General features: G+C 40.9%; 2 protein-coding genes and 1 pseudogene across 3 annotated transcripts; all 3 read right to left on the bottom strand.

Annotated features, from left to right (window-relative positions):
- Nucleotides 1–11,970: 11,970 nt before the first annotated feature.
- On the bottom strand, nucleotides 11,971–37,141 carry LOC309831400 (uncharacterized protein C6orf163 homolog; the record flags this gene model as incomplete). Its single annotated transcript, XM_082668560.1, has 6 exons — nucleotides 11,971–12,151; nucleotides 18,521–18,824; nucleotides 25,008–25,210; nucleotides 30,029–30,136; nucleotides 31,577–31,671; nucleotides 36,994–37,141. The coding sequence occupies 6 exons, from the start codon at nucleotides 37,139–37,141 to the stop codon at nucleotides 12,107–12,109; spliced, it is 903 nt and encodes a 300-aa protein (XP_082524686.1). The 3' UTR covers nucleotides 11,971–12,106.
- Nucleotides 34,314–35,069, bottom strand: LOC309831401 (density-regulated protein-like; annotated as a pseudogene). Its single transcript has one exon. The product of its transcript is annotated as a density-regulated protein-like (transcript).
- Nucleotides 37,142–39,951: 2,810 nt separating the features above from the next.
- Nucleotides 39,952–50,583, bottom strand: SMIM8 (small integral membrane protein 8). Its single transcript, XM_082668563.1, has 3 exons — nucleotides 50,552–50,583; nucleotides 43,153–43,310; nucleotides 39,952–40,666 (listed from the first exon to the last, which is right to left on the bottom strand). Exons 2-3 carry the CDS (start codon nucleotides 43,285–43,287, stop codon nucleotides 40,508–40,510), a joined length of 294 nt encoding a protein of 97 aa, XP_082524689.1. The 5' UTR covers nucleotides 43,288–43,310; nucleotides 50,552–50,583; the 3' UTR covers nucleotides 39,952–40,507.
- Between the last annotated feature and the right edge of the window lie 7,697 nt (nucleotides 50,584–58,280).

Raw genomic sequence — 58,280 nt, 5'->3', positions numbered from 1 at the left:
GGGACTTTCCCGTGGGGTGAGACATAATTCAGAATTCCTGTTTCCTTTATGAGGGCCTGCCTTTTCCACAGATGATGGACATTGGAGATGAAGGGGAGGTGCCTCCCCTTCAGCCACTCCTCCAGGAATGAGACCTGTTCTTAAGCCTCAGCAGACAGCATCCCAAATTGAATGTCTGTATAAGATATTTACTGATACGGTAGTAGATGGTCACACACTAACTCCTTTGGTCAGGATATCAAGAGATTAAAGGAATCCTCACACCGGGATGCCTGAGAGATTAGAGAAGCCAGCAAAATGAATGGAGTCTGGAAGGAACACAGCTGGACGAGCCAGTGTGCATGTGCAAATGCGCCCCCGAGCACGGACTAGGGGGCAGGGATGCACATTTTGTTTCCAGATACTGTAATTTGGGGTGCTAATAACCACCAGGAAGACTGCATGTGGAGACAAAACCGAGGACAGTACACTCGTGACCACTCCTGCTAATGCTGCCTCCAAACCTGCCAGGAGCCTGGCTACCTTGAGGAGAACCAGACCCATAACTGTAGATGCTCAAAAAGCTATTCGTTAATTTCACCAACTGCCTATGTAATGCTTTTATTTTTTTATTTATTTATAAATTTATTTATTTTTGGCTACATTGGATCTTCGTTGCTGTGCGCGGGCTTTCTCTAGTTGCGGTGAGCAGGGGCTACTCTTCGTTGTGGTACGCGGGCTTCTCATTGCGGTGGCTTCTCTTGTTGTGGAGCACGGGCTCTAGGCGCGCAGGCTCAGTAGTTGTGGCTCACAGACTCTAGGGCACAGACTCAGTAGTTGTGGCGCATGGGCTTAGTTGCTCCGCGGCATGTGGGATCGTCCTGGACCAGGGCTCGAACCTGTGTCCCCTGCATTGGCAGGTGGATTCTTAACCACTGTACCACCAGAGAAGCCCTTATTTTTTTAAAAACCAACTATTTCTGAATCTGGCAACAATGCTTTACCTAGAAGATTTTTCTCTGGAGCTTACCTCTGGAATAAATTTGGTTATTTGCCTCTACAATCCACCCCATCTAGGTCAGAATAGATAGACAGATAAATAGATAGATAAATAAATAGATAAATAAGTAGATAAATAAGATAGATAGGTAGATAATAAGTAGATAAATAAATAAATAAATAGATAAATAGATAGACGTTCACCGTGGTCCAGAAATTCCTTCTACTATGGTGCACACCAGAAGTACAAGGCTCTGCAGGGTCAGTGGTTACTGACGAGAATAGATGGAATAGTTTCTTTTGCTTGAAAAGCATTTCCTTCCTGATCATGTAGAAATAATGTTATCCGTCATGTCTATTTTTTAGGTGCAACTGTTTTCTAAGAAAATCTTCTGTAGACACAGATATCTATGAGATCTTCACGTAAAGTAAAGGTCCGCAAATGACAGCTCGCAGGCCAACTCCATCCCCCGACCTGTTTATGTACTGCTTGCAAGCTAAGAAGGATTTTTATACTTTCTTAAACCGTTGAAAAAACAAAGAACAATAACATTTTGTGACGTGAAATTCAAGTGTCAGTGTCCGTAATAAAGTTTGACTGGGACACAGCCATGCTCATCCTAAGCACTGTCTAAGGCTGCTTTTGCTCCACAACAACGGAGTTGAGTAGTTGCAACAGAGATGGTAGGACCTGCAAAGCCTAAATATTTCATATTTGATCCTTAACAGAAAAAGTTTAGCAGTTCCTGACGTAGTGTAACAGGCACTCTTACTTTGATGCATAAACTACATCTTCATTCTTTTTCAGATCATCTCAGTGGCCTTATTTTACAGATGAAGAAATGAGAGGCCCAAAAAGGTTATTAACAGAATGATGCAGAGCCTGAACTAAGACATTTGGCCAGATTGTTTAAGCCCTCTAAATCTTAGTTGCATCACTTATCAAAAAACAGCATTGACCTCATACAGCGGTGGTGGAGGTAGAAGGGGATAATGCATATATGGGGTTTAGCACAGCGTCTGCCATAAGTGCTTACTAAACACTAAACAGCTATTTTTATTAGCTAATAATATCATTATTACTATTAAAACTCAGATCTTCTGATTCAGCCTAGTACCTTTTTCACTACCATAAACTATACTCCCCTCAAAAAAAAAAAAAAAGAAAAAAAGCAATAGGTTATATAATCATTGGTTTTAAAATGTTTCTGGTGTTTTATCGAGACTTGAGATAGTTTCACTCACTCCCCAGACATCTGATCCACTCATATCCTCAAGTTTCTACCAAGGTGACATCATAGCGGCCACAGATGGTCTTTGGGGAGATGAATAGCACTTACTCAGGAAGATCTACAATCATTTTACCTCTTCTGATCTGTAAAAGGAGGAGAATGCTTGTTCTATATAACTGAAAGCTCAAAGGAGATAAGAAATATGAAGGCGCTTTGAAAAGTGAAATGTCTTTGCAGTAAAATTATACATCTATGAAGTCTTCTGCAAAAGTAGACAATTCCTAAGATCATTATCCATTCATTGGCCATCAGGAGGCTTGTCATCTTGTGATCTATGACCTAAATATAATGCTTAGGTTCTCTTTATTCCTTGATTCGGAGAGCAGCAAGCAGTACCCAGCTCAGAACTTTGGAGAGGGTGTCAGTGATGGAAGAAGAGAGAAAGTGGTCAGCAGAGGGAAGTGAACAGATCAGGGATCTCCTGAAGCTTCCTGCCGTCTATGTACCTAAGCCTTACTCACCTACTCACCATGTGTTTCTCTCCTAAGGACCCTCTTTACCTCCATCAATCTGCCTTCCTTCTTCCTCATCTTTCTTTCTCCTCTTGTCTTCCCTGTTTCTTTCTTCTATCTCTTTTCCCCCACTCCATCCTGCCTCTCCTTCTTTCTCACTTTGTCTGGAGAATGTTATTTATCATTAGTTCTTATAGGATAAAACGCTTCTATTCCATGTTCTTAATGTTATATTATTCTCCCACTCATGTAAATTGTTGTTCTTATTACTTGAGAAGAAAAAATTAAATAAATAGGACTTCACTGTTTGCAAATGTGTCATTCTGTTAATCCCTGGGTCTTCTCAAAACCCCGTTAGAAAACAGTGTTCTGAGTTACAAAAGTGAAAAATGATAGCAAAAGCTTTCACTCTTTTTTTTTCTAAATAGGAAAGTGTCTCTTGACAACAAAAGAGTTTCCTGCATTGTGAACTTGGAGGATCACCTGGTTGCTTTAGCTCTTTATCTTTACCGGGGACATCTTTCTCTGATCCGTTTTGAAGATGTTCATAATCATGCTATTGCCTAGCAAATAAATTCCAGTTCTCTAGCATGGTGTTCGAGAGCCTCCATGGTTAACCCTGACCTCTCTCCAGTCTTATTTCTCACAACCCACACTTTATGGACCATATTAGATGACATTGTCCTGTCTCTGCCTTTCCTCCTAAACTTCTCTCTGTTTGGATTAGCCAGCTTCTCACCAAATCTGCCAACTGAGATTGGACTGGTCCTTCAAGGCCCAGATCAAAACTAGCCATTACATTTCTCTGAACTCCTGCACCCCTTTGTTAATGCCTCCATTGGGGTACTCCCCAGATTTGGAACTGCATTTTTCTTATCATTGTTTATGAACCCATCCTCTCCCACTACTGCCCGATATATCTCTGTAGTCCCTATGAACTTACACAACAGGTTTTCCATGAGTGCTTAATGAATGACCAAACCTATCACCTCCAGCCTAGAGTTCCTATCTAAGATCTGAAAAAATTTTGATTAAAATTTTTTTCCTTTATATCTCCATTCCATTTAGGAGTCAAATCCTTATTTAATACCAGATTGTATCTTAGCATTTCTGACATGATGTCTGATATGCCACTGCCAGGTGCTTCTCTACCTAAAATCCTAGCTCTGGGAAAAATAAAAATATCTGCTATAGGCCCTTATTCAAGTGCCTGTAATCACAGAAGGGCTGGGCAAACATGACTGTGAATCTGAGGCTGACCTTTAGGACGGCTTTAGGCTTGGTAAAACTATTACATGACCTCAAAGCTGGCTTTACTTTTAGATTCCAGTAAGCCAGAAAACACTCTGAATTATTTATTTCTCTGTAATGGGTCTTAAAATGTGATGTTAACATCCTGGAAAAAATTACATTTGAATCTGTTTATAATTGAAAGAGAATATGGTTGATCATATTTCTTGGAAGTGCCCCTCTCTACAAAGAAAGTAAGAATAGGTTATACAATCATTTATTTTTAAATGTTATCGGTGCTTTATTAAGACTCAAGACATCTGATCCACTAATGTCCTCAGGTTTCTGCGAAGGTGACATCATAATGACCACAGACGGTCCTTTGGGAGACGGATATCATTTACTCAGGAAAAAAAGGCAGTATATTTTTGGTTCAGATTTCTTAGCAACATAAGAAATTAACTTTGTTAAAATCAAAAGTCATTCTCTCAAAAATCTACTGCTTCTTTTTTCTCTTTTCAAGTTCAGCAATTTCCTTTCAAACCCAGCCTTTTTCATGTTTCCTTTTGAAGACTTACAACCTATCCTTATGACCTTTTATAAACAATTCTTTTTTTCTCTTACAGGCTCTTTATATTTAAATAGAAATAAATGTATATGGTGGCAGAAATACTACACTGAGTTCATAGAAAATAGGGAGCAGTGAAGCAAGGTAGGTGGCCTTGGTCCTAGGATTACGGAGGATGTGATGTGTCCGTGGTGGAGGACAAGGACATTGTCACCTTTCCTGTCTTCTCAATCACCTTCTCCCTCTGCAGAAAACCTGAGTGTCCCTGACAGCTCCCCTAGTGGTACTAAGTAGGAATGCAAGCATTCTTAAATCAGGGTCCTTAATGCCATCCTTTGAGATGAAATGGGGGTTAAGTTGTATTCAATAATATTCCTCAAGCTGAGTTCCTGGTCTCTCAGAAGGAATGACTCATAGGTTAAATCTTTAGAAATAGGCTTATGAGTAAAAGCTGGCTGATTTGTTATTCACTAAAAACCATGCCCAAAGTCTTCTCCTCTTCAACACCCGTACCCCTCCCTGACCCTCCTCAGTGCTTGCCCCACTCCTAGCACAAGAAAATAGCTAAATGCACATTTAAGCTTTATCATAGTCTGAGGGGCATTTTTGGTGAAAACCATATATTTGAAGTAATTTAGATACTCATCTTAGACAGTTTGCCAAAGATTTAAAACACTAAACTATTCCTCCTAGGTGCTTTTTATTAATGAAGTAGACTGAGGTTTGCGAGGCTGGGCTGGTCAGTTTCTCAGAGGCACTCTGCCTGTAATTGCTGTAGTTTTACACCAGGTAGTGGGGCCAGATACAGAACACAGGTTCCTGGGTTTCTTATTCTTAATGTAGAGATTCTGGAACCTTCTCAGTTCCTAATGAACTTAGTGTCTCAATAATTCTTCATGGCATTCCCTAGGCCAAAAGAAGTGCCTAACTATCTGGACCTAGGCTAAATCAAGTACCTAATAGGTCTAAACAACTAATAGTAGTAGTTTGTGTGGTATCTGACAAACGTCACTGTGTTTTCCTTGAAATTTAAAAATATCCTGCTTCACCCGCCATGAGTTTGCTACAGCGCCTGGGGCAACTTGGCATACAGTTTGGGAATACAGTCTTAATGCTGTAGGGCATTTAGCAATTAACCCAATTCCAGTTCCTGTATGGCTTCCTTATGAAAAATAACCAAATAAAAATTGCCATGATTTCACTTCTCTCTAGATAATAAGACAGTGACATGTATCCACATGGATAGATCTCAAAAACATTATGTTAGGTGAAAATAGGCAAGTTGCAGAATAATGTATACAAAATAGTAGTATCTATTTAAAGTTTATATGTTATTTATGAATACAAGTGTGTAGTAAAATCAGGACTGGAAGGATGCACACTCATTTAGGAGACTGGTTATTTCTAAGGAGGAAAGGGAATGGGATTGAAAGAAGAACAAAGAAGACTCAGATTTTATTTGTAATATTTTATATGTGCTATTAAATATATAAGGCAAACATGACTGTGGCATGAATGTGGCATATAAAGCAAACTATGGATTGAATGTGCTCCCCCAAATTCACATTTTGGAATCCTAATCCACAAGGTGATGGTGTTAGGAGGTGGGGCCTTTGACAGGTAATTAGGTCAAAAGGATGGAGCCCTCATGAATAAAATTAGTGCCTTTATGACAGAGAGACATAAGAGTTTGCTTCCTCTCTCTGCTCTCTGCCATGTGAGAATACAATGAGAAGATAGCCATCTACAAGCCAGGAAGTAGGCTTTCATCAGACACCAGATCTGCTGGTACCTTGATCTTGGACTTCCCAGCCTCCAGAACTATGAGAAATAAATGTTTGTTGTTTAAGCCACCCAGACTATGAAAATTTGTTATAGCACCTTGAGCTGATTAAAACAATGACCAAATGTTGATATTTGTTAATTCTGGATAGTGGACCATATAGGTGTTTCTTATATGATTCTCTGTACTTTTCTGTATCAAAACAAAACAAACCAAACACACACACAAATCAGAAAGTACTGAGCAAGAATTAAAAGAGGTAGATCAAGTATTATTTTTCTAGAAAATCTATGATCAACTCTTATCTTTAGCTATTTAATTTAGTTTTGGATCATAAAATAATTCTGAATCTTTTCTGAGGGTCAAAATAACCATGTGATACTTATTGACTCTATTGTATTAAAAAAACCCAGCAGCTGTGCTTTATAAATCAGCTGTTTGCTACTCCTAATAAGTTGTAGCTTTTGCTACTAATTAGTTCCAACAGACAGGCAGATTTCCATTCAAATTTAACACATTATTGGGTTTAAAAAGAGACCATATCTTGTTAATTTTTTTAAAATTTCAGTATCTTAGGACTTCCCTGATGGTGCAGTGGTTAAGAATATGCCTGCCAATGCAGCAGACACAGGTTTGAGCCCTGGTCTGGGAAGATCCCACATGCTGCAGAGCAACTAAGCCCGTGCGCCACAACTACTGAGCCCAAGTGCCACAACTACTGAAGCCCGAGCGCCTAGAGCCCATGCTCCGCAACAAGAGAAGCCACTACAATGAGAAGCCTGTGCACCGCAAGGAAGAGTAGCCCCTGCTAGCTGCAACTAGAGAAAGCCTGCGTGCAGCAACGAAGACCCAACACAGCCAAAAATAAATAAATAAAATTTTAAAATTTCAGTATCATATATAATAGAGGTTCAATAAATGTCTTTGGAATCAGTAAAACTAACCTATCCTTTTCTCAGCATTAAAAAAAATTTTTTTTAACAACGAGGAAAAAAACATTTAGGCAACATTATGTAGGAGTTTTATAATATGGCTTGTAATTTTTATTATTTTTAAACATTATATTAATTGTTACTATAACATATTCATATGGTTCAAAATTAAAAGGTTTAAATTGATGTACAATGAAAGCTAAGGCTCCATTCAACACTTGATCCCCAGCCACTCAATTCTCTCCTAAACAGGCAACCAGAATGACCAGATTTTTGTATATGTCTAGAAAAGAGGTATTTTATACATACACAAGCAAACACATAATAACATATCCGTACTCATGGCTCTATGTACCATCTAGAGCTGACATTGATTAAACAGTCATTTGGATGTCTAACAGATGTTTCAAATTCAACATGTTCAAACTGAATTCCTGCTCTTTTCCCCCCAGAAAGCTTCCCCTGCAGCTTTCCCATCCAGTCCATCACGACCCCAGCCTTCGGGCTGCTCAGTCGTCCCTAATCCCTCTCTTTTACAGCCACATCCAGTCTGTCAGGAAAGCCTACTCACTGCTTTGAAAATGTTTCCAGAATCTGGCCTCTTGCCACCACCTCCTCTGCTGTCTCCCAGGTGGCAGCTAACGGCCCCTCTCGGCGGGATCACTGCCCTCCAGGGCTCCCGATGCTCTTGCTGCCTCCATCCGGCTCTCCCACGGCCTAGTCTCTACAGAGCACAAGAGGAATCCGTTTACACTGTAAGCCATAAAATGCCACACTGTACCTCCAAACCCTGCATGGTTCCCTGTTCATGCAGAATAAAAGGCAACCTCCTTACAAGGCCCTGCGTGGACCAGCCTCCCGTCATCTTCTGAACCTTTTCCTCCTCTTCTTTCCAGCTCACTCTGCCCAGTCTCTCTGCTGCTCCCAGCGCACAGCAGACACAGTCCTGACTTAGGGCCTTTTCCTCACTCTTCTCATAGATCCTCTCCACAGACCCCCTCACCTCCTTCAAGTCTCTTCAAATTTTGCCTTCTAAGGCCCAACTTGACCACGCTGTTTGTAACAATGCACGTTATCTTCTTCCCCTCCCCCAGCCCCCACCCCGATCTCCCACGCTCTGCTCTATTTTTACCCATAGAACTTACCAGTTTCGGATATACTATATTATGTTCACATTTGTCATTTACTGATGGTCCCCTTTAACAGATTGTAAGCTCCACTACGGTTGAGATCTTTGTCTGTTTTGCTATGGACACATCCCAAGTGTGGAGTGTGATGCCTGACACATAGCAGATGCTCAAAGATATTTGTTGAACAGGTGAATGTATACATAGATGTATACTATGCATATCATTAGAACCTTGACTTTTCACTTAATGACATATACATTCATTCGACAAATATATCTTGGAAGTCTAGGAAGATTTTATCAGCACATACACTTTTTTCTCCTTTTTTATGGAAGCTTATTATTTCATTGGAATTGCAGCACTGGAAAGATGTACCATAATTTACATAACCAGTTCTATTGTTTCTAGTCTTTTGTTTTTACAGATAATACTGTAATGACAATCTGGTCCATATATTATTTTACATGTATAAGAGTATCTGTAGGATAAATTCCTGGAAGTGGAATTGCTGGGTCAAAGGGTATATGCTTTTTAATTATAATAGGTATTGCCAAATTGAATTCCATAGAACTTGTACTAATTTATGTTCCCTCCAGCCATGTACGAGAGTGTTTGTTTTCTCACACTTTTACCAGCAAAGTTTTATAATTTCTTATCTTTGCTAGTCTGATAGGTAGAAAATGAATTTTTAATGAAGTTTTAATTTGCATTCCTCTTATTTTGAGTGATTGGAACATTTCTTCATAGGTTTAAATGATGTTTGATTCTTTTTCTAGTTTCTAGTTATATTTTTCATCTATTTTTCTATTGGATTGTTGACCCATTCCTTATTGATTCCTAGAAGTTATCTATATAGTAGAGAAATTAGCCCTTTGCCTAAATAGGAAATGGAAATATTTTTCTCTTGTTTGTGGTTTGTCTTTTGACATTGCTTATGATTTTTGGCCTAGCAGATTTTTAAAAAGTTTTTAACGAAGTTGAATTTATCATTTTTATTAATACTTCTTTCTTCTGGGCTTTATGACAAACATAAAAGGCTATCCTCAATCTGATTTATTTAAACATTCTCAAATGACTTCTAATATTTTTGCAGTTTTGCTTTTACTTTTAAACCTTTGGTCCACCTAGAATATATTTTGACGAATTGTAAGATAGGATTCAATCATCTCTGCCCTCAATGACTATCTAGTTACCTCCAAACCATTATTTAAATAAGGCATCTTTTCTTTACTATTTCAAGATGCCATTTTTGTCTTATGTTAAATTAATAAGTGACATTAAAGAGATTTGAAATTGAATGTTCCATATTTTGGAACAGCACCCCTAAGTCTTCCCTATACCTTTACATTTTATTCTTAAATTGTATTCTGTGCCATTGATTCTTGTGTCTGTTCATGCCCCAGGACTACTTTTTCAGTTTCTAATGGCATAGAGTGAAAAGGCTAGTGCCCCATCATTGCATTTATTGTCAGAATATCCCTAAAAATTCTTGCTGCTTATTTTTACACCTGAAATTTATTTTTTTAAATATCTTTATTGGAGTATAATTGCTTTACAATGTTGTGTTAGTTTCTGCTGTACAACAAAGTGAATCAGCTATATGTATACATATATCCCTCCACCTGAAATTTAGAATCAGCTTGTCTACTACCTCTCAAACAATGCCAAGACCAAGGTCAAAAACAACAGTAACAACAGCAACCCTGAAGTATTTCGGTGGGTTCCGATTAAATTCACACTCTCCAATTCCAATCCTAGCTATTACCATTACTGTACTGAAATCATTGAAAAAGTCTTTTCCTGTTTTGTCTCTGAGCTAATTCTTGCTGGACTTCTGGTTGCAGGAGCACGCATAGTTTCATCTTTATGGCTGCCCTGGGCTGTTGTCCTAGGCTCTGAGCCCCACGACCCTTATATCCCTTTATTTGTTTTTTACATGCTATAGCATAATTTAAAGCAGTTTGTTCAAAATCATAATTATAAGGGACTTACCTTAATACGCCTTTTATTAACTTCTTTTACATAGAAGTTTTATAATCCTGAAACTGTCTTGCAGTCATTCCAATTCAAGTCTGTATGTTGTGATTCTGACCTTTAAACTTGTAAGCATACCTTCCACTTGAGTTCTTAAAGATTCAGACACACGGCCGGTTTCTATGCACCCACTCAGGTGAAGTACATATTCTATCTTGCAGCTTTCTGTTCCTTAGCAAAGTGCTTAACATCTGTAGTCAATAAACATACTCCACAGGGTGCAAGAGAAAAAAGGAACTGAATAAAACAACTTTAAAATAAATGTCAGCAGGCCTCTCATAAGATTAAATTTTAAAGCTAAAATAAAGTTCTACTCACCACTGACTAAATATACTTTAAAATCTACAAGCAGTAGACTACAATTCACATCCACGTGTATATATATATATATATATATATATATATATATCCATAAAATACTGAAGAAATAAAAATTAATAAAATTGGTACATTCTAAAAATTAGAATCAGTGGCTATAGGATCTGCATGAAAAATGCAGAGCCATATATGACTTGTGATCTCATTTCTGTAGGGATGAAAAATAAAAATAACTAACAGTTACCAAATACTACTTGTTTGTCAAGAAGTCTTTTCAGGCAATCAGTCTCATGTTGATGACTGAAAGAGGCAAAGAAAAGGCCTGGAGATGAGACCCAAGGAGTGACTTGGTCACACCCTTCTAGAGGGTCATTCTCCCTGAGCAGCTTGCCTAAATTCCTCAGCAATAGAACAGGGGGGTTTATTCCCACAACGCGCCCATTACTTGGGGGATGCTCCCTGGCCAAAGTCCACTGAGTGTATCTGCGAGACCAGAGAGTATGAAGCCAGACCATGACTCTGGACTCCCAGGAATGGGTGACAGCAGTTGTAGCATTGTCTTTTGTGTTTTCCTGAGGCCTCTGACAAAGAGGCTGGAATTTCCTTGTATTCCAGAAAACTCAGAGATGGTATTTTGTCAGGTAGGAAGCTGTTGGCCTGAACTGACAGGGGAAACAACCATCTACTAACAACCTCTAGAAGAACAAAACCATATGAGAACTAGGAAAATGTATCTTCGAAATTGTAGAATCCACTTTGCTGAAAACAGAATTGAAATGAAGCTGCTCCTTCACAAATGTGGACAGGACTGAGCACAAAGCAAGAATACCAGCAGGCTACTGATGGCAGATATTACTGCCTTGGCAGTACAACATGACATGAGTTAGAAAATGATCTGTGAGCCCATTATTGCTTCTTCTCCAGCCCTCGACAGTGTTATAATGCATGTACTCACTATCCTTCTACCCACTTAGCTGACTTCTCTAAGAGTAAGGACCACCACCTATCTCATGTACCAAGAACCTGAGCATCTAACACGGCACCTGGTATACAGTAGGTTGCTTCCTACTGCATGTTGAATAAACAAAATCAATAATTCATATCTCATACATCTCTATGATTTCTAGAGATGTAGATTCTTTAGAACAGATTGTAGAGCTTCTAGAGATATGTAGATTTCTAGCTGAAATGCATAACTCTATGGATACATTCTATTATGTAATTAACTCATAATCCTTCAAATGGACCAATAATAGAAATAGCTTTCCTTGGGAATACTGAGTGGGGGGAGAGGGGATGGGAAATACTTATGCACAGAGTGATATGTCAAGAATACTACCTGGTCCTGGATTTTGTTATGGGTCCTCAGCAGAGAGAGTCCAGTGGATCTTAAAGTCCAGTGGTAGGAAATAGCCAAAGCAGATGGAAAGAGTGCTATGAGAAATAGGAAATATCACATATGGTTAAAAGTAAGGAAAGGCAGATCGCTAAACTTGAATCCTTGCTAATTTTAAGACCTAACATGCAGTTGCTATGTAGAAAAGGATAATTTGAACCTCATTCAATTCAATATTAAAGTGTTTCTATTTAGAACTAACTAGAGTAAAACCATTTGTTTTCAATCCTGCTAGTTGGAATCAGATGGTAATGCGTTGAATGCGTCTGCACTTTTCAAATGGAGTGAGGATGCAGAATACCCAACCTCGATGTGCTTGAATTTTTTTTTTTTTTTAATGTTAAACCCCACTTTACTAGAGTTAGTTTCTGGACACATTAACTCATTTTTTTTAGAGAAGAGGGACAATGAATCTCAGCTTGCTTACAAGCTAGGAGATCACTTTGAATTCTGCATTTCTTAACTGCAAACAGATATAGCACTTGTAACAGGTTATAAATAAACTGGTTTTCAAGCACAGAGCCAGCCCCAACAGTAATAGTACACTATTTAAAAAGACCTAAGGCAATGAATTCCATTTCCAGTGGAAAAAAGGAATCATATGGTCTTGGACAAACAATTCTGATGGTTTATTTAACAGTCACTTAGTAGTTCTTCCTTGTTCGTAGAACTTTATGATTTTTTTGAGGAGTGAAGCATTCAGCTTTAGTGGATAAATCCTTGTTAGGCTAAGACGGTCATTATCATATCCCTCTTTGCCATGAATTGTCTTATGAATGGTCATATCAATCTGTTTTGGCCAATGAGTAATTAGGGGAAGGCTGTTATTGTGCTTATGAGAATGATATTTTTCTCTGAAAAAAGATAAATATGCATTAGGAAAATGACCATTTGGGCTCTTTTTCTGCTTCCTCCTTGTTTTGTGAGAATATGATACTTGGTTGCTGTGAGGCAGGACCTGAATGAACGCAGGTGAAGCACTCACGCATGGCCTGGCTTCCAATAACTGGACAGCAAAAGGCAACGGTTTCTTCTTTCTTCTTCTGAGTGATCTCAGCCAAGCAGAAAGGAGAGCTTATTAGAGGCAGCAGAATGTCAAAACCCTCTGTTCTGTAAACAAACGTGTTTTGTCAAATAGTGTCTACATGATGTCAGTGAAAAAAAAGGCCCCCAAAGCTAGAATATGCAGGCTATAAATAGGTCAAACGGAATCAAGGTTAGAGACAGTACCAGAGTGCCTTCTTTGTCACATAAAGGTCCAGTGATTACTAAATAGCCCGACCCCTGTGCTTTGTGACTGCTCTGGGGGTGAGGTAGCTTCTCCATCTCTCCTAGGGATGCTAGGCACCCGTTTCCCAGCCCACAGGTCTCCTGTCTCTAAAAACAAGGTTCTTTTCTTGGTGGAATGACTTCTATAAAATTTAACTACAGTAATTTCTTAGGGTCCTCAAATTAAGTTCCCAGATGGCCTCCAGGAATTAACATAGCTTCCTAAATATCAGAAACCATGGGAGCTGCATAGACTCCTACTGTACAGGAAGCCTCTAAGACAACTAAGAAAAATGCACTTTAAGCTCTTTGTTTGTTTGTTTTTGGCCGCGCCTCGCAGCTTACGGGATCTTAGTTCCCTGACCAGGGATCGAACCCAGGCCCCAGCAGTGAAAGCGCCGAGTTCTAACCACTGGACCGCCAGGGAATTCCCTAAGCTCTTTTAAAAGTAACTTTCCAAAATGGTTACAATTTTAATAACTTGCATGGGGCTTAGTATCTAAGATCTAGAGTGGCTTTTCTAGGTATTGTACTCAGTAATTGGTACCAGGAGAGTTACTAAGTGTTCTCAAGACAAGTTGTACTAAAAACTGGTTCACTCAGGGAATCTTTCTTTTTGAAAATAGCCTGACTTAGTCTCAATCAGATTTTGTTAGAAAATGTAAGTGTCCCACTGAGATTTCAAAGACATACCTCACTTTCAATTTTTCACTTGACATTGCAATTCTCACCTTTGAGCTTCTGTCTCCAGAACCCGCCAGGGACTCTGCCCTTCTTGACACCTGCGTGGTGAGAGGGAGCTCTGGGTTATGCCCCTCCATAAATTCTTCCCTGGGCTCCGCATCAGGAGGGTTCCTCAAGCACATTCAGGGAAGGCTGATCAATTCTTGGCTCCCAGCCCATGCCCACTGGAAGAGCAAGGGTACTGCACAGTAATTCAGACTTGCCCGCTACAATTCCAATGTGTTTTGAAAGCAGTGCACCCCTGACGCCTACTCAGTGTTTACACAGGCACTAAATTAGGCTCTGTGCTGTAACTGTGGAAAACACATGGCTCTGCAGTCAAACAATTTGTCATTTTTCAACAAGCGACTTTCCTTCTCTGAGTCTCAGTTTCCTAATTTTCAAAATGGGGGTAATGGGAGGCATCTTACAGGGTTGCTGTGAGATTTCAGTAAGACAAGGTTTAGTAAGGAATTTAGTACCATAGCTGATCCATAGCAGATGCTCAGTCAGTGGTTGTCGCTGTATTTTCCATTGTTTCTTTTTTTTATCCACAAGGATCATCCTTATCAGTGTCATGGAAACAAGAGACTGCTGAGGGCTTCCCTGGTGGCGCAGTGGTTAAGAATCCGCCTGCCAATGCAGGGGACACTGGTTCGAGCCCTGGTCCGGGAAGACCCCACATGCCACGGAGCAACTAAGCCCATGCGCCACAACTACTGAGCCTGAGTTCTAGGGCCCGCGAGCCACAACTACTGAGCCTCTGCGCCTAGAGCTTGCGCTCCGCAACAAGTGAAACCACTGCAATGAGAAGCCCGCGCATCGCAACGAAGAGTAGCCCCCACTCACCGCAACTAGAGAAAGCCTGCGCGCAGCAACGAAGACCCAATGCAGCCAAAAATAAATAAATAAATAAATTTATTTTAAAAACAAAAAATAAGAGAGACTGCTGAGAGGTTCCGTAGATGGGATTGTGGAAATACGAGAGAGGTCTCATTTTTAGTTTACTATCAGCTTTTTCTGCCCTTCAGAGCAGATTAGCCATTCACTTTGAACTTTAATTCTCAGGGGTATATCATCTTGGAGACATTCAAGCTAGAAAGAACTGTGCCTTGAAGTGATCAAGGTGAAGGATTTGGGTAAGAGTAAAGATACCGTTTCTTCAAATTGGCCTTGGGGCAGGCAGAGCAGAATGAGAACAGAGGACAGAAGAGGTCCCCTCCCCTCCGTGGTTCGTGCTGACTCCAGGCTCTAAGGCGAAAAGCAAGTGGGGTTCTGGGATCAGGTCAATCTGACCTGACAGAACCCCCTGTGATCACCCCTACAACAGGAGGGCTGAATAGCACTGTGGGGAAGCGGAGGGAGGAGTCCTCTGGTGGGCAGGTCAAGCTGGGATCAGGACAGTAACAAGATCTCTAACTCTGCCCTTACTGGAAGCATCCACATTACTTTAAAAACCCTAAGGGAGCTAACGGTTGGGATTGGGGTGGGAGCTGAGGGTGAAGTATCAATATAAACAAGGAAAATACTAAAAACACGGATAATTTATTCCAATCTGGTTGAAGCCTGAGAAACTAGATTCCTTTTTCCAAACCAAAAGTAAGTCGCCTGCTTTCTTTTTATGTTACGCACTGTATCACTGATACCAAAAGACACACCTTCACTGTGGCCATGAAGTGAATGTCTTCAGAAGATGCTTTCCTTCTGCTTTCCTTCCTTGTGCTCAGCTGCGAATCTGGTGAATGACTCCAATAACTCAGACACACAATCCTAGGTACAACTTCCTTTCACTTCTAGAAGGGACAAAAACGATGCCTGACATAGAGGACAGACCACGTCCTTCCAGTCCTCATTAGAGAAGCCACGAAGACACACACCTGCAGAGTCAACCAACCAGGCACCAAGGCCTTTACATCTGAACAAAAATAATGACGGAAGGCGTGGGCTGAAGACTGACTCTGTGGATTTGAAAATGGCTCTGACCCTTCCTCGCTGTATGACATTGAGAAAGTGACTTGACCTGTCTGTGCCTGTGTTAATGGTTCCTACCTTTCACAGCCTGCTGCGAACATGAATGAGTCCACTTGTGCACGCATGGCTGGCACATGCTAGCACTCCCCAGTGCCAGCTGCTGTTCTTATCTATTCAAGTCTGCAAAACCCAGGTCTCTCTCATGTAACCATCTGCCTGTGCCTTGTGATATTTTGAATTCCCTCTCTGTCACTAGCTGTGTGCCCTGGAGAAAGTTACTTAATCTCCCTGAGTCTTGGTTTCCCTCCCTATAAATTGGGGGCAGTTATAATTACTTTCAAAAGTCATTGTGAGGATTAAATATTAAGGTTTTTAAAGTGCTTCCCATGTAGAGAAAAGGAAACCCTCCTACACTGTTGGGAATGTAAATTGATGCAGCCACTATGGAAACAGTATGGAGGTTCCTTAAAAAACTAAAAATACAATCACCATATGATCCAGCAATTCCACTCCTGGGCATATAACTGGAAAAGATGAAAAGCCTAATTTGAAAAGATACATGCATCCCAATGTTCACTGCAGCACTATTTACAATAGCCAAGACATGGAAACAACCCAAGTGCCCATCAACAGACAATTGGTTTAAGAAGATGTGGTATATACACAATGGAATATTACTCAGCCATAAAAAGAATGAAATATTACCATTTGCAGCAACATGGATGGACCTAGAGAATATCACACTGAGTGAAGTAAGTCAGACAGAGAAAGACAAATATTATATGATATCACTTATATGTGGAATCTAAAAAATAATACAAATGAAGCTATATACAAAACAGAAACAGACTCACATAGAAAACAAACTTATGGTTACCAAAGGGGAAAGAGGTGGGGGGAGGGATAAATTAGGAGTATGGGATTAACATATACACACTACTGTATATAAAATAAACAATAAGGAATTACCATATAGCTCAGGGAACTGTATTCAATATCTTGTAAAAACCTATAATGGAAAATAATCTGAAAAAATATATATATATAACTGAATCACTTTGCTGTATACCTGAAACTAACACAATATTGTAAATCAACTATACTTCAACTTAAAAAAAGTACTTCACGCATGTAAATACGTACATAGTAGTTTTCATGTTATCATTTGTCAAAATGGGCTAACCACCACCCCTGTCCTGCCTATCCCATTGACTGCTATGAGAAGAACGTGCTGGAAAAGGCAGTGTAAAGTACTGTATAAATGTTCTGACTTCCAGCCCCTAGGCAATCGATTAGTATGGACCGCAGTAGTCCTGCAGAATCAGGAAGCTAAGCACTAGGAGAGTGTAGTCCATTATGCAGTTGTAAACACATCACTACTTTTATCATTAGGAAATGCCAGACCAGTCAATGTAAACAAACCCACCTAAGGCCTGCTTGACGATAGCACTTTTTAATTTACTGAAAACGGCTTTCCAGGTACTTAATTTTAAAGCCACCAATATAAGTTGGTGATTAATAATTTAAGGATGCTACATTAAAGTGGATAGATTTTTTTGGAGCAGTCTTTATGGCTTGGGTTTTCTTCCAGTTTAATTCAGTAGATGTTGACATTTGTTGGTCCTGAGCATTGCGGTACAGAATGCTTTTCTGCATTTTGACCTAAAGGAGATGAGTTCCAAGCACTCCTGGGCTTGGGTATAAACATAAGGGGACTCCCCATCCCTGAGGCAAGGAATCTGACCTCTAAAGACATATTTTTCTTTCACAAATGGCAAATATAAGAGAGTCCTTTCTGAATTATTTTATATAGGCTTCCCAGAATTTAAGTTTTATCCTATTGAATCTGAGAAACACTGCTTTTTTTTTCCTACAAAGCTATTGCAGTTCACAAAATAATAATCTTTAGACTAGATTACTAGACATACTGGATTACTAGACACACCTCTCCACAAAGGAAACCATCTAAGAACATGTCCCTTTACTGTTTTTTAACTGCAACAAATACTAAAATAGTTAAATGTCTGATGTAAACGTGAGTAAAGCCAGATACAGAAGTATGTTTAGACTTCTTCCAAGAAATCTTTTTCCCGCCTAGTCAGTTTTGACCCCTCTCACTGTTATCTCTCCTCCATCAGACTTGGAACCTCATCGTAGCCTGGAATGTGCTTTTGCATATTTTGGTTTTCCATCAAAATGCTCACAGCTCACTAGTCCGCTGCACATAACCGGGGATCAATAAATGGTTTTTGAGTGGATTTATTTAGTCTTTAGAACAATGTCTTTTGTAGTGCCATTTCAGATGAAGACTTCTAATCAAGAGTTGCTTGGCTCTCCAGAGTAATAAGACCGGAAGGCATTTTCTTTCTTTCTGGCAGAATAAAATCTGCATGTCCCGGTGAGAGCTGCGGAAACGTATAATTGATGTATTTTTGAAACGCTACCCTGGTTTCCTGTAACTCCTCCTCCAGGAAATCTTTCCAATTTGTCATGATTTCCAGTTGCTTCGCCATAGACAGCAGCTCCCGCTGAGTGTTAAGCAGTTTGTCCATCACATTTCTAAGCGTGGCCTGATGTGTTTTCTCCGCTTCTTGAAGCACTTTCTGAACCTCTTCTTGCTTCTGTTTCTGAGCCATGCAATAGTAGACGCTCATTTTATGTTCTTTTTCCTTTATCAGTTGGCTCACATTGTTCTCTTGATCCTTCATAACTGTGACACCAGCTCTCAAAAGTTCCTCCATGGCCTTTCTACAGAAAGGAACAAGGGTTGAATATTAATAGTTAGATGGATTAGCCACAAAAAAAAAAAGATTTTGTCTTTCACCGCAGATGTAGGAGAAATGCTTTCATGGTTTACATGAGTCACCAGTCTGAGACAGGCTGGTAGAGATGAGCTTTGATTAGATGTTAACAATAAAAAAATATTTTTCAGAGCAGGGAAGGTGCACATTGATTTCCCCACTGTGGGCTAGGGCGAGGCCACTAGTCTAGCGTCTAACGCTAACTTTAGGGACTCGAGTCCACTGTAGTCAGAAAAATATGAATGCAGAGATCTAAAAACAAATGAAGAAATAGCCTCAGATTTCCAAACCCCTAGAGAAAGTATTTCTATATATCAACCCAGCTACTCACCTTTAGCCAGAGGGGAGGAAACTGTCTCACAGGGTGAGTTTAGCCCTATTCTTGATTCTATCTGAGCAATACTCTAAGACAGAAGTCTCAAACTTTTTGGTCTCAAGATCACTTTTCAGTCTTAAAATGACCAAGAAACTCAAAGAACTTTTGTTCATATGGGTTATATCTAGTGACCCTAACAGTTTTAAAAGTTAAATGTCAGACATTTAACAAACATTTATAAATTCATGTGAAGTATCGATAAATCCATTAAACATTAACATAAAACACTTACCTCGTAGGAAAAATATTTTTTCTAAATCAAAAAACTTTTGGTGAGGGCTTCCCTGGTGGCACAGTGGTTGGGAATCTGCCTGCTAATGCCGGAGACATGGGTTCGAGCCCTGGTCTGGGAAGATCCCACATGCCGCGGAGCAACTAAGCCCGTGAGCCACAACTACTGAGCCTGCGCGTCTGGAGCCTGTGCTCCGCAACAAGAGAGGCCACGACAGTGAGAGGCCCGTGCACCGCAATGAAGAGTGGCCCCCGCTCGCCACAACTAGAGAAAGCCCTTGCACAGAAACGAAGACCCAACACAGCCAAAAATTAAAAAATAAATAAATAATAAAAATTTAAAAAAATAAAAAACTTTTGGTGAGAAAAGTGGCATCATTTTACATTTGTGGCAAAACTCTTTACTGTCTGGCTTAATAGAAAAAAAAGCTAGATTTTCGTTTCATTTCAATCTGTTGAGATATCACACATAAAACCCTGGAAAACACCACTACATACTCATGAGATAGAGTGAAAAGGCAAATCACATCTTAGTATTATTAAGAAAATAGCTTTGACCTTGGGGACCTGCTGAAAGGGTCTGGGCCCATACTTTGAGAACCACTGCTGAATGAATTCATAGGCCTCTGGTTATAATGTATACAATTATATAGAATTTATAGCAGCCAACTATAAACTCAATAGTAACTCAATGGTTAATATATTAACTCAAGGATTACTCAAACAAGTCTATGAGGCAGTTCAGTCTATGAGGCCTATTTTATAGATGAGGAACTGTGGCTCAGAGAGGTCAAGCAACTTGCTCAATTTCACTTAATTAGAAAAAGTGGCAAAACAAGTGCTACAACCCAGGCAGTCTGGGTTCAGGGCAAATCTCTTAGCCACTGAGATACACTTCTGTGGATATCTCCTGATACCTAGTTGGAATAGAACCTCTAAAGATTTGAGGATTAAAAAACCTACAAATGTTGAATTCGAGTATTTATGTTGTTAATAAAAACCCTCCCCTCTCTGCCTCCTAGTCTAATACAGTCCTTCCAAGACTTACCCCAGCTTCTACCCTCCAAGGTGCAGTTTTCTCATTGTCTCTGATTCTTTCAACTTGACTGTCAAACCTGACAGATTTTCCCAATCTGGAGGTAAACATCATTTGTCCTGAGCCTCCAGCTGCTATGCTATTTTTCTCATTCCCTCTCCCACCAACTAGGCTATATCCATTATTAATAAAAAGGGTCACCATTTATTGAGTACTTACTGTGTCCCAGGGACTGTGCTAAGCAATTTACATGCACTATATCTCATTTAATTTTCACCCACTGAAGCCGGTTCTATTTGTATTTATTATCTCTTATTATTCCCGTGTAACAGGTGAAGAAAGTGAGGCTTGGGGAGATAGTTATTGTTCAATGTCACACAATGGAGCAAATTGGAGAGTTCCCGCCCTTCAGTAGAACACATTGCCTGCTTCAATAGCATAAGAGATCACTATACATTTCTTATCAGGAGGGCAACACACTGAAAATAACATTTTAGAATTGTTATTCTGATAATATCAGGTAAACTGAATCCGAGTTGGGTGAAGTAGAGAGACCAATTTGTACCAGTTTGTAACATTCTGAGTGTACAATGATCTAAATTAATGATGAAAGAGAAAGGGATAGGAAGAAGGAGAGAAAGGGGGAAATCCAAGAAATATTACAAAGTCACAAGTGCCAGAATCCATTATTGCTAGGATTTAGGGGCTACAGAAAGAAGAGGAATCAAAACCAACTTCCTGATTCTCAGCCCAGGTCACAGGACAATAGAGGCATAGATAGTGTTCAGAAGGTGCGTCTACACAAAACCTTAGGATTCAGGCTGATGATTTATAACTTTAGGATGTTGGTGAGATCGTGGAGATGATGATCAGAGCCCATGGGGCTTAGATCAGAAGGCACTGGAAGGCATTTCCTTGAGCCGGCCCCAAATCCCCAAGGAGGAAGTTACACCCCTTCTCCAGAACCACGGCTCCATCACAAGCAGGTGTGAGCTTCCTACTAGGTCAGCCTGGCTTTCTCTGGACCCACACAGAGGTGGTGTCCATCTAAGAGGCTGACTAAAAAGCTCCACCAGAGCTGATCTCAGGTACATCTGCTCAAACTGTACCTTAGATGACACCAGCTCCCACCCTCCATGACAGCCCCCTTTAAACTCCTTACTACCAAAATCTGTTCTCGCTTAAAGGGATCTGATATTTTTTTAAATGTCCTTTCCAACTTTCGCCAGTTATTTTCCCAGTGTTGGTACAGCAAAAACCAACACTTCATTTCTCCATAGGCAATTCCTAAGTTACGCAGGGATCTGTTTCCAAAATTCATTTGTGCATCCAATGTTTGGAGAAACACTGAACGTAGCAGATCATTTGCCAGGTGAGCCCACAATGAGCTATTTCACTTGAACTACAGGGCTCTTAGCACTATTTTAATTAGCTATAACCAGTGTCCTTATAAGGAAAATATATTCTGATGTTCCACCTGAGACGCTGGGAACCTATTGCACCTGGTCTGCAGGAGGATTAGTGCTACCCATGCTGGGGCTGCAGACATCAGACGGGGCGGGGAGGAGAGGAGGCATCTCCAGAGTCCAACCTTCAGCAGCGCGTTTCTATCTCTGGGGTATTAATGCTCCCAACTTCCCTTAGCTCCGCCTCGTTAAACTCCCCACCTTCCCCTCCATGTGTTTGCTCATGCTGTCCCCACTCTTTTCAGTCCCTCACAAATGGGACCTCCTCCCTTCTCTCTAGGGCCCAAACCAAGACTAACTTCCTCCAAGAAACCCGCCTCACCACACAGCCCACACACTCTTTGCTTGATCTTTCCAGGACCGAGAACTCCTCCAGCACCCATGTGTTCTTTGCACAAGTCCCTCTAGCCTTGCTCAAAGGGGACAGCTATGCTTTACTTACTTCACATAATGTTGAGGCAAGAGCCTTATTCCTCAGTGCCCGAGCTCAGAACCACAGCCCCAGAAGGCACTTGATGAACTCTGGTGAAGTGAGCAGGGTGGCGTAAGGCAAGGTCACAAGCTTCGGTATCATACACACCAGGGTTTGTATCTTCTCCAGGTGACCTTGGGCAGTTGCTTAGTCTCTCTCTAAGACTCAGCGTGTTCATCTGAAGATACGAAAGATGACTGAATCCCCCAGGAAGGGATATGAGGATTCAACGAGAAGCATACAAAGGGCCTTGCATGTTCTAGTGTGGAATAAAGGGCAGCTGTCACCAGGAATTACAGCCATCACCACACACATTCCTGAGCAGTCATTTCAGTCATGCCTTTGCCTTGGGCAAGTAAATACTTAGAACTTTTCCGAGCAAGATGTTTATTTCTTTTTTCTTTTTTTTTTTACCTTTAAGAGAAAGAGTACAGTGTCTCCTAGATAATCTGTTTAGAACTCAATCACCTCAACCCACAAAGAAAGTTTTCTGAGCATTTAACAAATTTGTCACAATATGTAAGTATTCTGAAGTCTTGAGTGAAAGTTTATAGCCAAGTAAGAGATCCACAGTGGAATTCTCAACAGTGGCCCTTCTCCATATATTAATTTCTGCAAATGCTCTAAAGAACGCTGGAATCTAGCAATGTCTCGAAATAAGACCTGGTGTGCTGCAAAGTGGGCTCAGCTGACTGGAACAAGCTTGAACCTCTGATAACTATTTAAAGAACACCCATCATGCGCGAGGTTCTCTGCCAGGCACCTGGAACACATCAATAACAAAATGGACATGCTAGATGGATATACTTAAAATAACAGGCATGGCAGTTCCCTAATCTTAGTCAACTGGCTTAATGAAAGGTGGCTGTTGAACCTAACAGAGGAAAGAGCCAAAGGGGGACAAAAGCGAAAGAGGGAAGGAGGAAGCAGGAGGCTGCCGGTGTGTGTGAAGAGAGGACCCAGAGGCTTCTTCAGGATGGACAGAGCTCCTGCAGATGGAGGGTGGGAAGCAGAGGGAGAGGAGAGCCACCTTCCACTGCTTTGGACCACAACTCACTCAGGAGTAACCACCTTCTCTAACTTTCTCCTGAAATCCTCTTCCCTCTTCCTCCTCTGCCTCACAGTGACTTACAGCCTGTGCAAGAAGCGGGGACCACCGAAGAAGCCGCGGCTGCAGCCTTCATTCCTATTTATCTGCACCCCCTACAGAATTTTACCTTTGGCCCTATTCTAAACAGTTCTAACAAGGACGATTTTACCCATTAATTATATACAAACAGATCTGTTAACTCAAGCAGCAAAGCAAGAGACAAGTCCTAGCCCAGGAGACGGAATACAAAGGTTTCAGTTTTGGTCCTGCTGCTTCAGCTACATGAGCTTGGTCAGGTTGCTGAACACCTGGAAACCGAGGTTCTCTCTTGGCCACTAGGGCTCCGGATTGCTGTCCTGTTCAAACTGGCCAATTCCATCAAATGTTCATTACATATTATAAAATGGTTCCTTTGGTATTTTTCACACATATATATATGATCCAATTTATGTAAAAATTATTTCAGATTATGCACATATATAAGGCTGTAAATACATCAAAAGGGCACAGAAGGATACAGACCCCGTTCTTTAAAATGATCGTCTCTGGGAGACAGGGACGGGGTAGGAAGCAGTGAGTTGGGACTTTGCAATTTTTGCTCTCTATATTTCCATAAGGTCAACTTTGTTTACAGCATTATGACTTGTGTAATAAGAAAAAGACCAAAAGTAACCCATCCACAGTAGTGTATGGTATGGGCTAGAGAATGTGAAGACTGACTTATATGTGTCTGTGGAAAAGTATTTCTTGATTCCTCTCCGTCCCTAAAACTGGAGATATAGAATGAAAAACACAATTTTTACAACAGTAGTTATCTCGCGAGAGGGGGGAAAGGAAGGAAATGAGGTTGAGGAAGAACATGGGACTTTTTAATCCCTTCAGATGGCTGGTAGGCCCTTGAGTATTTGTGTTATTTTTCTTTAAACCACACACACACACACATATTCTACAATACACTATATATTGTTCTCTATGTTTGATATATTCCATAATAAAAATGTAAAAACAGGGCTTCCTTGGTGGTGCAGTGGTTAAGAATCCACCTGCCAATGCAGGGGACACGGGTTCGATCCCTGGCCCGGGAAGATCCCACATGCCGTGGAGCAACTAAGCCCGTGTGCCACAACTACTGAGCCTGCGCTCTAGAGTCTGCAAACCACAACTACTGAAGCCCATGCGCCTAGAGCCCGTGCTCCACAACAAGAGAAGCCACTGCAATGAGAAGCCCGCGCGCCGCATTAAAGAGTAGCCCCTGCTCACCGCAACCAGAGAAAGCCCGTGTACAGCAACAGAGACACAATGCAGCCAAAAATAAAAATAAAAAATAAGTAAATTTTTTAAAAAATGTAAAAACGCAAAATCTGGGAAATATCCACCTATGTGCTTCAACCTTATCCCTTTCTCCAAGTTGATTCTGACAGAGTAAGACACTGATTTGCAGGGGTGCCCCCTGGAGTACCTTCTCTGGGCCTGGATCTCCTCCTGGGCTATGTGCCTCTCCTGGGCCCGGGCTTCCTCCACAGCCTGGACTTTCTCCTGGTGGCACTCCATCATGATCCTCTGGATCTTGCGGACCATGCGTTGCTCGGCAGCCAGGCGTTCTCGCTGCAGTTCTTGCTCCATGTTTTGATGCAACTCCATCTTGGTCTTAGATACCATTTCCTTAAGCAACAGAAAAACTAGGTTTAGGTGTTACAGCTTTGATGTTTAAAAACGTTATTCAAATCATAATTCATCTGCCCGACGGAATGTACACCAGTTAAGCCTAATGATTTAAAAGAAGAGTGTATTTAAAAAAGAAGCAGACTCACAGATATAGATCTAACTAATGTTTACCAGTGGGGAGAGGGAAGGGGGAGGGGCAATACAGGGGGTGGGGAAAAAAGGGGATTATGGGCTTGTATGAAATCATGTGTGTGAAACTTCTGAATATTGTAAAGCACCATAGAATTTAAAATCTTTCATTCAATAAAAAAATATTTTTTTAAAAAAGTAAAGGAATACAGAAGAAAAAATGGAAAAAGAAAAAAAACTGGAATGGTATATCCATACCATGGAATATTACATGGCTATTAAAAGGAAAAAATAAAGAAGAGTGTATACTATATGGAAAAGTTTCATTTATAATGATGTTAAGTAAAATCAGAAATGCACAAACTAGCATAAAATACGTATATAGATAATATTGGAAAGGAATTGCAAGAAGAAAAGTAATTGGGTCACAGGTATTTTTTCTTGATTGTCCAAATATTCTATAATGTCCTATTACCTTTATCCATGATTAGAAATACAGAACATGATACTGCTTTAGGAAGTCAGTCCTGGAAAATGGCAGAAATAATGACTATGAGAGTCTCCCGGGTAGGAGGACACCTGAGGCCCGGGCAGCAAGCACCGCACACGACCGCAGTCACAGGAAGCTGCCTGCCAGTCCCCACTGTCGTTCTGGAGCATTCCAGCTCATTCGAGCTGAGGGGCTCTTCCTCGTTCACAAAGGGGACGGGAGCAAGGGCTCCACTGCGCCAAGGTAGAAGGACCTGTGGAGCCTTCAGCCGAGTAAAAAGAGGAGGCACTTGCCAAACCAGGACCTGAGGGAAACAGGCTCCCAAGGAAAACCCTGTATCCCTGGAAATGTCCACTGACAGCACAGTGTGACAGGCACAGTGCTAGGACCGATGCTACAGACAGAAGGAGGCTGGAATCCTCCTCGGGACTCACTGCCTAGCAGAGGAGACCCAGACCCCATCCTGCAACCAGTGGTTTAACAGAAACACATGCCAGAAAGGAGGGGCAATTAATTCCATCCAGGAGTTTCAAAACTTTCATTTAAAGGTCAGTTTGTATCTGTTTCAGAGATAAGAGAGAACATAAAGAAATAAAGGTGCTCAATATTCTGTGATAACCTAAATGGGAAAAGGATTTCATAAAGTACAGAAACATGTATAACTGAATCACTTTGTTGTATACCTGAAACTAACACAACATTATAAATCAACTCTGCTCCAATATTAAACAAAATTAAAAAAAAAAAAAGAGAATAGGGGCTTCCCTGGTGGCGCAGTGGTTGGGAGTCCGCCTGCTGATGCGGGGGACGCGGGTTCGTGTCCCGGTCCGGGAAGATCCCACATGCCACGGAGCGGCTGGGCCCGTGAGCCATGGCCGCTGGGCCTGTGCATCCGGAGCCTGTGCTCCGCAACGGGAGAGGCCACAACAGTTGAGAGGCCCGCGTACCGGAAAAAAAAAAAAAAGAATAAAAACAAAAGAAACTAAGTTATTTCACAGAGTGAGTCAGTGGAAGAACTAGGAACAAAAGCAGGATTCTCGCCCACCAGCTACTCGTTTCATTGCTGGCTGTGATGCTGGGGTCTTTCCAGAGATTCATCAGTTTATTTTCCTTCCAGAAACGCCATCCGGGCTTATAAGACAGTGAGGTTCCTCCCTCCCTCCTCCTCCCTGTCTCCCAGAGACAATCACTGAGCAGGGAATGGAAGGTTCTGCTACAGGTAATAAGCCTGAGTCTCTATCTTGTAGTCAGAGGCCGTTGTTTAACGCCTTACGGGATATTTCAACTTCTTAGGGACTATTTCTGGGTTTTCAAGTACAGTTTCAGTAACTGAGATTGCTGAATGGTTGAACCTTAGATAGATGAAGTATTATCATAATACATTTCTATTTGAATCATAGAATTTAAAAATGACACACCAGCCCTTTATTTTGACTGGGTTCTGAACAAGGATTCAGAGAATTAAACCCTGTCCCTCTTTTATGTAATGGTTTAATAAAATCAAAATCATTTTACTGCCTCATACAGCATGTCCAATACCTATTTAAAGCTACGAAAAAATAATTCAATGACCTACTGTTTGGCGGTGTTCTTACTCAATGGAAAGCCTTCCAGTTAAATTACTTTTACTGAAATGCATTTTGAGTGAATCAGCCTCTACCTGGAGATAAGAGACAGCCTCATGAAATCCATGCTCTTCACTGTGCAGATGTTTGACAGACCTTCCTTTATTACACAATGCCTCCCTCATGAGAAGTTTCTCTCAGGTATCACATGGAGGAAGATCTGGGCCATCTGAGTACCGGATTTGTTTTTACCTCATGGACATGGTGATTCATAGCACTTTCCTCTGTGCATTGACTGTCAGAAAGCTCAAGGGCCAGCTATGGTAACTGCACAGGACCTCGTGGCACAGACATTTCTAAGTTTCGGATTCACACCTGACTTCATTCTATTTCCTACTCTCATTTTCCCTTAGCTTCCATTTTATTATTTACTTTTCAATATTATTGTATTTGAATAAGATAATATTAGCACCTTTTCAAAATCCTATCTATCCATTGGACAAGACCTGGAAATTTTATTTAACAGCAAGCATCTGACACCCAAATTCTTAACATCACAGAAGAGCAATACCTGGTGATTTCTACGTCCCAGAATGTAATGCTGTTTGGTTCTAGAAGAATTTGGTTTTCTGCTCTCTATACGGGTAATCTCAAACTTTAATATGAGAGAATATGTGTGACTTTATATGTGTTTATATCCAACTTTAATATATGTGAGAACCACATGGGCTGCTGGGTAAATACGCTGCCAATGACTCTGTAGGTCAGGTGGAGCCCAGGAATCTGCAGGTAAGTAGGCTCTAAGGAGGTGGTTCAGAGACACCCCCTGAGGAGCAATAACGATGTCTGTCTGAGGACCCTACAGCTGAAACAACCCTCCACATCCCTCTTAGACAAATCACTCATTCATCATAATAATAATAAAAAAAAAAGCCCCTGAGACTTTTTTAGAATAATTTGGAAAGGTCAACCTCCCTCTTTAAACTTTTTTAGGACTTCTTCTATTTTAACACTAAGTGCATCAACTCAACACAAAGACTATATGTGGTACCATCAAACTACCTAGAGCAAGACTAGGAGGCAGGCTCCTTGCAACAGGCATCACTTCTAAGCTACCCTTGCCTCATCACACCCTAATGCCAGGAGGGATATTTAAAATGTGGATCCTCTGGCTGCAGCACAGGACAGGGTCCTAGAAGCCCACACCCATGGAAACGGTTGCCCCTTCAAATTGCTGGGCTGCGGGAGGTCCAGGGTGGTGAAGGTGTTAGGGGCCCGGGGAGTGGTGATTTACCAATTGATAGAGGAGTATTTCACTATTCAAGAACCAGTGTGGCCATTCCAGTCCCAGCTAGCTGAGCAGCAGGTCTATCTGGACATGCTATAAACGCTCCTCCTGTTTCGGAGTGAAATCAGGGATGGCCACTGGAGCCAAGCAGGGAGGGTCAACCGTCCCTTAGGAGCCCTGGGGTGGAGCTCCCTTTCCTGCCAGAAAGTTTTCTGAGGACAGTCTATTTAATCTCACCTGGTACAGAGCTGACACATGGCAGGTGCTCACGGCCGAAACGAGAGACAAAAGGGCCCATGGTCCCTGAACTGTTTATTCGTTATGTTCTTATTGAATTAGGCCAAACCTGGGTCCACACTTCTGCCACTTTCCCTCCAGCCTCTGCCCAGGAATCATTACACCTGCATCGTGCCCTGTTCTGTCCCTCCTGTGACCCACATGTGAAAATAGTTCTGTTTTTTCCTTTGAGCAGAGTTTGGGACTGAACTGTGTGAGGAACCCCTGGGTCTCTGCCTGGACAGTTTACTGACTACCCAGAGTCGTGTACTGGAACAAGTTACAGGCTGGAAAGAGTTCCCCTCATTGTGTGACCTCTGGTCCTGCAGGAAATACCTGAGAAACAGAGGTCCCTCTTGGCATTGCGGTAAACGCAAACTTAGGAAAAAGGATGCAATCAGAGAGCTCAGGAGAAGGGAGAGAAGTGCCTGCTTCCTCTGTTCAGCCCGTTTTCACACTTACAAAGTCAAGGCACCGTCCTGGCACCGGGACAAGGGTGGTAGTGAGGCAGACACACCCTTATGAAGGCTGCAGGCAGATGGCGATCACATATTCAACAAGTAATCAATCCTCCAATCTATTTACTTACACCAGTGCTAGGTGGTGATGCTGTTAAAGAGGGCGGAGTGACCAGGACAGTGTATGGGTAGCAGGACAGAGGTGATCAGGTAAGGTCTCCCTTGACCAGTGATGTCTGATGAAGTGCAGGAAGAACATTCTGGCAAAGTCCCCAAGGTGGGAAAGAGTGTGGTGCATACAGGTTTGAGGGTCCAGGAGAAGGGCACTGAGAGGAGGAAAGAGAGCCAGTGGCAAGGGATGTAGAGTGCAGGCAGGGGTGCCTCCTTTATACCTTAACCCCATAAAGGTTTGGGTTCATTATATCAAAGGCCATTCATTATGCTTCATTATGCCAAAGGGATTCTCTTGCACCCATGCATCACTGTTGCCATGGAGTCCAGCATATCTTCTGTGAAAATCCTGGGCCTCCCAACCAACCTCCATGGAACACGCCAGAGCTTTTCACTAAAGTACCGCTAAAAAGACAACAAACAAGCCACTATAAAAACCTGTAAATCTTTTTGATGTTCCTCTTTCAGAATCTGGATTTTCATTTTGTGCATGTCATTTGCTTCTTCAAGGGCTTTCTTCACTGCTTCTCTTTGGCGTTCATCTGCCTTTGAAAGAGTTCATTTATTTATTAATATGTATCAGGTTTTCATGTTTAATGAAAACTAGCAACCACCCTGGGGCCCCTGACTACTGGCTCTGTTCCCATCTCAAACCTCCCATAGCAAACTAGGCCTCAGCCAGAGATGCCCTAACACGGCCCAAACCGTGGCTAAAATCACTGTTTCAGGAATTGCTAAGGAGAGCTTTACTGCAGCCTGCTGGGTTGTCTTTTTTCTTTGGCACTTTATTTCTTGCTTGATTGACTATCAAAGTCATGTATGCTCATCGCAGAAAATCTGGAAAATACAGAGAAGTGGAAAAATGCACAAAGCCTGAAATTACTGAGAAGGGAGGCTGAGTACCATCCCAGATCCCCTGCATCAGGGTCTTCAGGAAGAGGTTTCATTATTTTATTTCAAGAGAATGCCCAGAACATTAGTTATATTTAAATTGTATATTGTAATACTTATATTTAAATTGTACATTATTCACAAAAGCATTCTCTTGTGTTAGGGTAGTTAATTAATGGCTCACAATCAATTTAAATTTTATTATTATTGATAAGGATACATATCTAGTAAGATTTTTATTTCTATTACCCTTTGCACTGGAGCATTTTATACTTTCGAAGTACTTTAATACCAAGCTTTTGCTGGGACTAATGCTGGGCAATTCCAACACTCTTTGCTATGATGTTTACTTTATAGAGAAACCGAGAAATAATGTTCTAGCACTGTGGGTTGTCCTGCTCTCAAGGAGCGCTAGTTTTCTTTAGGAAGTCACGTATGGCATTTTCTCTCTAACTGGAAGAAGTGGGAGCTGGAGGATTGAGATTCTGCTTTGCTGAAGTGTCTGGGATCTGACCGTGAGCCCCAAGACCCTCAAATTGCCTCCACGGCCCTCGGCAGTCGCATGGACAAGGTGTCAAGGACTTTGGAGCGAAGGGGTGCTGGGAGAGGGGGTGAAAAGGAGAGTCAGCTATGACGCAGCATTTGGAAAAAAAAGGCACTTAGGGGCATTACACACTGCACAAACGAATGATCTACTATATATTAAATATTAAGCAATAATAAACAACTACAACAAGAATGTCTTTTTAAAAAGGTTTTAATCCCATGAGAATAAAGGGAGCAGGCAGGAGTCATCCACACAGAGGGGCAATTTAGACAGAAGGAAGCTCCTGATGATTTCTACTTCTTACTGAGCACCTACTGTGTGCCGGGCACATTATTTCATTGAACTCTCTCAATAATCCTCCAGAGTGAGTATTACTGTTCCTCTTTTACATTTGAAGACGCCAAGACTACGGAATTGAAGAACTTGCTACCCTGGTCCCACAGACGCCAGCATTCAAGTCGGTTCTGCCTGACTCCACTCTTTCATACAAATCCAAAACGTGAAAGAACCACAAAGATGCATTCAGGTTGATTTCCAACTTCCTTTACCTTAGCCCATACGGCAGCTTCTGCTTTTGCAATACGTTCTTTGAGTAAAGCTTCTTGAAACTGCTCTCCTTTATTCAGAATATCTGTCCCAATATCTGTGTGTTTGAAGAGAAAAAAGAAATCACAAATATCCACAGACTGTTTCTTGGCTTTCCTTTTCACTGTTATCGAGTTATTTATTAGAGTTATCTAAGAAATATATCCTTTCAGGAAATGTCAGTCTTTAAAGATACCCATGAAAGGGGTAAGTTCTTTTCTAACTGATTAAGAGGGAACTCACAGCACTGTGTATCAGACCCACTCCACAGGGAGGCAACTGGGGAAGTAAAATAAAAAGTAAAAAAAAAAGTAAAATAAAACTACACACCAAAGAAAAAAAGTACATGTAAGGTCTGCACCTGAATTAACAGTATTGATCCAACACCAATTTCCTGGTTTTGACAGTGTAGCAGCATTATGTAAGGCATCAATGAGAGAAGCTGGATGGGAACTCTCTGTTCTATTTTTAAAACTTATCAGTCTTCAACTATTTCCAAATAAAAAACTATTAAAATATGTAAAAAATATTTTAAAACTTAAAAGAAAACCCCACAAGCTGAGGGCCGATTCTGAAGGTTCTAATTTACCGGGTCTGTGTTGGATTAGTATTGTAATAGGGAAGAACAAATCTGACTCCATATTAGATCTGTTTCTTTTACTTTAACCTTTGTATTCTATTGTTTTGCTTAGAGTTAAGAATGTTGCCTATAGCCTGAAATTTACAGGATAGCCCATTCTCAAGGTTCTGACCTTTAAAGGTGTTAACACTTCCCCATTCATATAGAGATAAAAAGTTGCAGAACAGAGAATAAAATTTGTCTTGTTGGAGGTTACAGTAACATCATGACCTGACCTACCCAGACAGCTGCAAGAACAAAGGATTCCTGCACCAAGAAGTCTGCAACAACCAGCCACCCCCCACCGCCCCTTTTAATATAAAAGAAGCCTGATTTCTGAATGGGGTACCATGGTTCTCTAGGACGTTAGTCTGCAATCTTCTGGGTCTGCTGGCTTTCCAAATAAAGTCGTTATTCCTTGCCCTGAGTCACTTGATTTACAGGCCTGTAGTATGGTGAGCAGAACAGGTTTGGACTTGGTAACAGTATTTTTTTTTTTTAATGGGTAAATTTGCTTTATCAGATAAATTCACAGTTAATGCAGAATTTCACTTTCTTAATTTATATTAAAGATTAAAGATAATGTATCTTTATTATACATACTAAGATTTCAATTATTTTAAAACCCACTAATTCACTTAATATTGCAATTTGCATGACAATAAACAATGAGTTCTAACTTTCTTAAAGGTGTGTATAGCAATTTAAAATACAGTGAGTCTTCTTTTCAGTTTGTAGCACCTGACTTAAGACCTTTATAAAAACAGATTTTAAATTCATTTAATGTACTCATTAAGATTCATTATCACTGTTTCTCTTGTAAGGAAAACAAATTTCAATTGCTATTTCCCAGACTATATTGAGCAATGGTGTATATTATTTTCAAATAGTTAGCAGAATTTTACTCACATAAATTTATAGCCAGAAAAAGAACTCAGCTTCTCTGAATGCCTATCCACTCAAAACAATGAAAATAATGTATAAAATAGATTTGAGGGTCTGACCTCCTATTTAACATTATCAAACTTTCCGAGTATTCCTAGAAAATATTTTAAAATATATGCAAATATTCTACCATATGACAAACCATCATTTCTTTAACCATTTCCCAACTGTTCATCTTTATCATTTGTAATTTTTTTACATCATGAATAGCACTTTGAAGAGCACCCTCAACCATAGCTTTAAGCCAGACATTATATCTTTAGGATAATGTCAAGAAGTGGGTCATGGGCTTCCCTGGTGGCGCAGTGGTTGGGAGTCCGTCTGCCGATGCAGGGGACGCGGGTTTGTGCCCCGGTCTGGGAGTATCCCACATGCCGCGTCCATGAGCCATGGCCGCTGAGCCTGCGCGTCCAGAGCCTGTGCTCCGCAACGGGAGAGGCCACAACAGTGAGAGGCCCGCGTACCGCAAAAAAAAGTGGGTCAAACAGTGCAGATGGTTTTAAGGCTTTTAATATACTTTACCAAATAATCTCCAGAACAGCTTGAACAACTATTACCAACAATATGTTAATAGGCCCACAAAGTGAACTTGGCTGGTAACAGTGAAGCAAATTCAACTACAGATCCATGAGATGCTCAAGCATCTCAAAACTATCATACCAAAGGAGCAAGGAGACAGTTATCACTGGTGATGAAGCCAAATTCAAATTCTTCAAAATATCACTCAGCTTAACAACAAAAAAATCAAGATTTGATTAAATCATGATTATTTAAAAATAATCAACAGAAAAGCTTTCCACAGAAAGTCGTTTTTTCAAAAATGTCCCCCCGATGCAGGGGACACGGGTTCATGTCCCGGTCCGGGAAGATCCCACATGCCGCAGAGCGGCTGGGTCCGTGAGCCATGGCCGCTGGGCCTATGCGTCCGGAGCCTGTGCTCCGCAGCGGGAGAAGCCACAGCAGTGAGGGGCCCGCGTACCGCAAAAAAAAAAAAAAAAAAAAAAAAAAAAGTTAAAAAGAAAACGTCAGTACCAAATGACCAAAATTTTTTATTTGACTAAATTCTATTTCATGCATAAGCATGACACCCTCTCCTGTTTATTAGACTTTGGCAATAAAAAAAAAAAAAGCAGCCTTGTACAGAACAGTGAAAATGCCAGGGGTGAGCGTAGGCTACAGTTTTACTGTAGGATAAATATATATATATATATAATTTTTTTTTTTTTAAAGACCTCTTTCCCTTTGGCCATATCAACAATCAGTTCAGATCATTAAATACAGACAAATTTTCAAAATTGCTTCTTCACTTCTCCACGATCTTCAATGCTATTATCATCCACTTCTGGCCATTTTTCCTGAATGCCATCACTTATGTCATCTGTAAAGTCTCCCTGAATGCTGATTTCATCCTCCCCTATTACTGAGGCACCCAGGAGAATTTCTGAGCAAAAATCCTTTGTGCTTCTTCAAGATCGATTTCAAAAGTTGCAAGGCCACACACTCTTGTTACATATTTCTTCTTTGCTCTGGGAATTTTGGCTATCGTAACCTTTTGTAGTACAGTCTTCTTTTTTTGTTTTGTTTGAGCCCTTCCACCTCTTTTGTTTTTTCTTCTCTTCCTCTTCCCCTGCTGTTCCTTGACCCTCACTTCTTGTTCCAGCTTCTCATTCGGGTGAATTTTCTACAGTAAGTTTTGCAAACTCATCTGAAAAATTCTTCTCTAACCATTGTCGACATTTAGCAACATCAGACATATATTCACAGTACTCTGTTGGTAATGAATAGACTCCCCAGTAAAGGATTCGAAGTGGGTAAGCTGCATCTAACTTGGTATTGCTCCTCGGGTCTCCTTTGCAATCATGCCCACCGGATTCAGAAATGTCAGCAGCCATTTCAAAACCGTGGTGGTCGCACAGTCTCCGCCATCTCCACGCTCGCCACTACCACCAGCTGAAGTGACACATGAGACTCCTCTTCCCCGGCCAGAGCCGCCCAAGAGCTCGGTAACAGTATTAAATCCAATGAGTCTGTGTTTGGATTTAAAAGTTCTGTAGGACACTGCCAGGGTTGAGAACTACCCTATGCAATACCCATTAGCATTTATACAGACATTTCAACATGCTTTAATTTATTCACTTAATGTTTGGATTCAAATATCCTAGGAGGCATAAGGAATCAACCAATAAAAGCATATTAAGAATAGATATCCACTGCTCTGGGTGTAAAAGGTCAAATCATTATAGAAATAATAATTAATAAGTCATACTAAACAGTTACTAAAAGTTAAAAGCAGTTATCAGTTTTGGTATTGATATTTTTAGAGGATGATCCCAATTTGATCTCCCGCTACATTTTAGCTTTTTCAAAACACCGTCCATTCTCTAGCTTCTTACATGTTCAAAGATCAGGAGTGAAATTTAATCACCACTAATTTAACATATTAAGGAAGAGAGGATATGAGAAGTATTTTGAGAGTTCTTAGGAAAACACTTTTAAGGCTTAAAGTCAGACTGAAAAATCTGACGGAGATGAGGAGAGAAGGAAACCTGTAATTACAACTTGATTTGCTTACTAGAAGTGTATATATGGGGGGGAGGGATAAATTGGGAATTTGGGATTAACAGATACACACTACTATATATAAAATAGATAAACAAGGACCTACTGTATAGCACAAGGAATTATACTCAGTATCTTGTAATAACCTATGATGGAAAACAAGCTGAAAAAGAACATATATTTATATAAAAGAATATATATTTTATATATATTTTATATAAAATATTTTATATAAAAATTTAAAATATTTATATAAATTTTTATATTTATATATATATAATGAATCACTTTGCTATATACCTGAAACATGGTAAATCAACTATATTTCAATAAAAATTTTTTAAAAATACAAAAGGATTTAAAAGAGGAAGAAAAAGAAGTGTATATATAGTACATATTCTGTTACCCAGATCTACCTACTTTTATGTCACCAGCTACTAATATAGTTTTACCATATGCTAACGCATATATATGGAATCTAAAAAAAAATGGTTCTGATGAACCTAGTGGCAGGACAGGAATAAAGACGCAGACATAGAGAATGGACTTGAGGGCGGGGAGGAGGAAGGGTAAGCTGGGAGGAGGTGAGAGAGTGGGATGGACATATATATACTACCAAATGTAAAATAGATAACAAGTGGGAAGCAGCCGCATAGCACAGGGAGGTCAGCTCGGTGCTTTGTGACCACCTAGAGGGGTGGGATAGGGAGGGTGGAAGGGAGACGCCAAGAGGGAGGGGATATGGGGATATAAGTATACGTACAGCTGATTCACTTTGTTATACAGCAGGAACTAACACACCATTGTGAAGCATTATACTCCAATAAAGATGTATTAAAAAAATATAGTTTCTTTCACCCATGTATTAAGGTATTACTTAGAGATATTGCCTCTCCTATGTGTATGGAAGGTGCCCAATTATGAGGAAGGGCAAAAAGAACTCTCAGTTACTATTATGTGCCAGACTTTAGAATAGGTACAAATATTTCATTAAAGCCTCAAGACAAATCTGCAAGATAAGTATTAACATACCTATTTACATATAAGGAGACAGACTGAGAGACTAAGCATACTGTCAAGGCACACAACTGGGAAGTGGAGAACTGGATTTCAACCCACATTCTTCTCATGCCAAACAGACACCCCTGCAGGACAAGCAACTTTGATCAGGAGGGCTGATCGAAGTCTACACATCAGGAAGAATGTCATATAATGCTATGAAACATTAGAACAAAGAGAAACAGCAAAGTCACTTACCCAGTATATCTTTGTGAGTGTAAAAGCGTGTCTTAAATGGCTTGTACTCATGGATCTGTTTGAAGATTTTCCCAAAGGGGGCTGGTGGAATTATCTTATTACATACAGCACAGCAAACAAAGTTTGTGTAATTCGGATTTCTGATCATAATTAAATTTGTCTTTTACTACGTACAGCCAAAACACTCTTTTAGGATCAGAAAAAGTAATTTTAAGAAAAGCTAGATGTTTGAGAAAGCTGGAAGAGGTTCAAGGTTTGAAGATAATGCTAGAGGCCTGCAAGGATTAAATGATTTGCCATGATTAGGTAGTGGTTATGTGCCTAATGGTAAAGAATGGTAATGAAAGCCTCTGCCATTATAAGGTCTGGGCACTGGATTTGGGAAGATTTAAGCAGTTGCTCCCTCCTAGACTCTAGATTAAACTGTTAACTTACTTAGCAACTGTTGCTAGGTAAGACAAGCTTTGCTCATAAAAGCGACTAGAAATAATGACTAAAGGGAACATGGTACAGCTGTTCATTTCCCAGATACCTTCTGTATTAGTTTCCTTCTGGGGTTGTAACAAATTACCACATATTTAGTAGCTTAAAACCACACAAATTTATTCTCTTGCACTTCCGGAGGTCAGAAGTCCAAAATGAGTCTTATGGGGCTAAAATTAAGATGTTAGCAGCACTGGTCCTTCTGGAGGCTTTAGGGGAGAATCTGTTTCCTTGCCTTTTCCAGCTTCCAGAGGCCACCCACATTCCTTGGCCCATGGACTCACATCAATATAGCCTTTTCTCTTCCTGTTTGCAGGGTGACATTGCTTCTTCCTCTGATCATCTGCCTCCCTCTTATAAGGACTTCTGTGATTCTATCAAGTCCACCCAGATAATAAAGGATAATTTCCCCATCTCAAAATCCTGAACTTAATCACATCTGTCAAGACCCTTCTGCCATATAATGGAACATATTCACAGGTTCTAGGGATTAGTATCCAAACATCTCTGGGGTAGCTGGGGGAAAAGGAGTATTATTCAGCCTGCTATACTTTCTGTTAAATGGTTTGTTTTAAAGAATTGACTTTTGGGGCTTCCCTGGTGGCACAGCGGTTGAGAGTCCGCCTGCCGACTCAGGGGACACAGGTTCGTGCCCCGGTCCGGGAAGATCCCACATGCCACAGAGCGGCTGGGCCCGTGAGCCATGGCCGCTGAGCCTGCGCGTCCAGAGCCTGTGCTCGGCAGCGGGAGAGGCCCGCGTACCAAAAAAAAATTTAAAAAAAAGAAGTGATTTTTTAGGCCAGAAAAGGAGGGAGTTTAATTTTTTTCAGGTTATCTATAAATATGTTTTTGTGCCATGGCAATAAAACTGGGAAATATCACAAGTGTCTTAAAGGAAAATTTACTTTCATTAAGCAAGCACTCAAAATTACTAAGCTTGGTTTTAAAAATCAGAGTTAACTAATTTGTTGTCCTTGTTTTAAAATGGAAAGTCCTACATCTCAAGAACCCCCTTGATGCCTGGCAAACTGGGACAGATTGGTCACCAGATAAGGGTATAAAATAATAAGTAACTTCACTGTTTACGTCAGGAAATTCTTATCAACTTGTCAGTTGAACTGCTCGCTCCTCTGGGCAAATAGCTCTTCTATCAGAAGAGACTGCTTCCCTGGGCAAAGAGGTCGCTTACACCTTATCAAAGGTTCACTTACCAAGACTTGCTTCAAGACTGAATCTCTTATGTTACTGAGTTTGCCCAATCTCAATCAGATTCCTGCACTGGAAAACATTTCTCCTACCACTTGAACCCAGACTACAAAAGGCTGTAATTATCTTGCCCTGAGCATTCCCTCCTTAGACAACTGACTCTGTCAAAGTGGCATTTTCCTTTAGAGAAGGAATGAAAACATCAACACACAGCCAGGCAGCCTTTGACACTGCACACAGAAAGACTGTGCTACAGAACTTGTAACCATCCTGTAAATAGTATCACAGTTACTTGCTCCTAAAATTCAATGGGTTTCTTCCCTTGCACTAGTTTTCACAGCTGTGTGCCTTGCGGAATCTACTGCTACCCTGGTTCATTCACACACGTCACATGGCTAAGGCCGCCCTCTGTCCAGTTCTGGATGCCCTTCTTTGCTGCAATATCTCCTGATAGCTCACCTAACTAATAACTCCCTCACCAAATAGCAACTTATTTTGTTGACTACTAGAAGAACTCTAAAGACAATGATGTGACATTAAATGCATAAGTTGAAAACAGAAGACCTCTAGTTCTTTAATAACCAACAGCAGAAGATAATACTTTAAATTAAAAGGCATTTTATACCTCCTAAGTGCATTTTAAACTACTTTAAGTGTACTATACAGAGACACCTAGCAAAGAAATATTTAGGGCTCAGTAGTAAAGACTTAATTTAGTTGCATGTAGATAATTAGCTAAGCTCTTTAATATTTACAAATCAGACATAATTACATTTTCATGTATCTTGCAAAACCACAATAAAGCACTGGAAATTAAATATTACATTATGATGATAAACTCTGCCTATGCAATTATTTTACTTGTTAATAATAAATGAAACAAAATTTCAGAGATGAGATTTATTACTGAGCTCCAATTCCAATGATTTGGAGAATGCGGTAAATATCTAGAAATGAAACAGGTCTAGAACACTCATCAGAAAGGTATATATATATAAGGTAAACCCATGTTCTTATGGTTATTTTAAAAGTAGACCTTCTTTTCTTATCTATTGAGTAGTTCTAGTTTTTAAATAACTGTAAGAACATTTGGTCTACATTTATAATATCACTGTAACATTTACAAAAACCAAAACAGATAATGGTTGTAGTCAAATAAAAACATCATACTCAGTATAACATACTTTCTTTTTAAAAAAAGAAAAACTCCAATTACTTTGGGTTATTCTCTCATTTAATCTTTATTTTAGTAGTTGAATGGGAGTATCTTTTCAATTAAAATTCTGGACCAAAATTAGCTGAAATGGAAAATCGAAATATAAGACCCATCTGTGACTCTGTAAAAACTATTTGTTTTTAACTGCAGGCTTTACGATAATTTACAATTGTTTTTTTCTTTACAAATATAGGTTCTATGCCAGGTAGAAAATGAACACTGTCCTTGCAAACAGCAAAACAAACTAAACACAACAGTTGTAAATGCACAATTCCCCTTAAAATGTTAAAAATACCATGTAAATTTAAGAGCATCGGTACTTTTTATTATATAGAACTTAACTCACAAAAGTGACTTCCATTCTCATGGCACTTTTACAAGAGGATTTAGTCAAGAAAAAATATTGAGCAGCTCTTTCTGTGGAAAAAGAATGCGATAATGGCTACAGTTTTGAAAGGACAACATTCACTATAGTGGCCTGGCTGCAACCGTCATCCTTCTTCCTCAGCAGCATCTTCTAGAACAAGAAACAAGATACTGTTTGGTGCTAATCTTCACCTGAAGATTTCAGAGTCCCCAGTAAAGCTCCATCTGCAGTAACCAGCACTGTTAATCCCACTTAGATGTTTTCCTCCTCATATAACTGTGTCCCTCACTATCAATAGCTTCATAGAGGTCCTTCTTATTCTCCTGTGTCGCATGTAGATAACCGATATAAGCCACACAAAGTGAAAGGGTTATCAATCCGAAAGCCATTACAGGTTTGTTCTGTCAAAGGAAAAAAATTATAAGACCTCATTAAGACTCATCATTTGAGGAGACTCAAGTATCTCTTGCACTTTTCTCTTGACATGCCAAGGCTTTAGTACCACACCACATTCCTATGGTATTAATTTCATTTATAAAAATTTACCCAGTTCTTTATTCAATTAACTCAACTCCTGATAATTTAGAGACTATAGAAGACTCTTGCTTCTTCTCTCCACAGCTGGGACATCTCCAACCTTCACCTTTAGGAAGGTGAGGCTGGAAGAGGTGCGAGGGAAACGAGAAGCATGAAAATTGGTCCAGTGCTCAGAGTTTTCAGTGTTATCTGTGTGATGTGGAAAAGTTGCTTAACTTCTCTGGGCCCAAGCTTCCCACTTGCAAACCTTAAATTAGTTAATTTTATTAGGAAGTGAGGAATGAAGTATACATGCTATTCTTCTCACCTGAGTTCATGGATAACTGGCAGAAACCCTTTCATGTCATATACCAGGTACAGCAAAATATACACGCTCTTCTCTGGGAACTTATTCTATTACCTCAAGAAATTTAGTGATTGGAAGAGAAATGCTATTATAATAACCTTGATTTGCTGCTGTAAAATCCAAGACCCTAAGAGGCAAAGTGATGCAGCTTTGAATATTTTTTTTTTAAAAAGCTTTTTAAATTTGTATTTTCTGCTTCTGTCACCATACCTGTTGTACTACTATTATTTCAAATCTTAATCATCAAAAAAAATAAAGGTCAAGCTTCAGAGCAGTTTAAATTTACAATTCTTTTAAAAATATTTCTTATTTTATTTATTTATTTATTCATTCATTTGTTCATTTATGGCTGCGTTGGGTCTTTGTTTCTGCGCACGGGCTTTCTCTAGTTGCGGCGAGGGCTACTCTTCATTGCGATGTGTGGGCTTCTCATTGCGGTGGCTTCTCTTGTTGTGGAGCACGGGCTCTAGGCGCATGGGCTTCAGTAGTTGTGGCACACGGGCTCAGCAGTTGTGGCTCGCGGGCTCTAGAGCGCAGGCTCAGTAGTTGTGGCACACGGGCTCAGTTGCTCCGCAGCATGTGGGATCTTCCCGGACCAGGGCTCGAACCCGTGTTCCCTGCCCTGGCAGGCGGATTCTTAACCACTGCGCCACCAGGGAAGCCCTAAATTTACAATTCTTGAAATGTATTTGGCAATTAAAACAATACATTAGGGACTTCCCTGGTGGCGCAGTGGTTAAGAATCCACCTGCCAATACAGGGGACACGGGTTCGAGCCCTGGTCCGGGAATATCCCACATGCTGCGGAGCAACTGAGCCCGTGAGCCATAACTACTGAGCCTGGACTCTAGAGCCCGCGAGCCACAACTACTGAGCCTGTGCTCTAGAGCCTAGGAGCCACAATTACTGAGCCTGCGTGCCACAACTACTGAAGACCGTGCACCTAGAGCCCGTGCTCCACAACAAGAGAAGCCACTGCAATGAGAAGCCCAGGCACAGCAACAAAGAGTAGCCCACGAACTGCAACGAAGAGTAGCCCCCGCTCCCTGCAACTAGCGAAAGTCCACGTGCAGCAACGAAGACCCAACGCAGCCAATAAATAAGTAAATAAATAAATATATATATATACAAAAAAGAATACATTAGTTCAACGTTTTCAAAACATTCTACTTTGATTTAATGATTTGATTGTTAAATTGACCTATTTAACTTTCAAACAGCTTATACTGGCAACTATGTTATTAAAATTCTAATCACATTCAATACATTTAAGTACATTGTATGATCTGAGTTTTAAAAAAAGTAAAATTTATCATATCAAATATATTCAATAACTTGCTACAAAAATATGAATGATTAGCTAACTCCCTAACAGTGTACAAATGCATGTTTTGAAATTTTTCAAGATATGTTTGCACTATCCCCCTAGGTTAAAATATTAATAAAGCCTGGAATTGTAGACTATAAGAATGATCAGATTTTCAGTCTGTTTTCTTTGTTTCAATGGAAGATCTTATTTACTTAATAATACTTGATCAAACAATAAAAATTTCCTTAAAATTAATGCAGATATTAAAATAAAATTTTAAACGGGAATTTGAAGTCAATCCATTAAAATCCAACCATTTTCCATTAAAATTCTCCAAATGTGCTCAAAATAATTAGTTTTATATGTGTATTAAGTGAAACAGCATTTAAGATCTCCCTTCCACCTGCTTTTTATTCACAGAGAGGTCTTCCAAGATAAAATCAAATAATAAGAACTTTCTATTTCTGACAGCCTAGTTAAATTGAACATAAAGTCTTATCCTGGGAACTTCCCTGGTGGTCTAGTGGCTGGGACTCCGCGCTCCCAGTGCAGGGGGCCTGGTTCGATCCCTGGTCGGGGAGCTGAATCCCACATGCAGCAACTAAAGGTCCCACATGCTGCAACTGGGACCCAGCACAGCCAAATAAATAAATAAATATTTTTAAAAAAAGTCTTATCATGGATGTATTTCTTACAGGTTTAATGAAGAGCTCTGGATTCACAGCTCGAAATAAGGTTGTGGAGCGGACCCCTCTGAGCCCTGGGTTTCCCAGGTCTTTTTCCTTGGGTGGCTCCTTTTTAAAGGCTGGAGGCTCAGGTGCTGAAGACATCTTGACTAATGATGATTTAGTACCTAAAAATAAAATGAGAGACTTTTTTTCCCTTCCAGATTATGTTCTTTTGATAATGCTCTTTAAGAAACGGATTCCGTATTCATTCTTTTTTGAATTCCAGTCCACTTTTCCACCAAAGTGATGGTCAATTATTTTCTTCCTTTGTATAACACATACTTTGTAAATGGAACTTCAGGTTTTGCTTGGCAAAATGGCTATTTTATTTTTCATCTCTTAGACCAAACTAGTGAGGTATGCAAAAATTGTCTTCCTACTTTTCCAGGAGGCTAGATAATTTGTTTGTTGGTCTGAGTCACACTGTATCTTGTTATATGAAGGGGGTGCTGAGGGTGGAAGTGGCCTGTGGGTTATCCACACCTTCTTAATTTCCTTCCATTTTCACTCTTCCTCACCTTCCAATAGCCCTTCAGGACAGGAGCATTCCATTGCTCCACTGCTCCCACCCCCTCTGCCTTCCTCCACCGGCCACCCCAGCACCAGCACCAGACAGAAGGGTGAGCAGCTGTCAGTCCTCACTTCCTCTCTGCCTATCAGCCACTCTCTGGAAACAACCACTATGCTACCTCCTTAATCTGAATACCCTTTTTTCTCTGAATTACTCAGAATTTATCCTATTAGATCCGAGTATGTCTTTTGGCTTCTGGTTCTCCCAGCTGGAATATCATCATGTTGTGAATATTTTTCTCTTCTAGATACTATTAGGCAAAAGCTTATTCCTACCATTCCTGCCACGGAATGCTTGGGGGCGGGGGGCAGAATTGCAAGGGAGAAGGTAGGGAAAGACACCTTCCAAAGAAAGGCTGAACTTGATGACAATATAATAAAATTCTTCAGGGGAAATGTTGAACCCTCTCATATAGTAAATGTTATGAAATGAGAGTCAAACACTCACATTTAAACACTCATTGGGGCTTTGTTTACTCAAGTATTCTTTAAGTCTTCCATTTTATAGTATTTATAAAAGCAGTATTTTTGCAACTTTATTACTTATGGAGAAAGTTAGTTCAGTTTTTTCAAAACATACTGATTATTCAATGGGAAAGCCCAACACATGTGTGATCCAAACACAGGAGTGTGCTATAGGCACAGCAGGTGGCCATTAGCAAGAGGATCTTGGTTTCACTCCTTCCATCCCTTTGCTAACCATTCTCAGCCATTCATTAAATAAACCTCCCATACTTTGGGCATGTGTATTGGTTTCATAATCACTGGGGAGCAAATAAACATTTCTGCAGCCCTGGGGGTTAGCTGACTTGCCAATGACAAGTGGTCTCATCTCTTCCGACCACGATGCATTACAGCAGAATAGAGCAATCATCAACCTCTGTTTACCTCTTCTGCGAAGTCTACCTTGGACACGAAGTATATGAGGTAACAACTCGTAAAACACTTATTTCATCAGCATTTAAAACGTCATTCAAGCTGTAACGAGCAATTTTTTTAAAATTTCAACTGCATTCAAGTTACTAGTTTTCTCTACTGAACAGTGTTTTTTTCACTACAGACAACTTCTGAATCATTCCATGACATGCCTGAAATTTTTTCAGCCAGCACACACTTGCTTGAAACTCGTCATGCCCAAGGTTGGCAAAAAAATCCAACATTTTCTGCAGAACCAGGGGTCCACTCATATGCCCGACTCTTATGTGAACTTCCTGAAACTGTCAAGTGAAGAAAAACGGGCAAGCTACAAGTTGCAAGTTAAGTTTCATTTGGGAACCTTACTGAGGACTATAACCTGGAAGACAGCCTCTCAAGCCTCTCAGATATATTAATATTTATATATATACACATGCAAGATTCTTTGGTCTCCTCTTTCCTAAGCCGAACCTACATTTGCTTTGTGACGAATCAAGCAAATAAGCAATCAAGGTAGTAGTTATTATACTGCAACCTCTAGACATCCACATTCTGTTTATGTTAAACTCTTGGCCAGAAATGACAATTAAAGAACACCTGGGCTAGAAACCACTGCAAATGTTTATTGAAAGGGCCTTTTACAATTTAAATTACCTACTACACTATATTTAAAAAGATTTAATATGCCACAATTTCCATTGTTTGCGATACTTTGGGGAACGTATGAAAATAATATTTTCCATTATATATCATTCTTTTACTAGGCCTGGAATAAGACAGCTCAGTTCTATTGCTGCTTCTCCTTTAATGAGCCACAGTCACTGAAGATGTTACAATAGTTCTCCCCAAACTGCATAACTTGTTTATGCCACTGATAAAACTAATAAAGAATTTTAACAACCTTCTGTACTTTATGTAAAAAGAAACAGATTTCTGAGGCCAAAAAGGGCCTTAGTAGGTAAGAATTTGTGATATATAAGAACAGAACAAAGCAGAACATTTTTTCATGTTTTTTTTTTTGTTTTTTCTTTTGCGGCACGCGGGCCTCTCACTGTTGTGGCCTCTCCCGTTGCGGAAAACAGGCTCCAGACGCGCAGGCTCAGCGGCCATGGCCCACAGGCCCAGCCGCTCCGCGGCATGCGGGATCTTCCCAGACCGGGGCACGAACCCATATCCCCTGCATCGGCAGGCAGACTCCCAACCACTGCGTCACCAGGGAAGCCCCATTTCTTTCACGTAAGAGAAGGTTCTTCTGCATCTCCTCACATGCCCAGCACACAGAGCTGTAGGAATATGCCTGGGGCAGAAATTCAAGATGTGGTGGTTGAATAAATAAAGTATGTAAGATGCAAAACCTTAGCTGTTTCTTCACAGATGTGTTAATTGTCAGTGCTTTTTGGGAAAACAAGTCTCTATTTCAAAATCAAACTTTTAATCCAGTAGTAAAAGCTGACTAGCTACTTTCAAGTGCAGAGCTAATATAATTCCATTTTAAAAAGCTGCAGCACCGTAAGTTCAAAGCACAGCAACAACCTATTCCAACATTACCACTTGAATCAGCAGTACCTAAGACAACAGTTAACATCTAGCACATGTCCATCAGAACTTCCTAAGTCTCCCCATCACTTTCTCCCACTTCTTCCCTTACTCTTCTTTTCCCACTGCAGGTAACTAGCACTTTCTTATTTGTATATGATACTGACGAATCTCTAGATACACTTGCTTTCAAGATACGTTTATTTGTAAGCTAGGAACCTCATTTATTGCATTAAAAGGGGACTCTCCGGACTTCCCTGGTGGTCCAGCAGTTAAGACTCCGCGCTTCCAATACAAGGGGCCTGGGTTCGATACCTGGTCTGGGAACTAGATTTCACATGCCGCAAGTAAGACCCAGCGCAGCCAAATAAATAAATATTACACACACGCATGTGCGCGCACGTGCGCGCGCGCGCACAAGGATGATGGGAACCTGGCACTGAACTGCTCCTGGCTAAGTAATTTGGTGATTAGTTTCTGTGTAGGCCCACCTGTAAAACGCTCAATAAATCAGGTAACCCAGGGCCACCACCTGGCTCTGCAATCTGTCCAGGTGCCCCCATTCTTATTTCTTCTTCATTTTTCCATCACCCATTTGTTGTTCCCTTAACAACTCATGAAAAGAAACTGTTGTATATGATTTTTTTAAATAGAAGAGAGGAGAATTTTTCATACCTGCCTGTAAAAAAAGATCTAAACTAAATTAAACTATATTTACTTCATATGTCCCTCCTGGAGAAAAGACAGTCTCTTCAATAAGTAGTGCTGGGAAAACTGGACAGCTACATGTAAAAGAATGAAATCAGAACATTCTCTAACAACATACACAAAAATAAACTCAAAATGGATTAAAGACCTAAATGTAAGGCTGGATACTATAAAACTCTTAGAGGAAAACACAGGCAAAACACTCTTTGACATAAATCACAGCAATATCTTTTTGAATCCAAAAGGATCAACCTCCTAGAGTAATGAAAATAAAAACAAAAATAAACAAATGCGACCTAATTAAACTTAGCTTTTGCACAGCAAAGGAAACCATAAACAAAATGAAAAGACAACCTACAGAATGGGAGAAAATATTTGCAAACGATGCAATTGACAAGAGATTAATCTCCAAAATATACAAACAGCCCATGCAGCTCAATATCAAAAAAACAAACAACCCAATCAAAAAATGGGTGGAAGACCTAAATAGACATTTCTCCAAAAAAGACATACACATGGCCCATAGGCACATGAAAAGATGTTTAACATAGCTAATCCTCAGAGAAATGCAAATCAAAGCTACAATGAGGTATCAGCTCACGCTGGTCAGAATGGCCATCATCAAAAAGTCTACAAACAATAAATACTGGAGAGGGTGTGGAGAAAAGGGAACCTTCCTACACTGCTGGTGGGAATGTAAATTGGTACAGCCACTATGGAGAACGGTATGGAGTTTCCTTAAAAAACTAAAAACAGGGGCTTCCCTGGTTAAACAGTGGTTGAGAGTCTGCCTGCCGATGCAGGGGACACGGGTTCGTGCCCTGGTCCGGGAAGATCCCACATGCTGCGGAGCGGCTGGGCCCACGAGCCATGACCACTGAGCCTGCGCGTCCGGAGCCTGTGCTCCGCAACCGGAGAGGCCACAACAGTGAGAGGCCCGCGTACCGCAAAAAAAAAAAACCAAACTTAAAAATAGAGCTACCATATGATCCAGCAATCCCACTCCTGGGCATATATCTGGAGAAAACAATAATTTGAAAAGATACATGCATCCCAATGTTCATTGCAGCACTATTTACAACAGCCAAGACACGGAAGCAACCTAAATGTCCATCAACAAGTGAATGGATAAAGAAGATGTGGTATATATACACAATGGAATATTACTCAGCCACAAAAAAGAATGAAATAATGCCAATTGCAGTAACATGGATGGACCTAGAGCTTATCATACTAAGCGAAGTAAGTCAGAAAGAGAAAGACAAATACCATATGATATCACTTATACGTGGAATCTAAAAAAATGATACAAATCAACTTATTTACAAAATAGAAACAGACTCACAGACATAGAAAATGAACTTAGGGTTACCAAAGGGAAAAGGTGGGAGTGTGGATAAATTAGGAGTTTGGGATTAAGATACACACAATACTATATATAAAATAGATAATCAACCAGGACCTACTATATAGCACAGGGAACTCTACTCAATATTCTGTAATAACCTATAAGGGAAAAGAATCTGAAAAAGAATGGATATATATATTTGTATAACCAAATGACTTTGCTGTACACCTGAAACTAACACAACATTGTAAATCAACTATACTCCAATATAAAATAAAAATTTTAAAAAAAGATCTAAACTAAGCTGTTTTTACTTCATATGTCCCTCCTGGTAAAAAGTTCTTTACCTTTTTCTTCTGCCCACTCTCTGTTGAAGGCGATATGCAATAGGAAAAGGAAGCAGCAGAGGTAAAGGACTGAGTCTTTGCACCAATGCCACAAGGGTCATTCACACCCTAAAGTGTGAGTGAGAATGGTGCTCCTCTGGAATGAATAATGCACACTGTGCGAAGCTATACAAAGATGTTCCTAAGCCAAGTCAGGAACAGTCATTTTTGAATGATTTTCTCTCCTTTAGTAAAATTCTTACTCTGCAGGATGATCCAGAATATATTTGGCAATTGACATTAAACAATTCAGTGAAATAAAATTGGCGTGACATGAAAATTAGACCAATATATAAAGAATCTGAGTTACTTTGGGGGAAAACCTTTATCTTCAGATATTCATTTTTGAAATAAGTATCTCAGTAGAAGATAAATTTAGAAAATTATCAGAATCATAGAACATTAGTGAAAGGCATGTCAGCAATAATCAAAGCCAATGGACAAAATACTTTAATGAGATATAAATGTACTTGTTATTTTAGTTCCACATACCACACTATTTTAATACTTAAGAAAATCACTTGAAGTTTGGGGTAGGACACCTTAAAAATAATTTGAGGGGCTTCCCTGGTGGCGCAGTGGTTGAGGGTCCGCCTGCCGATGCAGGGGACACGGGTTCGTGCCCCGGACCGGGAGGATCCCACATGCCGCGGAGCGGCTGGGCCCGTGAGCCATGGCCGCTGGGCCTGCACGTCCGGAGCCTGTGCTCCGCAACGGGAGAGGCCGCAGCAGTGAGAGGCCCGCGTAGCGCAAAAAAAAAAAAAAAAAATTTGAATTAGAATAAGCAAGTTTGGGACAGAATCAGAGGACTTCTGTCTTGAGGGAGTGTAAATAGCCTCAAATTCCAACTTTCCTACAGATTAGGTGTATGTTTTTGAGTGACAACCTCTCTAAGCCTCAGTCTGCACCTTTACAAAAGGGATAATATTATCTAATGCATAGAATTACTATGTGGATTAAATGAGGTAACATTTTTTATAGGACAAAACAGATGTTCAATAACTGGTAGCTACTGTCATCTTCACCATCGAATCCAGTCCCCTTTTTTTAAACAAAGAAATCTAAACCCACAGAGATTGTCTTTGCCCAAGGGAGAGGGAGATAATCCAGGTCTCTCAATTTCCAGCCCACCCCTAGTCCACCACTTCACCCCACCTTACTCCTAAATTGATAAGACTCTGCATTTGTAAGTTATTTATTACAAGATTTAAGAAACATAAAATTATAATCAATTAAATTTTAAAGATGAATTCTGTATTTGCTGTTTTTAAGGTAAAAAACGCTATTAAAATATCTCTTTCCAGCTCTTGAAATTTACTGTACCTAGAAAAAGGAGAAAGATGTTGACAACGGTTGTTGCCTACAATCTGAGGGGTGTAAAGTACTACCTGGGTCCGCTGCCCTCCCCATAGTGTGGTACCCACACTACCTCTGGCCCTACTCAAAGACTGATACCTTTGAAGCCTCCAGAAAAAAACAAAACAACACAACTGCATTCAGTTAAGTTCCAGACATTTTCTTGCAGGGGGAACACACGACTTAACAGTTAAAAAGGAAAGAGGCACCTCATGTGAAAACAGTTACAAAACCACTTTCCCCTAATTAGGAAGTTTGGTGAGCTGGGATACCAAGAAACTGCCCAGGAAATGGGAGGGTTCCGGCGGTGGAAGTGTCCACGGAAGGGGCGGGACACGCAGAGATCTCCAAGACCCGGCTCAGGGCACCCACCGAGTGGCGAGGATTCGGGGGGCTTGAGAGAACGCCGCCGAGTCCACGCACCTGGGAGCGAGGCCCGCATGGCGGCCGGGCCCTCCAAGGCCAGGGTCGAGTGCGCTGTAGGGCGACCGCCCTGTCCCCACCCGCCGGCCCTCCGTCCAGCCACCCCGGCCCCGCCGCTCCTCACCTGCCGCTGGGTCACCTCCGCTCCGCGCCCGCTGCGCTCCGCCTCTCCTCCTGCGCCTCGTCTCTCCCTGCAGGAGAGAGCGGCCCAGCGCGCTCGGCAAGCTCGGCGCCGCAGCGGCCCCTACAGCCCGGAGGCTGCGGCGCAGGGGCGCGGGAGCAGAGGGGTACCAGTCTAGGGCCTCTCCTCCACCTCCCAAGCCCTACAGCCCGCCCGCGGGATGGAGTTTGCAAAGGGCGTTTTTGGTTTCTTCCTTTTTTACCTTAAGTTTTCAGCCAACTGAGTTCAAATAACTTTCCAGTTTCGCGTGTGTGTTTTGTATAAATAAAAGGAGACATCACCTAGAATTACATAAATTTATTAACGGAAGGGGAAAGCTTTCTGATTTGGGAAAGAAGGCTCGGATCTGGTCTCCTCCTAGCGCCATTTCAGGGACACAGTCATTTAAATGTACAGTTAATCCTCTGACATTGTTAGTGCCTTGAGATTCTAAGATGCAAGATACATGTGGCTATGGGTGATAAGAATAGATATGGATGCCGGTTTGCACGTACTTTGCTGATTTGAACTTTGTTGGGATAAAAGCTGTGTTAAAACAAACAAAATAGAATATCAGGTGCCCAGATTTTGGCATGGATTTATGTACAGTTTTGGCAAATGGATTTTGAATTTAAAACTTGTTCTCTCAAGCCAAATTGACTTTAATTTGAGGTTTAATTTTTAAAAGTTCACTGACATCTGGTATTAGTAGGCAATCTTCTGACAAATAAGTTAAATTTTAATGAAAAAGCTGTTTGTAACATGAAAAGGTGCTCAACATCACTAATCATTAGGGAAATGCAAAACCATAGTGAGATATCGCCTCATGCCTGTTAGAAGGGCTATCATCAAAAAGACAACAGGGGGCTTCCCTGGTGGCGCAGTGGTTGAGAGTCCGCTTGCCGATGCAGGGGATGCGGGTTCGTGCCCCGGTCCGGGAGGATCCCACGTGCCGCGGAGCGACTGGGCCTGTGAGCCATGGCTGCTGGGCCTGCGCGTCCAGAACCTGTGCTCCACGGCGGGAGAGACCGCGGCAGTGAGAGGCCCGCGTACCGCAAAAAAAAAAAAAAAGACAAGAGGGACTTCCCCAGTGGCACAGTGGTTAAGAATCCACCTGCCAATTCAGAGCTTGCGCTCTAGAGCCCGCCAGCCACAGCTACTGAAGCCCGCATGCCTAGAGCACGTGCTCCGCAACAAGCGAAGCCACCGCAATGAGAAGCCCACGCACCGCATTAAAGATAGCCCCTGCTCACCGCGACTAGAGAAAGCCCGCGCTCAGCAACGAAGACCAACACAGCCAAAGATAAAAAATAATTAATTAATTTTAAAAAGTAATAAGATAGCACCATCAATATTTAATAATATTTAACAGGACATCTGGTATTTGCTAGGATTAGGAGCTTTTCTATTTGATCGGATTGGCTGCATAAAACAAAGTTTCATCTGTGTGAAAATGCATTCAGATTTATGAAAGACAACTACTGTAATCAGAAGTTCCCAAAGTCTGCTCTAGGGACAATACTGGTGGTCTGTGAGCCTTCTCAAGGGAAGGGTACTTTTTTTCAGGCAAGAATTAATAGTATTAATCTTTGCACGGGGTCTAGGCATGCGGGCTTCAGTAGTCGTGGCACACGAGCTTAGTTGCTCCGCAGCATGTGGGATCTTCCCACACCAGGGCTCGACCTGTGTCCCCTGCATTGGCAGGCAGATTCTTCACCACATTGTTGCGGGAATTTTTATAAAATGAATGCTGGATTATTTTCGCTGGCATCACGCCAAGTCAAAGTAGGTGACATAATTAATGTGGGTTCAGCATACAACTGTTATTTCAGCTGCAAATAACTGAAAGTAACTTGAGTGCAAAAGGATCTGTATTACCCCATGTAATTAAGTACAGGGAGGGGACTGGTTTGGGGAACAGTGAGATATGGGACATCCATAGATGCCAACAGGGCTCCCTTGTCTCATTTCTCTATGTGCTTCTCAGGTACACTCACTGCATGTCTTGGGTACATCCCTGCTGGCAGTTCCAGCCTCCTACCACGTTAAGGTACATCCAAGTGGAAAGGGAGCTTTTCTAATCACCCATTTATCAAATCTCATAAAAGAATTGTGACTGGCTTTCATGACCTTTGGGTCATGTACCCTTTCTCAGGACAAATTGTTGTGGACAGGAGGAAGGGATAGCAGGGCTGGCCCAGCCTGGGTCAAGGTCATGTTATCCCAGTTGTGGAGGAGACATTCTCTGGGGGTTGGGATGGGGTAGAGGTGCTAGGAAGACAAAACAAGCAGACGTCCACCCCACAGGTAGACCTGCTTCCTGAGAAGTTACACAGAACTGAAAAGCAGCAGCTGGCAGGGACCATAGACTAGAGCTTTTCCACCGAGGGATGCTGCTTTCCCATGCTCACGTGGTGGTGAAGGGATGCCTTCTACTCACGGTGGGTGACTAAATGAGGTGGCCAGAGTGGAGGAAATGGGTGGGCCTGGTGCTGAATGCACAGGAGAGACTCCTGAGGGACTTGAACAAATAGTGTCGTTACCTGCCGTCATATAATTTATTTATTGTCTTTCTTCTCCTTTAGCATGTAAGTTCCATGAAGGCATGACTATGCCATGAAAGCTCCATGGAGCTTCATGTAAGCTGCATGAAGGCTCTACGTTTTGCTCGTAGCTATATTTCCAGACACATGAAGAGCTCCAGAAATATTCATAGAAGGGATGTTAAGTGGACAAGTGAGATGCTAAGGAGGAGGTACCATGATGAAGAGCAGCCAGCCAACGCATAGGGGCCTCTGGACCATGAGAGACACTTTCCCACAATGGGGTGAAAGTGAGATATTGTGAAAGGGGTCCTAGTGCAGGAGGGTAGAGCTGCCACGATGGGGCTGCAGGCCCCGCTTGTGAGAGGAAAATCAAAATGGAGTTGGTGTTGCTAAGAGAGCTCTCTCACATCGAGCCTGGAGGCCAACGAGAAAGTGTGACTTACGCATGTCTCAGCCTGGATGGAACCTGACCTTTGATCACTTACCGTCTAAAGCAGGCATTCAGAACATCTGCCCAGTGCTCCAGAAACTCAAGATATGTGTTGGACGCTTACCCTAAAATAACCAGTGACAGCCTATCCCTTATGGACAAATATTTCCTTTCCTGTATCAGAGTCAGTCATAATTCTTGAACAATCCTGTGGCTTTTGCTTTTATAAGCCCCTGACTCTTTCTCTTCCCCGGAACAGGCTTTTAGTTTTACCTGAACAGGCTTTTAGTTTTACCTGTCTCCCAAATTGCAATTTTTTAAGACCCCCCCAAAAAGTTCTTTGCAGCCTCGATACTGATTATTGTTGGACATCAATTCTGTAACTGTCTCTGACGGCACCCAGGGCTGCAGAAACAACTTCTCTCAACTGAGGCACAGATCTTTTATTCCTTTATCAACTTGTTCCCCTCATTGGATAAAAACACACCAAAAAAACCCCAAGCCCACCCTTTTTCTTACTCTTCCACCTTTGCCCAAACCCAATTTCCAGAGAGGAGGGGAGCCCTCTGAGGTAGAGGGGGCCCAAGCAAGGCTTTGTGGCCAGCCCGTTTTCAATAGCCACGCCCTGGGGTGTGGAGGGCATAGGCCCTGAGGTTTTCGCCTGTAGGCAAATAAGTCAGTGAAATGTCAGTATCAATGTTCAAGTGACCTTATTTTTATCCAGATGCTAGAGAAAGTTGGGGATATTTGGGTTGTACAATTGAATAGAAACTGCTGTTCACTGTACATACCTTTGAAATAAAACAATTTTAATGTAGATGTAAAATGCAGTGTATTACCAAATTTACAAACGTTTAGAGAGAAGTCCCAGAGACTAGCAGATGAACTCACAAGATGGCTTAGTGTTTCTGAAGTCTTGCCAGTTGGTCTGACATTCACATACCCTCAGCATTATCCTATATCGAGGGTTGGCAAACTTGAGCATGCGTCAGACTCACCTTTGTTAAAACACCAATTACAGGACCCCAACTCCAGCGTATTTCAGAAAGTAGGTCTGGGGTGGGGCCTGAGAAATTCCATTGCTGCCACTGCTGCTCCTTGGACCTCACCTTGAGAACCACTGACATTCATGATGGGTCACTTTCCTTCTTCATTTGCCAGATAAGACATAACTGCTTTTTGTTATATAGTTTCTACCCTGGGGAGAGAGAGGTGTCACATTTTAACTCATCTTAAGAAATTCCTCTGAAGATTTAAATGTCTGACCCAATGAAGCCTCCAGCAAATCAGGGCTTCCCTGGTGGCGCAGTGGTTGAGAGTCCGCCTGCCGATGCAGGGGACACGGGTTCGTGCCCCGGTCCGGGAAGATCCCACATGCCGCGGAGTGGCTGGGCCCGTGAGCCACGGTCCCTGAGCCTGCGCGTCCGGAGCCTGTGCTCTGCAACGGGAGAGGCCACAGCGGTGAGAAGCCCGCGTACCACAAAAAAAAAAAAAAAAAAAAAATCAGACAAAACAATCATCTCAGATGGTGGAGACTTAAATACAGTTAGTGTTGATCATAGGTCTGCATGGTTTGGGATCAGTGCAAATCTAATCAAGTGAGTGGGACAATTTTATTTGGAGGCAATGACATTTATCCTGAGAAGGTGCTTCCTAAGTTTCAAAAAATGCAAAGATTTGGACCTACTGCATAGTACAGGGAACTATACTCAATATTTTGTAATAACCTATAAGGGAAATGAATCTGGAAAAAAATATGTATGTATGTATAGCTGAATCACTTTGCTGTACACCTGAAACTAACACAACGTTGTAAATCAACTATAATCCAATATAAATAAATAAATAAATAAATAAATAAATAGAGATTTTTAGGAAGATTAGAAACTCTATTCTAATTATTTTTAATGCCTTCCTTTTAGGGCATAAAACAAATAACTGAGTTACTTAGATGCATAAAATGTAATAAAGTCCTTTATTGTAACGGTCCTAAAAGTATGTTGTGTCATGGCTTAAACAAAAATGAAACGTCTCTTTAAGTTCAAATAAGAAAGATTCCCTTGTCTTCTATTTTCTATAATTTCTTTCTTTTTTCTTCTGTTCTTTCTTTAGTTTGAAAAAACTTGGAGCTTTTCCTCAGGTCATGTGGAAATTGTTACACAGCAGATGACACGCAGGGCAGATTATTTGTGGATTACAGTAAGTGTTTTTATTCTCAGGAAAGCTGTGAATGTGCTAAATTAAGGTTACCTGGTGACAAGCTAAGTGCTTTTCTGGATTAATGAGAACAGTTGTAAAAATCCACGGTGAAAAGGCAAATCTCCAGAAGAGGACAGCCTCCGTGTGAACAGGCGTCAGGGTTTCCTAATCTGAGCCAGAGGCTCGCTCTATTTCTCTTTTAGATCAGTCAGCCTCCACCTCTCACTCCAAGCAACCAAGAGTGTCTGTCTCTCTTCCAGCCATGCAGATGTAAAATGCAGCCTATTATAGATCTTACAAACATTTAGGGAGAGACCCCAGAGTCTAACAGAACATCATGAACGGCATATTGTACAATGTTTGTTTGTTTGCAGAAGGGGTGTAGAGCTTTGATCAATACAATTGGATGGGCAGGCAGGGAAAGCATGCTCTGCCATTAGGTCCTGGAGGCCTGATGGAGTAAAGCAAAGTGACACAGGCACAGAATAACGGAAAGCAGGTGAATCAAGGCAAGCAGGGTTACAGGATTGTGTAATTACGAGGAATTCTTTTCTTTTGTTCAGATTTTCTTTAATATTGTTGTTGTACTTACTTTCAATACCAATTATTTAATATAACCTGGTGCTAGAATTGAAGCCTTTCCTTTACTCACCTCTATTTTTTAAGTAATCTTTTTGTTTAATTGAAGGAAAGTATACAAATTCTAAGTGAACAGCTTGGTGGATACTCACAAAGTGTACACACTCAAGTGACCACCACCCAGAATAGGAGCTAGAATATCCCAGAAGAGCATCCCAGAACCACACCAAACCTCCTCTCTGTCACTATCCAACCCCTTCTCTGGCAACCGCTATTTCAACTTCTATCACCATGTATTAATTTTTTAACTATTATGTTTTAAAATTCATTCATATTGATGCATTTATCAGTCTGTGGTTCATTTCCATTGCTATATAGTATTGCATTGTCCTGAGAAGTGAGATTTCCTGCCTCAGCATGAACTTAACTGATGGGACTGATAGCTGAGATTAGCCAGATTAGGAAGATACAATAGCAGATCAATAAAGAAGTTTACTGTTTGCATCAGGAAATTTTTGCCAACCGATTTCTATAAGCAAACAGTTTTCCAATCTGGGTAAACAACTCACTTATCAGGACAATTGTTTTCTCTTCATAAAACTCATCTGCAGAATGTTGCTTTGCTATGACCACCAATCCTAAAATATAGTGTCATGAACTTGACCTAGTCCCAACCAGTTTCCCACCTTGAAAGACCTGGCATAAACCTTGTGAGCCCAGAATCCCAAATCCTACAAATACTCTTCCCTAATTTCCCCACTTAGAGACACTACCAAGACTGTAAGCTGTGCTTGATCAACAAGGAGGTTGACAATATGAATACATCACAATTCATGTACCCATTCTTATGTTGGTGGCCATTTGGGTGTTTACAGTTTGAGACTATGATGAATAATGCTGTTATGAATGTTAGTGTATTTTGATGCACATATGTATACAGCTGGGATTGGAATTGCTGAGTCATCAGTGGGTGTATGTTCAATTTTATTACATTTAACAGTTTCCAAAGTGATTGCACCAATTTATACTCTCACCAGCAGTATACGCATATTCCTACCAAAACTTAATATTGTCTGTCTTTTTAATTTTAGTCATTTTGGCGGGTGTGTAGTGGTACTCCCCCAACAATCTTTCTTCTCGTTCTCAAACGCCTGACAGAGGTCATTACGCATGCTGGGTTTCCTTTTCAGATTTTCCGAAAGGCTAGAGATGGTGAACAGTCCCTGGGGTTCAGGCTGTGGCTGTGAAGCATTGGCTCTGGGTGCCATAGTCTTACTTCTATGTACAACCATATGCAGGCTGTGTGTAAAATTAACTGTGTTTATTATACTGCAAGGAGCACAAGGTAAGTATACGTAGGCATCAAAACTTAGAACGGTTGTCAATCCACAGACATTAAGCCCTGAATGGAATTTAAAGTGTGTACTTCTCTGAACCACAAAAAAATATGTCCAAGGTACTTTTTTATCTGCGTTGGGTTTTGTTGTGATTTTTTTTAAGTTTAGTCAAGCACTGGAGGAAGTATTTGACCTAATTATTTCATCTTCTATAGTTATGTATGTTTGTCTTAATATTTTTACCCATCTATTCAGCTGAAATAACCAACAGCTCCTACTTTTAACCTACTGAGATCCCCTTTCATGCGGGAATCTCAAATCATTTCATCAACTATTATTCATTACTTGCCTTTTCAATCCTAAATTTAACTAACATTTATTAAATGCCTATTACATGTCAGACACTGTTACCCAATACTTGCACACTGCTGCGAGATAATCGAGCTAACAATTACAAGCACATAATGAAGTTACAGTTGCAATGAGTATTCCAGCCACCGTGGGGTGGGAGATCCTTACTCATGTATGTATTTATTTCTATTTCATATTATTAATCTCTAGGGTATATTTACAGATTTCTATAGATTTTCTATACACAGTGG

Source organism: Grampus griseus (assembly GCF_964374135.1).
Source record: "Grampus griseus genome assembly, chromosome: 13".
Taxonomy (NCBI): domain Eukaryota; kingdom Metazoa; phylum Chordata; class Mammalia; order Artiodactyla; family Delphinidae; genus Grampus; species Grampus griseus.
Note: the sequence above shows the minus strand (reverse complement) of the source record. Positions and strands in the feature narration are given on the sequence as shown.

What these genes read in the sequence shown, in the direction of transcription:
- SMIM8 (XM_082668563.1), bottom strand. Translation starts at nt 43,287, where the DNA reads ATGTCTTCAGCACCTGAGCCTCCAGCCTTTAAAAAGGAGCCACCCAAG. An exon ending in CAGAGCTCTTCATTAAACCT is followed by an intron (nt 40,667 to 43,152) that starts GTAAGAAATACA and finishes TTCCTTTGACAG; the next exon opens with AACAAACCTGTAATGGCTTT.